The 72,089-nt window shown below is 34.2% G+C and overlaps 3 protein-coding genes and 1 long non-coding RNA gene across 4 annotated transcripts; 1 reads left to right on the top strand and 3 right to left on the bottom strand.

Annotated features, from left to right (window-relative positions):
- Positions 1 to 13,942: 13,942 nt before the first annotated feature.
- Positions 13,943 to 15,063, bottom strand: LOC140860776 (uncharacterized). Its single transcript, XR_012143708.1, has 3 exons — positions 15,031 to 15,063; positions 14,625 to 14,771; positions 13,943 to 13,981 (listed from the first exon to the last, which is right to left on the bottom strand). It is a non-coding gene; the product is annotated as an uncharacterized lncRNA (long non-coding RNA).
- A 17,398-nt stretch (positions 15,064 to 32,461) lies between these two features.
- On the bottom strand, positions 32,462 to 34,174 carry LOC140861157 (uncharacterized). Its single transcript, XM_073264168.1, has one exon. It carries the CDS (start codon positions 34,172 to 34,174, stop codon positions 32,462 to 32,464), a length of 1,713 nt encoding a protein of 570 aa, XP_073120269.1.
- Positions 34,175 to 34,556: 382 nt separating this feature from the next.
- On the bottom strand, positions 34,557 to 48,968 carry LOC140861156 (uncharacterized). The gene is made up of 5 exons (XM_073264167.1): positions 48,752 to 48,968; positions 48,484 to 48,612; positions 35,909 to 36,489; positions 35,613 to 35,796; positions 34,557 to 35,521 (listed from the first exon to the last, which is right to left on the bottom strand). Exons 1-5 carry the CDS (start codon positions 48,966 to 48,968, stop codon positions 34,557 to 34,559), a joined length of 2,076 nt encoding a protein of 691 aa, XP_073120268.1.
- An 11,811-nt stretch (positions 48,969 to 60,779) lies between these two features.
- On the top strand, positions 60,780 to 61,649 carry LOC140861155 (uncharacterized). The gene has a single exon (XM_073264166.1). It carries the CDS (start codon positions 60,780 to 60,782, stop codon positions 61,647 to 61,649), a length of 870 nt encoding a protein of 289 aa, XP_073120267.1.
- Positions 61,650 to 72,089: the final 10,440 nt, after the last annotated feature.

Raw genomic sequence — 72,089 nt, 5'->3', positions numbered from 1 at the left:
GGATTATCAAGTGAATTAATATTAAAAAAAACAAAAACAAAAAAAGGATGGGAAAGGAAAAAGTTGGGGTTATTCTTTGCGTCTCTTTTGGTGGGATTTTGAAAATATTGGCAGAAGATGTGTGGAGCTGGTACGGTAGTGCAAACCGAAGACTAGTTTTTTTGGTGTGTTGTATTATTTTAGTTTTTATTCATGTATTTCGGTTTTTGACAATTTTAATAATTATTTATGGGATGCGAATGAGAAAAAGTCTACAATTAAAAAAAAAGAAGAAAAGAAAATGTGATAACGGAAACTGAAATCTAACAACGTAGCGGATCAAAAATATCGCAACAAAGTAAAAAAAAAAATATTCATGATAGTTAGGTATTATTTTTTTAAAAAGAAAAATTGTGTGCATATGATACATTTTTTGTGCTTCTACCTGTGTCTAGTGTCAATTGCCTAGAAAGTAGGGGTCGGATAAAATATCAAATTTTCGGTATACCGAGGTTATCGCACCGAAAAAATATTGAATTTATCGAATTTTCCGTATACTGAATATTTCTGTATGGTACTGTAATGATACCGAACTTTTTGGTACGGTAACAATATGAAATTTATAAATTTTGGTATATACTGACATACCGATATACCGAAATATTACATAAAATTTAAAAATATATAATATTTTAAACAATAAATTTGTAAATTTTAAAAAATATAATGTTTTTTTCTATATAAAACGGTATATACCGATACCGTACCGAAATCTTGGTATACCGTATAATTTCGATATAATCGGTATGCTAGTTATAGATACCGAAATTTTCGGTATCGAAAATTGGTATATCGAAATTTCGGTACGATATCGATATAAAATTTTTTTATATCGTAATTTTCGATACGGTATATTTTATGCATTTTTCGATACGGTACGGTACCCCTAGAAAGAAATTACTTTTCTTAAATGAAGGTAAAATTAATTTATAATATTTGTCTGTCAAAAAAAGTAATTAATATTTGGGATCGAGTGATAAAAATATAACTTTTATGTATGAGGAGAAGCTCCACGGAAATACAATACTTACATTTGTTTATCTTAGAAATCCAAAATTTCCAATCTTGCAAACTCTTTTGTTTTTACTTTTTTTAAAATCTAATAGTTTATTCGACCACAAGAATCACAAAATCTATGGAATGAAACTTAAATTTAAGAATTTTTAACCCATTGGTTGAAATTAAAATAATTAATGTCTTGATCCAAATATTAATTAAATATATAATCATTGTTGAAGGTCTATTTGATAAAAATAAAAAAAAATTATGATAGCTGATGTTATGCAATACATTAAGTAAGAATATCGACATCTACATATAAAATATCCAATAGCACATCACCACTTTTGTGGAGGTCTTGTTAAGGGACTCCAGGTCCGTGTTACATTCTTTTGTATATTTATACTTCATGTACCTAGATGCTATTAATTTCTATGTATGGAAATTCGGGAAAATTCGATGTTATCCTTCGGGTTATTACTCGAAATATAGATCGAATGATCCAAATTCACATGCATCTCATGTGCACATTAAATTGGGCCATTGATATTGGGCACACAGACACTATCCGTGGTTCACCAACATCAAAAATTCAGATTGTATTCTTAATTGCATGGATACATGCACACTGTAGTGACTCGTCCCAATTCATCTACTTAACAAAACTAATAGCATGCGATTAATTTAAAAGAAGCACAATCAGATAAACCAGAATAATTTGAAATTATTACGACTCAATTGAAATACTGAAAAATACCCAAATAATACAACCATATCGAAAATGTACGAATAACCAAATTGAAAGTAAACCAGAACACTACTCCTCAGAAAGATGCAGCCTCTACCTCAACGACCGCTCCCGCTGGGTCTGTCTAACCTAAATCCTGCCCCATGAAATGAGGTGTCCAAGATAAAATCGAGGACGTGAGCGACAACATCGCTCAATACGAAAGTATGAGTATACATATGCTATGAGTGCATGAATGCAAATGTACAAAGAACCAGAAAGACTATCTCAGTCGAACTCTGCTCATTCAGGAAGGCTCTGGATCGTTGCATCAGGATGTGACTCACACACCAAAAATAGTGTGTGGATATATGTGACTTGATCTCGTAAGCAGGTCCAAAAATCAACTAAGGAAAAATTAAAGGGCCTGAGCGGCCCCATGGCCACTACAAACTATCTCAAAAGTATAAGCTCAACATAAAAATGCATGAATTATAATAGTCCTGACATAATATATGCACATAAAATATGCCAGATAAACATACAACATAGAACATGCATGCATACTTAACCAGGATATTTCGGATAGTACTTCGGTACCTCAACAACTAGCCTAAATGTACAAGTATTTACAGTCCATCACTACAAGTCAAGACAATACAATATCACTTATACTGATCTAAAATATTCAACTAAGCTAATAGATATTCTCTAATACTACTAGGGATCTCAGACTATATCTGTGTCCGTCGTTAGCCCGCTGATGTCGAAGATTCCAACCCTGACACAGCTCTGTCACTAGCCTCGATCGTAGCACCTCGCTATCGCCCGACCCTCGAGTATAAGGCTAAAAATATCAATAATATGTACTGATACATACTCAAACACCTCAAACATGCATCAATTATGAGAAATTTGCGGCCTATTGTGTTCGGAAAGTTCGAACTCGTATGCTTGTCACGTTTCAAACTGCTACTGATCGGAAGCTCTGATCTTCATGAATTCTCACGTGTCCATGTAAGCTTGACACGTCAATAGTGCGCATGCCCAACACACTTCGAAAGTTTCGATCTCACATTCGGATGGTCCGAACTGATCCAATGCTTCCGAACTATACCTTATCCATCCGAGCAGTTCGGATCCTCCAAATTAAACTCCCTTGACTCAGGTTTGACGCTTCCGAACTACCGGCATCTATATATATTGTTCTACGGTCCATTTTCGAATATTTTGAAGTTATTTTTTCACTTGATTTTATCATATTAAAATATCTTAATCATATATTACTTATTTTAGACAAGTTTAATAATTTAATTACGTAAAATGGAATTATTGTTACTATACACAGTATTAATGAACCTAACTTTTTATCAATAAAATTTATTTATGGATAAAAGATTAAAATAGCAACTTGTCAAGAAATAAAATTTTTTTGAATCAAACAATATTTATCAAGTTTTGAATTTGAAATGAACGTGAGTCACAGAAACAAAGGCGTCAGGCTCATTAAATAGCAAAAGAGAATATGTCAGTAAATAAGGGAATATTTGCATAAGAATTAATTAAATAGAGTGGACTGATTCGCGTTCAAGATAACATTTCGGTATTATTATAAATTATTACAAGACAAAATTTCTCACGTATTGTACGATACTCGTTATGGTTTAGTCCACGTCAAATATTTTATTTATTTATTTCATCTCAAATGAGTCAGAGACTCATTGATTCATACAGAGTTTAAATTGAGGGATGCGCACGAGTGACAGAGACCTGAAGAAAGGAACTCATATATCTCTGATTTCATCCTTTTTTCCTTTAAAATGTATTATACGATTTTATGTTTGAAGCTCAATTTTCACAAGGAAGGTCTCGAGTTCGAGTTTGGCGGATAATAGCTCGTATTTGAAATGCTCGAATACGAATCGAGCACCGATAAATTATATTGAGTTTGGTTACAAAACCAAGCGAAAAATACTCGAAATAATCCATCTGAAAACTGATTAAGCATTTGAGAAATCGTTTGAAAAGATTACAAGTTAAGATAGTAAAAATATTTTGGTTGAAGCATTTTATCAAACACTTTGTATGCAATATTTTGGTACTTTAAAGAATACATAAAATGCTTCAAAAACTCATCCAAAAACAGCAACAATAAGTAAATGCAATAAAGAAAAGATGCAAGGATTCGTTTATGGATGTTCGGAGCTCAATCTCCTACGACACCCCTTCTTCCTCATCGGAAGGATCTACTAGAAGACTTTGAGCATTACAACGTCTTGTAATCACCCCACTCCAACTTTAGGACTTAGCCACTGCCTAAATCGGAACTCCTAGATTCACACTCGATTCTAGGCCGCAACCTCACAATCCGCATAATATTTAACGTCTTTATGTCAAGACTATAAATACAATCTTTAACGTCTTTGTGTAAAGACTCTCACTCAACTAATCATCAAAGTACATCTCTCGTATATGTGTGAGTGAGTTGGGTGGGGTATGAAGAACTTGATTGGAGAAGCTCAAGAAATCTGTTGATGTGTTCTTCACACCTTGGGCTTGCTCTCAACTAGCTGATAGATATGTTTTGATGCCCTCTCTTGATGTGGAAAAGCTCTAACAAGCTGAATGTTCTTTTGGTTGTCCATTCTCTCTTTTTTTCAATCTTCAGATCTTGTATTTATAGGCTTCAAGGAGAAAATGAACGTTGGACACAAAGATAAGAACGTTAAAAAGCTGATGCACTTGTGTTTGTCAACATAACGTTCATTTTCTATTTCTGGACTGTAGCTTTGACCGTTTGACTAGATCTGGATCTGGAGTAGTCTGTTGGAAATAGCAGGTGACAAGCCTGGATCGGTTGATATATTCGAGTCGGTTGACATGCTTAGATCGGTTGATATCTTCAAGTTGGTCGGTTGATATAGAGCAGGTGACATTTCTCGGCTGCTTGAGTTGCTACTGTTTGTTCAGATGCCTGTAACTCCTTTTGTATTGACTTCTGGGAAAAGTAATAAACATGAAAATTGTAGCCCTTGATCTTGGATTTCCACTGCCACAAGAATCACTCAATTCGAAGTTCATATGCAAAAGTTATGTCCAAAATACCAGAACTGCTCAAATCAGTCGAGGGCCAAGTTGGTCAAGGAGATGTTGATCAGTCGAGGTCTTGTAGATCTTGATGCATTACTTTCTGGGCTAAGTGATGAAAATAAAAGTTGTATCCCTTTCTCTTTTATTTCCAACGCATCAAGAATCACTCCTTTTGGATTTTATATGAGAGAGATATGCTGAATCTACCATACTATGTACAGACTCGAGTTCTGTCACCAACCTGTGCAGAACTAGCAGCTTCAAAGTGCTTTATCATCCGATTAAGACTTTGACTTATGAAGATAATATGTAGATAATATTCTTATCTTTTCAACTCATACTGAATCATTACATTTGGTAAATTCACGGAGCTGATAGATATGGTCATTACACCAGAACAGGTATGTCATTCCATCTGCTTTCATCTTATTCATCCAGTTCACTCTTGAGGCGTCAGTTTGACCTGGATATCATCCGAATTTTTAAAACTGTCATAAGACATGACTTGTAGACTTTTGTGTTGGATATGCAACAGTTTAGGCGGCTCATAATTTGAATCATCGAGCTATGAATTATGCTTGAAGCAATCAGCTGCGTCAGAAACTAAGTTGCGCTAAGATTGTGTTCCAACAACGTCTTAGGACTTCCAATTTATCTTCTATCAGCTGCACACTTAGTAAATATGTTAGAAACACAATGACAAGTTTTGTTATCATTAAAATCAAGATTGCTTGCATCTCCGGACCCAACATCGTATTTTAAATCAAATAATAAAATAAACATTTAAAAGACTATGCCAAACATGACCATCAACTAAAAATTCAAAACTTGTTTTCCCATTAAAACATAAAAGTATTTGAACAACTCTCATTCATCAGTTTCGCACTCATGCATTGCCTGCTGAACCGATCTCTTCTTCTTCTTCTTCATGTCCACCAACAAAATCGTCAATGAATGCATCAACATCATCGTTACCTGCACCATTCAAGTATAGTTCTTCTAAAGACTCAGCAAGAAAAATGCATAAAAAGGATTTTTCTAAACATTAAAAGAGAAAAAACATTGTCATACACTTTTATGCAAAACGTAACATAAATGCATCTTAATGAATCCATAACATAAAAATTTGGGGGTGATGAAGTACGTGAATTGTGGTAACCGTCATAATGAGTAATTCATAGGTTCGCTACAAGATAAACGGCCAAAGACAACGCTTTTTTCGCGTTGTTAATGTCTCCGAAAAAGCGTTGTCGTAGGCAGTGATGTAAAAGACCATGCTCAAAGACAACGCGGAAAAAGCGTTGTCGTTTCCAGCAACAACTACGCTTAAAAAGCGTTGTCGTATCTAAAAACGACAATGCTTTTTAAGAGTTGTCTTTTATAAAAAGCGTTGTCGTTTTTGGAAAAGACAACACTTTTTAAGTGTCTTTGTATTTGGAAAAGACAACGCTTCAAAAAACGTTGTCTTTTCTAGCAAAGACAACGCTTCAAAAAACGTTGTCTTTTCTGGCAAAGACAACGCTTTAAAAAAGCGTTGTCTTTGTTCAAATAAAAAACAAAAAAAAATTAATTCACAAATATTCAGTATTTTAAATCACTCAAAATTCAAAAATTTATAAAATAAAATTTAATATACAATATTTCAATATTATAAATCATTCAAATATAAAAAATAAACGAATTCTAAATTAATGAACTCTAGAAAAAAACTATTCATTAATCTCAAAAAACTTTGATCCTTCCCTTCAGCACATGTTAGCGTCCCGAACTTTCATAAAAACCGCAACAATCTCTTTTCCTTTAATTTATATCTTCATACTGTAAGTTATTAAAAATAAGAACAAACAAACATAAAAAAATATGAATAGATCAAAATGATAAATAAACTTAAATATTTAAGAACAAACACACATAAAACAAATATGATGCAATAACGAAACACTTTAATTTGATGTGTAAGTGAAAAATGCAATAGGTACATCTCCTGGGAAAAAAAATATGTTCACAAAATCAACATCTGAAGGGAGCACCATGGCCTTGAAATGTATAATGTTTTTCACCAGTCACGACATACCAAACCTCAGAGATATGATAACAGATAGATTCATTCAAAGTCCACTTCTCAACACTGAAAATATTACATGGGAAAAGAAAAAGAAAAAAAGCATAATTGTGATTTTGGCATGCGTTATTGTAAAAAAATGCTAACAAGAGCATCCATATGTTCTTGGAATTTAATACAATAATACGAGAAAAAAGAAAATCAGTTCAATCTTGTAGCTCTTAGAAATAAATCTACCTCAGCAAAAGATCACAAGCTTAACAATAAAGAAAAGAGTTGCATGATCAGCAACTTCACCAAGATTCTTCCAATCACAACCTAACATATATCTATACAATACTTCCACGATGTCAATGGGCTAGTAACTAAATGTCGTCTAAATCACAAGCATATTATGCCCATTAAAGCAAAAAACAATTATGGAAGTAAAATTGAAACAAAAGAGCAGGATATTTTTGCATGCCGAATGAAAAGCAGCAAAGTCGCAAAATAGATCTCCTCTTTACAGCACACTACAAATGGAATTTCACATGAGGTGAACAAGGCACCTCCTGTTCAACCCCTTCTAATTACTACTTGACCAGAATCTCCCCTCTAAAAAATATAATGAAAAGAAAAGACATAATCACAACACAAGCACCCTAAGCCATAACTCACAGTTTTGCATCCCTAAAAATCTATTTCCAGATAAATGGATTAGGAAAATCCAACAAGGTCTTTAAACCTAACATCTACAAAACTCTACAAACTGCATACAAATTAAAAATATACCACAAACTAATTTTTTCTTGCATTGACTAAAAATATTCAAAAACTAAGAAACCACAAACTTTCTTGCATGCAAGTACTCTGCTTTTGGTGCCCTTTTACCAAAATGTTCAAAGATATCACCAAAACAGTAACAAATTTATCCAAATAAGCACAAGATAAATAAACCAGACAAGAGGTAAATTCACCTCTAACTTCTTTGCTATTAGCAAGGGAAAAACAGGATCCTCGAAGCAAGGGAAAACTAGTCATTTCTTCATCAAGAGCTGAATTAAACTTCACACACTGTATCTACAGGAGAGTGTGATAAAGGACCTGCAAAAGTACAAAGACGAGTTGGTACAACTAGTTAACTTCGGATAGTTCTCAAGAAAAGTTTCGTATTTATGAGAAAATAAGAAACATAGAAGAAAAGTTGTCAAATGACATTTATCCAGATAGGCTCGATGCAGCAAAATCAGAGTCAATATATCAATTTACCAATTACCAGTAAAAAGTCATTACTAAACAATTGTCAAAGCCAACGACCACACCCCACTTTTCATCCAAGATCTTATCAAAATATCAAATTTTCAATAACATAATCACGGTCATTCACTATCACATTATTACTGAATTTCAAAATCGAACAAACTTGGAAAAGATCCAGCGACTGAAAATGAGAATGCTCCCATACTTCAATGCTACACTCCAACTGACTAAGTGCATCAAAAACCTGTGAGATAGGATTTTCATGCATCAGCTATGCCAATTTTTAAAAAAAATATGAAAGATATTGAACTCAGCCTATATAGTTTCGATGCAACTAAATCAACGTGAAAACAGGTACACAAATCTGAATTTCTCTTGCTTGTTGTCTTCCAGCATCTTTTTGTAAAGATGTCTGTCATTGCAAACATAATAAAATTAAATATGCATGCCAACTTTGCAAAAGAAGTTGCTAAATTACTTAAATCAAATAACTTACCATATATAGCCCACTAAACAATTGCCTAATGGCACCCTGCACAGATTTCAAAATCGCAGCCAGACTATGAACATGATTATCTTATCTGTGGTATCAATCAAATTTGTGAAGGTATAGCATTGCCATAAGCCATGTTGCTGTTTTTCAAAGTTCAAATGCTAGCAGTCACATTTTCCAGTTATCACCATTTAATTAGCTCTTTGACAAGTCAATTCCAAAACAGACAGCTTATACTTGAATGAACCTAAATGTGTCTACCAGTTTACTATAGAGAAAAACTCACCCATATGCATCAACAATCTTTTGGTGAACTGTAGTGAATTTGTTTGTTCAAAAATATATATGTGGCATTTCACGTGTTTGCAAGACTTAAAACATAGCATCAACCTGTGAATTGGAGTCATGGGTAGCACGCTGCAACTCATCAATAAATATAACTTTGTTCCACATCCTCGCAAACAAGCCTTCAAATACTAAACATAAAATATTGTTGATTTGGAGATTAGCTTATAAACACAAGAAATCAAACATGATTGCTATACAATGAATTATATACAATATTAATGAACATGCATGGAGGACTCGTGACTAGAAGAGTATTATTATATAAGCGCATGTACAATAAGAGAATAGACATGAAGAAGGAGAGTTAACATGAATGAATGAATCACCATATATATACACGTACACAAATCCTTAATTAGATGAGGTAAATTAATTAACAATATTTATTTAAACAGTCGAAGAATCTCACACAGCCACCCAACAAGGATATATAATCATTCATATACAATTAATTAAGCTCAGTACTGTTCATCAACTAATTAATTAAGATAAATCAATAAAAACAAAAGCATCACCTGCGAAACTGAAACATACAACACCAACTGACAAATTAATAATGTCTTGTTTCTTCCGTTATTTCTCGAGTGACAGTATTACCGCAGCGAAGGTCGCATTAGCTGCAGCAACTTTCCACCCATAATGTGCCAGCATCTTTGCTGAATAAATCGCAGCTCCCCCCTCAACAAGGGGCAGAGTGATCAAAGCAGCTATGGAACCACAAAATATCCCAATAGCTAGACTCGAAGCTGCTAATTGATTTAGTAATCTCAGAAAATACCCTTAACATAAGTTCATAATGCTAAAGCAGTACAATTTACAGTTTTTCTCACATCGGTATTGGCTCCAACATGTACTGGCTAAAGCCCATTTTCTTAAAAAAATCATACTTTGTAGTTTGTAGACGTAATTAGAACAAACGTTAACCAAGACGGTCTCTAACTTAACCAAGGTACACAACATAACACATACTTACTAAAAGATGGAACCATTAAATATATCGATTCAAATCCGGGGTTTCGAATTCTTGGATGTGCTTCAGTCTCCAATATCATTTTAAGTAAAAAATTTACCTTTACATACCTAAAAATTATTTCTCTAGACTCCGCTAAAAAAGTGCATAATATTTCAAGATTTTGTGTATGTACTACAATTCCAACATCAACATCCACACACATATATACACAATCTCAACATATAGCAAGCTAAATAATTCCTAAATTCACATCCAATGATGGCAAATGGGAGCTTGCCTCTATTCATTTTTTCTTAAGTCAAAATTTACATTTTTTAAACAAAAATTAATTTCACCCAAACTCTCTCCTGTTTCTGGGATACGAACGAAACCTAGTAAATCAGAAGCTAAACACCAGCCCAAAAAAAAAATGAAATCTTGAAACAGCGAAATCGACCCCCTTCAAAGCACATACCACAAGTAGCAGCAACAATCATCAAGAAAACCAGGTAAAACTCTGAAACAAACACCCAAAAACCATAGACATGTAGGGATGCTGATGTGGTGGAGCCTGGAAGTGAACGATTTAATTTGAAGGAACCGTAGCAGGGGGAGGAGAACCGTAGAGGTTGACATCTCATACATAAAAAAGAATTGAAGCCTCGTAGTCAAAGATAAAATCATGAAAACGAACCTGTTAAACAGAAGCCCTTTCTGTTTTTTGAGTCAAGGACAATAGAATTTTCTATATCACATTTTCCAATGACAACACAGGTACTCAAACTAAGGTAAGAAGCATCACTGTCGATCCAGCAAGCATCCCCATCCCGGCTGAGACTTGGCTTTGGGAAGTTTCTGAGCTTCCAGACAGCCCAGAGACTGAAAAACCAAAATAAATTAATAATAAACAAGAAATAAGCATATAAAGCAATATTGTTTCGCAATGAATTTAGTCTTATAAAAAGGTGTTAATGGCTAGTAGTTACAGCCAGGTTGAAGCTAAAGGAGAACTTAACACCAATATGACAATATGAAAGTAATCACCAAAAGTGTGAAAAAAATATAAACTTCATATATCAAAATCCAAGCTGATAAGATAGTGTCTATGATTTATTTAATTATTTCATAGTCCTTACCTATATAATAAATTATTCACCTGTATTACCAAACATCAAATTTCCTTGCTCGTCAAACAAAAACAATTCCATTACGATAAAGGCCAAAAAAAAAATTCACACGCTCGACATATTTCAACAAGCACGTATTTATGTCCAGTCAGTTTTGGTCCAACAATCGATAAACGAATATAAAAACACTTTAACTGTACAATTTGTTAAATTTTTCAGAATTTTTAAGATATGTATACCTTGAATACGATACTGGAGTACTTGTTATCTATTTATGATTTTAGTTACGAAAAGAAAAGAAACAGTAAAACTGAGGGATTACGTCAAGGGACAAAATGCGAATCCATTTCATAGTATGAGGAACCTTAAAAGTAGCGAAACCAAGATTCAAAACAGTGGAACATACTTCTTTTCTTACACAAAAAGATACTAAAAACCCAAAATAAAAGAGCTGGAAAAGTTTTGAATCAGCTCGAGAAAACAGATGAAATCATAAGCGAGTCATCTAAAGATTTCCTGCTTTATACAATTATACCGTTAATGTGTTCAGAATATGTTCAGAATGATAAAAAATTTTCAACACATACAGAAAATAATCAAAAAACATAATATACAAGCAACTCTCGGTGAACAATTACCCAATAACATAATACATTCAAGAGAGTGAAGAGAAAGAGAAATGGGATAAAATGGCATGAAATAAACGACAGCACTCTGTACAACAATATCACTCTATAAAACAAGCTCTTTTCTTCTAATTGCAGTGAATCACAAATATATGTACAAACAAAAGAATCAGCGACACATAAGGATTTACCAGTTGCAACCACATGCGAATGTAACGCAAATAATTTGAATAATGGCTATCATCTCGGAAAGTCTAGGAACATTTCTGGAGAAAGCAAGGAAATTCTCTTTCAGAAGCTGAGGCTGCAACGAATCTTTCATTTTTCTATTCCACTGTCAATTGAAAATGGGGAAAAAAACAAAAAAAAAAACAATAGAGTATCCATTATGCCGACAACTACTTAAAAAAGTAAAACAGAAAGGGAAAAAAGGAAAAGAAAAGGAGTGAGATTTATAACGGACTACGACTGGTTGCACAGTAAAACCCGGGATGAATGTATTTTGTATCAAATCCGAATACGAACTCAAGGCCTTTGTCTCACCAACATAAGAATAAACCGTCCTAACTTGCGCAATCGACTGCACATGCGTTAAGTTAGCAAAGCAGCTGCGATGCCAAAAGAATCGAAAAATACATTTCACCCCATTTAAAATCTTAGTAACTTGTGAAAGCATTTACCTGCTCGGCGATTATACCAGCACTTGCGTAGGATTCGCGACTCTTGGAGGTGAGTCCCGTGAGGGTATACGCATATAAAAGTTTCTCTTAGTTAAACAAGAGAGAATTTGCCATAATAATTAGCTATATCTGTGCTTTTCTAATCTGAATGAAGTTTAATAAAACATAAGTGTTAACCATCAAAGCTACAAATACAGAGTAGAACGATCAGGAAGTAAATTTTCGTGTATGTTTGCCATTCTATTTTTCAATCAGATATAGTAGAATTTAATTAACAATTCTGACTGGTCTCTGAAAGCCAGAATTTAAGAAATTTGAATAGCTAAACAATCATCAGTTTTAATTTAAAAAGACAAAAGGAAAAGCAAATTTGATTCCAGAATCTTCTCCACTCCAAGTTATCATTGATATTGTAGAAGGTGTTAGATACATCCAATCTGTCTCATCGTTAAAAAAAATCACGAGCCAACTCTTAAAAATGTATGAAAAAAACTCACTGACCAAAGTAGGACTGCTGTAACAGGAACAATGACCCCCTGATTCATTGGACTTTTCACATGGAAGTTTTTTTTATATGTAAAAATTAAAAGCTTGATCTTAATCGGTGGTCGCAAATGTTAAGTTCTCCAGATAGCTCTTTAAACAAACTTCAATTATCGTGGCAGTAAAACCAACCAAACAAATAAGTGCAAGTATGCATCATTCATCACCATATGCAAATATAGTTTCACAATATTGTATTCGAGGTTGATAAATGCAACCATTTCTAAATGAATTTGAACATAAATAGCTCATGCCAATCAATTACCTTTAATATCAAGTCAAACTTCACAGCAATAATTCAGAACCTTCCACACATGCCACGAGTCTGCAATCCTTATGCTCTAAAGTCTAAACAAACACTTTTACACAGTCTACCCATAAAAAAATTCCCATTCCCAATTACGAATTAAAAGCGAGTATCGGATCTCATCGGAGTCAACTACAAAAGGAAAAACAAAAAACAAAAAACCACACGATAATTCCGTTTAAAAATGGACAAACATTTCTTTCTAAAAGCTGATGATGAAACAACAAAGAAGCATAACATAAAATAAAATTTCCAGGTCCTATAAATTCTAATTCATCAAACCCAACATTACTACATTGCATAGATATAAATCTACGGTTTCCATCTGTATCACCAACAAAAAAAAACCATTGATTCCATCAAAACCACGAGTACATACATTCACATGCATACAAGATCATAAACATACCCGATTGCAACAATCACATATGAAAGGAAGGAAATCGATCTGGTGGCAGTCGTCAATGCTGCAGTGTTTCCCTAGATTTGGGAATGCCGGAGTCCCCATGATTCAAACATAGAATCTTGCTGCGGCGAAAAAAAAAGAGAAATTGATAAGAATGTGAATATTCTCTCAGGACTGCAATTTCAGATGATAGAAATTGTGGACATATCAAAATCGTACAAAAACCAGTCAATATATCGACGCCAAGAGCTTTCATTGAATTGGTCAGATTGCTACGGATTTTGGAGGCCAGATTATTTTCATGATCGGCAACTGCTTGTCTGTCATATCCTGCAGCTGCAACCTGTCATTGTGGCAGGTGATGATTGGTTAAATGGGAAAAATGACCCAGAAAAATGTGAAATGGAAACTGTAAGAAAGTAATAGGATAGCAAACTATTATTTACCTTCACATGATGCATACCACACAAAATCAAGAATCACTGACTGAGCAGTTTTAATTATTTATCAAAGAAGTACAGAACTTATGTTAAATGTTAAATTAGGTAGAGAAGATCATAAATTTTTTGTAATTGACAGTCTGTCCAACAGATATTGTTTACATACAGCATCCACATCACATTTACATTTTCCTGCATACCAGTTTGTGCAAAAAGCCAGAAGTTAACAGTGGAAAGGGTCAAACAGTTGTTTCCCTTCACTAGTTTCGAACGAAACTGCAGTCATTCAGCCATAACAAGTTCAGATTAATGAAATGTACCTTTCAGTCCTAATAACCAACTCAAAATCTCATGAAAGTTTAAGTTGTTAAAGAGAGTTTATCAAAATGGTTCAAAATTTAGAGAGTCATTCAGCCATAACAAGTTCAGATTTATGAAATGTACCTTTCAGTCCTAATAACCAACTCAAAAGTTTAGGTTGTAAAAGTGAGTTTATCAAAATGGTTCAAAATTTACACAGTACTGATCATGCGGGGAAAGAAGTACCTGTAAGCCAAAAGATTTCATGTGATGTTCATCTTGAAGCTCCCTCATGCGACCACTTACAGCAAGAAGTGCTTTAGAAGGAACGCATCCCCTATTAACACACGTTCCGCCGACAACATCCCCTTCTACGATTGCAGTTTTCAAGCCCTGCAGTACATAATATTTCACACGTTTTAGTAATAATCTGCTAGATGAAATATGCAAAACAATTTAGAATGAATGGCATTGCAAAAAAAAAATGTTTGTTTGTTTTTTTAACAAAAATATAAAACACAACCTTGAAACATCAAATGGAAATCTGCAATTCACAACTAAATTAGCTCAGACAATCAAAATAGAAGCAAGAAAAGAAAAAAAAAAGGAGAAGACTTCGAACAGGAACGCAGTGGAGCCACTGGAGCATTACCTTCTCAACAGCATGAAGTGCTGCGCCGTGGCCACCAACCCCGGCTCTGATAATCACTAAATCATAGTCAAAATCGCTTGAAGACGGGCGCCATTGTCTTTCAACGCCGCAAAAACCTTACTAAAATCGGAATGCTTCGAATGCACATATAATCGATCTGAACGAGAGGAAGAAGAATCCCAGGATGATTTCGAGTGAAAAGCCTAAATGCGAAAAATCGTTTGAAGAATCGAGCAAAAATCGACATGGGATTTTGAATTGAAAGAGAAAAAAAGGAGAAAGGGATCGGATCTGGAAAAAGTAATCGAGAGAAGGGGTCTGATCTAGGGATCTTGGTTTAAGGAATATTATTTATTTTATGTTTTATTTTATATAAAAATAATAGTTTTTCCACAACACTTTTTAAAAAGTGTTGTGATACATGGTAAAAAAAAACGCTAATAGACAACACCTTTAAAAGCGTTGTCTTTGACTCTAAAAAAAACACGTATTCATAACGCTTTTTAAAAAAAGCGTTGTATTTGATGAATAAAAAACGTATAACGACAACGTTTTTCACTAAAAGCGTTGTCTTTTAAAAAAATACAACGCTTTTAGTGAAAAGCGTTGTCTTTTAAGTGTTGTGTTTGTGCATTTTTCTTGTAGTGGTTCCTGTTGATCAACAAGCATATGACATTACGTCCGTAAACTTTCATTCTTTAGATAGCCGCTCCGGAGCTCATCTCGAAGTGCATACCCCATATAACCATCCCGTGAGTCATGTTTAAATAGCCGCTCCGGAGCTCATCCCGAAGTGCATACCCCGTATAATCACCACAAGACGTATAAGTCATCAAATATTTTTCATACATCATAACATATCATGCTTCATACATATCATCGTCATTCTTCCATAATCATGAACTTTCATAAAACAATGTCGTGGATGCATAAGCCAATATGAGAACCCTTCATGCATAAAATACTTCCTACATTTCATGATTTTCATGGAAAAATAGTTTTCATGAATGGTTGAAAACATAACTTACATTACAAAGTATATTTGGTCCACGTGAGTTGTTCCATCCGTCACGGACATTCAAAACTTGAAATGTTTGCATAAAACATATACTTAAGACATCTTAAAATAACATGAACATGAATTTAGGACCCTTAAAATGAAGGTTAAAAATTTTGGGACAGAGGCATTCCGGACCCTTGCACGGACCCGTGTCCGGATGGGGCACGGACCCTGTGCCAACCTTCGTGCACATGAAAATTCAATTTTTAAAAGTCAGAGGAGGCACGGACCCCTGTCCTGACCCCTTTCCAGGGTCTGGACACTTCGGAATTTTTTTTTGAATTTTACGAATCTGCATCAAGCTTTCACCAAAAATTCCGATTTTTGAGTTCTAAAACCTATCAGCCATCATAAACCTTGGAAAAACAATACCAAACTCAAATGAATCTTCTAATAACACTTCAAAACTCATTCATCAATACCTTAATTTAAAGATTTAAATCAAAAATCCACACACAACACACTCAACCCAAAAGTTTGGATTTCAAATATCTAAGCCCTTACATCTCATCAAACTTGTACCGAAAACATTTGGAACGCCTTACATTTCACAATTAAATAATATACTCATGAATCATCAATAAATATGCATAGATCATCAATCTTCAACATAGGGTTTAAAATTTTAAAATAGTTATATTCTTGAATGAGTTTCAAAACAATAAAAACTTTCCTGAATCGATTGATTGAAATTAACCTGAGCGGTAGGACGATCTAGCCTCAAGAATCTGAAGAACCCTAGCCTTGATACAGCGTTGGAACGTGAGTTTTGGGAGAGAAAATGAAAGGTTCTAATGAGATTAAAGGAAGAGTTTAAACGCTTTTTTATTTTGTGACTAATGGGCTTCCAACACGGCACATTAGTTACAATTAAAAGTTTTAAATTTTAATCTCCCAATAAAATACACTGCATCTACTTAACTTTATTTAAAATATTTTTTTTAACTCATTTCAAGGCTAGACTCGTCCCTACGATCCAAAATTAATACCAACTTAAAAACTTTAAAATCTTACATGTCACATAACATTTCAGGCATTACAATAAATCTCATAAATTCACATAACAATTAAATTTTCTAAACTAACAAGAAATGAATTATATAATTTAATAAATTTTATCGTGATTAAACTAGTGGACTTTTGGACCTTACATAAAATACAAGACTTAAATATTTTAGGTCCATGTGCAATGATTTAGAACCTCGTGAAAAATGTTGGTTCTAGAAGCTTTCATTGTAATATAACAAAATGTACACAAATACTTAGAGAAAGATCTAAACTAGCCATTATATAAACTCTATTATCTAGAGTAGTAGGAAATGTTCTATAGACTAAATTAAAGAGTATAGATTATTGGTAAGAAACTTGTATATATAGAAGTAGGAATTCTTTTGTAACTCAAAACTCAATCATTTATTATATTCTCCACTCAAGTGTTATTCACAAGTACGAAATTGAGGTACAAATGTTGCACTTGTACTAATAAGGACTTATAAGCCCAAAACACGATGCATTAAACTAGTTTATATATTAATACGATGGTCGATTCGATTATGAAAAAAAAAATCGGACCGAACTGACCAAATGCTCATCTCTAAAGAAAACCGAAACCAAGATGCAACCAACATTGAAGGTAAGTAATTGTTCATGTTGCTGGAATAAAGTGAAAGCCCAATGACTTCCACCTTGTGCAACTCTTATGCAGCTCTTCCTTAGGTTTAACTATCCACATTAATTCAATCTAAGTGAACAGATCAGATCAAAAAAAATTGATTAGTGCCAAATATTGTATAGAAATGCAAGGTTTTGGAATTTTGCTTTCTCCCAATGGTTCTTATTGTGATTTTGATTGGCAGGTTGTCCATGACGATGATTCACTAGTTTATGTATTCAAATTAGGAAGGTTTTTTGGTTTTTTGAGTGTGTCATGATTTTCAGGTGACACGGAGGACAGGACTATGGCAACTGTTAGTCTATTACTTGTGAGATAGATTATTGGATCCTTGGTTTGCTTAAGGACATGAGAGTTAGTTATTAGTTACACCAACTTCACACTGTGATAACCAAACATCTTTGCACGTCGCAACAAATCCTTTGTACCATAAACACACAAAACATATTGACATAGATTGCCATTTAATTTAGAAAAAGATTAAATTAGCAGAACCATATATCAAGACTGCCTAGGACATGAGAGTTAGTTATCTACGAGTACACCAACTTCATGCTGTGAAAACCATGTATCTCTGCACATCGCAGCAAATCTTTTGTACCCCGAACACACAAAACATATTGAAATAGATTGTCACTTAATTCGAAAAAATTTATTAAAAGTAGAATCATCAAGACTACGACATGTTTACAAAGAGCCTCAATCAAATTTAATTTAATATCTTGTTACCCATCTATACTCATCCGTCTTAGATTTTTGTAAATTGTAATTATAATTTGTTTTTCTTTCCTGCGATATTTGAACGTTATGAGAAAATATTCACTTAACACATGTTACGTCATAATTTATCACGATCATGTAATTACTAACGATATTTTATTTATCTTTTTATACATGTCATCTTTTATATTGTTAACTAACTTACGCGCGTCATTAGAAATTTAAATTTAATTTAATATCTTTTTGCACATCAATACCCATCCGTTTTAGAATAAAAAAAATTGTAATTATAATTTGTTTTGCTTTTCCGCGATATTTGACGTTATGAGAAAATATTATTATTCACTTAACATGTGTAACATCATAATTTATTACGATCATGTAATTATTAACAATATTTCATTTATCTTTCTATGCATGTCATCTTTTATATTGTTAACTAACTTGCGCACAACCAAAATTTTAAATTTAATTTAATATTTTTTTACCCATCAATACTCGTCCGTTTTAGATTTAGTAAATTGTAATTATAATTTGTTTTTCTTACCCGTGTTATTTGACCGTTATGAGAAAATATTATTATTCACTTAACACGTGTAACACCATAATTTATCACGCTCATGTAATTACTAATGATATTTTATTCATATTTTTATGATTGTCATCTTTTATAATATTGTTAACTAATTAACTTGCGCGCGCAACCAGAAGTTTAAATTAATATATTTTTGCCCTTCAGTACCCATTAGTTTCAGATTTAGCAAATTTTAATTATAATTTTTTTTTTGATTTTTGGCGATATTTGAATGTTATGAGAAAGTATTATTATTCACTTAACACGTGTAACATCATAATTTATCACGACCATGTAAATTACTAACGAAATTTCATTTATCTTTTTATGCATGTCATATTTTAACTTGTTAACTAACTTGCGTGCGCAACCAAAAATTTAAATTTAATTTAATATATCTTATAACTTTGTTAACTAACTTATGCGCGTAAACAAAAATTTGAATTTAATTTAAAATCTAATATATATTATGGTTTATTAGTGATCACAAAACAAAGTCGAGTGACATTGATGAAATTAAATATTAATGTTCTAAAAAGCGGCGCCTAGGACCACATAAGCGCTAGGCGGTTGCCCACCGCCCCGATTTTTAAACATTACTTGAAACTTTCTGGGAGTTATTACATTAATTGACCGTCAAGGCCGTCTAATCTCCGCCTAAACGCCTCAAAATCTGCCTATGCGACCGCCTAGATTAACTTATAATATTTTTTATTTTAATTTTTTAAAAAATATTATTTGACATATTTGTCCATCAATTTGTATAGGATGAAGAAGAGAAACATGCATGTAATTCGAGTTTGAATTCGATAAAGAATAATCATTGGAGAAATATTAAGATGAACGAGAATAATTAGATATTTAGAACAAAAAAACATCACTTAGGCAAGTGAATTCGATGAAAAAGAATTATTAGAGAAATATTAAGATAGATCGGATTAGAATAATTAAATATTAAGACTAATGTAACGCCCGAAATTATTTAATTTTAATCCGAAAATATTTAATTTGGGAATATTTAAAGTTTTGATTTAAATTATAATATTCTTAAATTATTTAGGATTGAAATTGAATGAATTGAGAAATTGAAGGCTGAATTGCAATTATTGAAGTCTTGAGGGGCTAAAGTGCAAAATCTGGAATTTGAGTTGGACACTTGTTGATTTTCTTAGCATGCACGTGTGATTCAACCTTATTCCATCAGATTTCATCAGACTTGAGAAGGCAAGAACCGAGAGAAAAGCACAAAGATATTCTAAGTTTTTTCTTCATCTTGTAATTGCAATATCTTGAGTTCCGGATATCCGAATTCGATTCCGAAAGATGTTCTGGAATCCTTGCAACGAGACCTTCGAATTGATGTAAGCTTTCTTTTAGTTCATTATGATTTGAGAATTCAAAATTGACAGAGATCAGAATTTTGTATGAAATGGTGTTGTTGAGCTTCTATACTTGGTTATATTGAAGATGGTTGTTGTATTGATTTCTTATGAATTCTCAGCAATTATTGCAACGTTCCTATCTTATATTTTTCTGGTTTGATTGAAATACAGCTGATATAAATGTTAGAATGGACTTAGTTGAGTTCGGGATTGCCGAATGATACCGATATGCCGTTGAACTTTTGATTTGAAGTGTTTTGCTATCTTATGCTCGAGCTGCTATTGAGCTGAGTATTAGCTGATATTTTCTTGGTTGTTATGCTATGATTTCAGTTCATAAATAGGGCACGTCAACTTGAGAATTTCGACTACGAAACCGATAGAAGAAAGAACAAGGTTAGTAGCATTTTGCTTTGAAGATTAGTTGAAGTTTGAGCAGATTTTGAGAATAGGTTTATGGTTGATACTTGTACAGATTTTGACAAGCTAGAAGAAATCTTAAACATCTCATTTGAAAGGTAAAAGTGAACTATTATTCGATTAAGATTACAACTCGAGATGGTTTGTATCGAGTTCCCTAAATCACATACTTATTTGCTTTTATATGCTCTTCTATGATTTGGTGAATGAGTATTTGATGTTAATGAATGCTTTTATGAGGATATATGTTGCATTCATCTTGCAAGACTTATTCCTTGATTTTGAAATGAACGGAAACGTTTGAATAGACGATTTGAGGGATTATATATGTATGGCCTGGGTGGTTGACGTAGCCTAGCGTCTGAAGTGCATATATAGTGCTTCAAAGTCTAGAGAACTAGGATAAGTAGCCCCACCTCGATCGGGAGAGTCGGTGGTTAGCTATGATATCTTTTTCTCGGGATCCCAACTGACGAAATGAGAGAGTTCTTGAATAAACCTTGTTTTTAAAACATGAATTGTCTTTATTTATGTCATGAGCTTGATATATGTTGTATATACATGTTTAGTTGCTTTTATTGGGAAATGTATTTCTCACCGGAGTTATCCGGCTATTGTTGTATTGTATGTGTCATGGCAATAGGCGGGAGTGGAACTGAACAAAAGCGAACTTGAAGAACAAGGGATGAGAGATTAGAGTGATGATCCGGATTAGAAGTCAAGATGTTGTTAACTTTATGTTAAGAACAAGAGTGTATGTATGAACTGTTGGAGTTGAGTTATTGTCTAGAGTTGCTACTCCTTGGAAATGTATTACACTTGAACTTTGTTTAGAGTGTGGTTCTTTGCTTTTGTAATATAGTTTGAACTATTTGAGTAAACTCAAGTTTGAGAAATGTTTATGCTCTTGTTCGTGACTTCATTTACCTTGTCTAATACATTTTGGAATTTGTATGAGATTTCTTAGACTTGGTATAGATGATTGAGAATGTTGTCTAAGCTGAGAAAAGGTTGAGAAGTTCTGATTATTTTTCTTCCCAGGACCGCGCCCGAGCTGCAGAAAAGAGTAGCCCGAGCGCAGCCCCGAGCTGCATCTCTGTTTTGAGAAAAACAGGGTGCGCTCGCGCGTCACTTTTTAGCCGCGCGAGCGCAGCTAATTTTAAATTTTTTTTATTTTCTTTTCCTTTTCTTTATAGCTTAAAGTTAGATTTAATTCATGATTTTGGATTAATTTTGTGATTTGAGAGATTAGAACTCGGGTCGTCACAATAGGTGGTATCAGAGCGAGAAAATTCTGGACTGAGTTAGATAGCGAGTGGGGTAGATCGAGTCATCTTCCTTGCTTATTTATTTATTATGCTATGATTTAATTACATGATTGAATTACATGTGGTAAATGCTAGCATGATTTACTTTCAAGTATTTTATTACATGATGTTGTATTTATTTTATTTGAAAATCTGATGTAAGATGATTAAAGACGCATGCTTACTGCAATATCTGGAATGATTAGAGGCATGTGTTCTGATAAATTATGATATGCTACCTGATTCTCTGAATGGATTGGAAGCATGTCTTGTTGAGTACTTCGATTATTTTTTTTAAGATTGAATCAGAACCGAGTCTTGATCAGAGGTAAGATGATTAGAGGAGGACTGAGATAGATTGATGATTGTGGTATCCTAACTCTTTTGATAATCAGATATGTCTCGAAGACCAGGACGGCCTCCTCTGAGACCCCATGTTCCTACTCCTATGCCAGAGCAGACAGTTCATACTCCTCTTCCAGAACAGATAGTGGTAACACCGATAGTGCCTCAAGCTGCAGTCCCGAGTAATGAACAGGGAAGTACTTTGAGAGACATGACAGATATGACTGCTACTTCGATGGAAACATTATTGAAAATATTTCAATCTTACCATCCGCCTACTCTGAACGGTACTGAAAATGCAGTTGTATGTGAAGGATGGCTCGATGACATGGAGATGTTATTTGATTCACTAGACTATGGTGATGAGCGGAGAGTCAGACTCATTGGACATCAGTTGCATGAGGTTGCGAAAAGCTGGTGGTTCACAACAAAGAAATATCTGGAGCGTAGAGGGACTGTACTTACCTGGAAGGTCTTCAAAATAGAGTTTTACCAACGCTTCTTTCCAGTGTCTTACCGCAAAGATAAAGGTGCAGAATTTGCGAATCTGAAGCAGGGCAACTTAAATATTGAAGAGTATGCTGCAAAGTTCTCTACCTTACTACGTTTTGCTCCGCATGTTGCTGATAGTGATGAGGCAATGGCTGATCAGTTTATTAATGGACTGACTCCGGAAGTATTTACTTTGGTGAACACAAAGCGACCAAATACTTTTGCGGAAGCATTGAACAATGCCAAGGGAGCGGAAGCTGGCTTGATACAGCAGCGAGGAGCTTCGTATACTGCTCAGCCTCCGAGACAGTCACAACCCCCAGTACAAACTTCGCAACAACCTCCTCGATTTGAAAGTGGTGGCAGTAGCAGTGGCAAGAAAGGGTATTTGCAAGCTCGAGGAAAACAGTTTAAGAAGTCAGGGAGCAGTTCTTTGAGTTCCAGTGGCACAAAACCAAAGTCTGGAATGTTTTGTAACAGTTGTGGTGGAGGTCATCCAACCGATCAGTGCCGAGGTGTATCTGGGAGGTGCCATATATGCCATCAGACTGGCCATTTTGCGAGGGTGTGTCCTCAGAGAGGTTCTGGACAGTCACAAGGTGCAGAGTCATCCCGATCAGTGGCTCAACCTGCAAGGCAAGCCTCTTCTGTTCATTCCTTTCAACCACCACATCCACAACAACAGTCAAGGCCAGGAGGAAGTCAGACAAGCAGTCAGCCACAGAGACAACAGGCTCATGTCTTTGCACTGACGGAGGAACAGGCACAGGGAGCACCAGATGATGTGATTGCAGGTAACTGTTCTATTTGTGGTTATCCTGCATATGTATTGATAGATACAGGTGCATCCCATACATTTATCTCTACACGATTTGCATCCTTACATGCTTTGCCTGTTGAATCATTACCTGTTGTAGTATCTGTTTCTTCTCCTTTGGGAAAAGGTCTTATATCTATTCAGACAGTTAAGAATTGTTTGTTACAATATGAAGGTAATGAGATAGAGATAGATTGTTTTGTGCTTGGTTTGTCTGATTTTGACTGCATTATTGGGATTGATATGCTAAACAAGTACAAAGCTACCGTAGATTATTTTCAGAAGATAGTGAGATTCAGACCTGAGATGGCTGGAGAATGGAAATTCTATGGTAAGGGTTCTCGTGCTAAGATTCCTCTGATTTCTGTATTATCAATGACCCGACTTTTGCAGAAAAGAGCGGAGGGATTTATTGTTTTTGCAGTTGATATTTTGAAAACTAGCCCGAACCTGGCTGATTTGCCAGTGGTTAGTAAATTTGCGGATGTTTTCCCTGATGAGATTCCAGGACTACCTCCGTATCATGAGATTGATTTCAACATAGAACTGATGCCAGGTACTGCACCGATTTCTAAAGCACCTTATCGAATGGCACCAGTGGAATTAAAAGAGTTGAAAGATCAGTTGGAAGATTTACTGGCCAAGGGATACATTCGACCAAGTGTTTCTCCTTGGGGTGCTCCAGTATTATTTGTACGCAAGAAAGACGGTTCAATGAGATTGTGCATCGACTACCGGCAACTGAATAAGACAATGGTAAAGAACAAATACCCTTTGCCTCGTATTGATGATTTATTTGACCAGTTGCAGGGTTCTTCTGTGTATTCCAAGATCGATCTGAGATCTGGATACCATCAGCTGAGAGTAAGGGATTCTGATATTCCGAAAACTGCTTTCAGAACCAGGTATGGTCATTATGAGTTTATAGTTATGCCGTTTGGTCTGACAAATGCTCCACCTGTGTTTATGGCTTTGATGAACCGTGTGTTTCAAAAATATCTCGATGATTTCATGATTATTTTTATTGATGATATTCTGATATATTCGAAGAATTTGATTGATCATTCTGAGCATTTAAGAACAGTGTTGAAGACTTTAAGAGCTGAGAAACTGTATGCTAAACTGTCGAAATGTGAGTTTTGGCTGAAACAGGTTATTTTTCTTGGACATATTATATCTGGAGATGGTATATCTGTTGATCCGAGTAAAGTCGAAGCAGTGATCTGTTGGTCGAGACCAACATCTGTTCCTGAGATACGTAGTTTTATGGGTTTGGCTGGGTATTATCGTCGTTTTATTAAAGATTTTTCCAGTATTGCGAAGTCGATTACTCAGTTAACTCAGAAGAATGCTCCATTTATCTGGTCTGAAGCCTGTGAATCCAGTTTTATTGAGTTGAAGAAGCGACTGACCAGTGCACCAGTCTTGACGATTCCGTCAGGTACTGGTGGTTTCACTGTTTATTGTGATGCATCTCATCGAGGTTTGGGGTGTGTTTTGATGCAGTAAGGGCATGTGATTGCTTATGCCTCGAGATAGTTGAAGCCTCACGAGACTAGATATCCGATTCATGATCTTGAATTAGCCGCCATCATATTTTCTTTGAAGATTTGGCGACATTATCTGTACGGGGAACAATTTGAGATTTATTCTGATCACAAGAGTCTGAAATATTTATTTTCACAGTCAGAATTGAATATGAGACAACGTATATGGCTTGATTTACTTAAATATTTTGATTGTGAGATTAAGTACTATCCGGGAAAATCGAATGCAGCAGCTGATGCATTGAGTCGAAAGGTATGTTCTTTGTTCTTATCGACGATTGGTGTATCACATTTGATTGAAAACTGTTGTCTATCTGGATTAGTATTTGATATGAATTATCAGCCTCTTCGAATTTATCAAATCCAAGTTGAACCGGAGTTATTATTGCAAATCAGAGAAGCTCAGAAACTTGATCAGAATGTATAGAATTCAATTGAGAAAGTTCGATCAGGGCATGTGTCTGAATACTAGGTTTGAGATGATCTTTTGTATGTAAACAATCGCCTTGTAGTGCCTGATATTTTTGATGTGAGACAACAACTACTGAAAGAGGCGCATTGTAGTCGTTATAGTATTCATTCTGGAGGAAGAAAGATGTATAACGATTTGAAGACTCGATATTGGTGAAAACCAATAAAGTCTGATATTATGGATTTTGTGTCTCGATGTCTTAATTGCCAACAGGTGAAGGCTGAAAGGAAGAAACCGCCTGGTTTGTTACAGAGTTTATCAGTGCCAGAATGGAAATGGGATCATATTTCCATGTACTTCGTGACAAAATTACCTCGATCTTCTAGAAATTGTGATGCTATCTAGGTGATTATCGATAGATTGACGAAATCAGCGTGTTTTATTCCTTATCGTATGACATATCGACACAATCAGATGACAGAGCTTTATGTCCGAGAAGTTGTCAGATTTCATGGAGTGCCGAAGTCTATTCTATCAGATCGTGATCCTCGATTTACATCACACTTTTGGCACAGTTTACAGAGTGCTTTGGGTACTCAACTACACTTGAGCACAGCCTATCATCCACAGACAGACGGACAGTCTGAGCGTACCATTCAGACTTTGGAGGATATGTTGAGAGCTGTAGTGCTTGATTTTGGCACTAGTTGGCAAGATTCACTACCTCTTTATGAATTCTCGTACAACAACAACAACTATCAATCGAGTATTGAAATGGCTCCGTTTGAAGCTCTGTATGGTAGAAGGTGTCGATCACCTCTTTTCTGGGATGATGTTTCTGAGGTACCTGACATTGGACCTGACATGATTCGAAATATGATTGAACAGGTGAAGCTTATTCAGAAAAAAATGAAGACAGCTCAGGATAGACAAACGAAGTATGCCAATATCCGACGTCGACCTTTGTCTTTTGAACAAGGGGATAGGGTGTTTATGAAGATTTCTCCATTCAGGGGCACCGTACGATTTGGCAAGCGAGGTAAGTTGTCTCCACGCTATATTGGTCCGTATGAAATTCTTGAGAAAATAGGCAATCTTGCCTATCGATTAGCTCTTCCACCGTCTTTATCTGGAATACATGATGTCTTTCATGTATCGATGTTTCGAAAATATCTGGCTGATGAATCTCATGTGCTTCAATCTGATGAAGCAGAACTCGACGAAACTTTGAGTTATTTTGAGAAGCCAATTCAGATTCTTGATCGTAAGGACAAGCAACTTCGAACGAAGACTATTCCGCTTGTGAAAGTCCAGTGGAGTCGTCATGGTATGGAAGAAGATACTTGGGAGACAGAATCAGATATGCGACAACGATTTCCAGAAATGTTTCAATGATGTGAGTTCTCCTTTAATTTTCTGTTATCTGATATATCTTATGTGCTGATAGTACTTGAGATTTCGAGGACGAAATCGTGTCTTAGTGGGGGAGAATTGTAACGCCCGAAATTATTTAATTTTAATCCGAGAATATTTAATTTGGGAATATTTGGAGTTTTGATTTAAATTCTAATATTCTTAAATTATTTAGGATTGAAATTGAATGAATTGAGAAATTGAAGGCTGAATTGCAATTATTGAAGTCTTGAGGGGCTAAAGTACAAAATCTGGAATTTGAGTTGGAAACTTGTTGATTTTCTTAGAATGCACGTGTGATTCAACCTTATTCCATCAGATTTCATCAGACTTGAGAAGGCAAGAATCGAGAGAAAAGCACAAAGATATTCTAAGTTTTTTCTTCATCTTGTAATTGCAATATCTTGAGTTTCAGATATCCGAATTTGATTCCGAAAGATGTTCTGAAATCCTTGCAACGAGACCTTCGAATTGATGTAAGCTTTCTTTTAGTTCATCATGATTTGAGAATTCGAAATTGATAGATATCAGAATTTTGTATGAAATGGTGTTGTTGAGCTTCTATACTTGGTTATATTGAAGATGGTTGTTGTATTGATTTCGTATGAATTCTTAGAAAGTATTGCAACGTTCCTATCTTATATTTTGCTGGTTTGATTGAAATATAGCTGATATGAATGTTAGAATGGACTTAGTTGAGTTTGGGATTGCCGAATGATACCGATATGCCGTTGAACTTTTGATTTGAAGTGTTTTGCTATCTTATGCTCGAGCTGCTATTGAGCTGAGTATTAGCTGATATTTTCTTGGTTGTTATGCTATGATTTCAGTTCATAAACAGGGCACGTCAACTTGAGAATTCCGACTACGAAACCGATAGAAGAAAGAACAAGGTTGGTAGCATTTTGCTTTGAAGTTTAGTTGAAGTTTGAGCAGATTTTGAGAATAGGTTTATGGTTGATACTTGTACAGATTTTGACAAGCTAGAAGACATCTTAAACATCTCATTTGAAAGATAAAAGTGAACTATTATTCGATTGAGATTACAACTCGAGATGGTTTGTATCGAGTTCCCTAAATCACATACTTATTTGCTTTTATATGCTCTTCTATGATTTGGTGAATGAGTCTTTGATGTTAATGAATGCTTTTATGAGGATATATGTTGCATTCATCTTGCAAGACTTATTCCTTGATTTTGAAATGAACGGAAACGTTCGAATAGATGATTTGAGGGGTTATATATGTATGGCCTGGGTGGATGACGTAGCCTAGCGTCTGAAGTGCATATATAATGGTTTCAAAGTTTAGAGAAGTAGAATAAGTAGCCCCACCTCGATCGGGAGAATCGGTGGTTAGCTATGATATCTTCTTCTCGGGATCCCAACCGACGAAATGAGAGAGTTCTTGAATAAACCTTGTTTTTAAAACATGCATTGTCTTTATTTATGTCATGAGCTTGATATATGTTGTATATGCATGTTTAGTTGCTTTTACTGAGAAATGTATTTCTCACCGGAGTTATCCGGCTATTGTTGTGTTGTATGTGTCATGGCAATAGGCGGGAGTGGAACTGGACAAAAGCGAACTTGAAGAACAAGGGATGAGAGATTAGAGTGATGATCCGGATTAGAAGTCAAGATGTTGTTAACTTTATGTTAAGAACAGGAGTGTATGTATGAACTGTTGGAGTTGAGTTATTGTCTAGAGTTGCTACTCCTTGGAAATGTATTACACTTGAACTTTGTTTAGAGTGTGGTTCTTTGCTTTTGTAATATAGTTTGAACTATTTGAGTAAACTCAAGTTTGAGAAATGTTTATGCTCTTGTTTGTAACTTCATTTACCTTGTCTAATACATTTTGGAATTTGTATGAGATTTCTTAGACTTGGTATAGATGATTGAGAATGTTGTCTAAGCTGAGAAAAGGTTGAGAAGTTCTGATTATTTTTCTGCCCAGGACCGCGCCCGAGCTGCAGAAAAGAGCAGCCCGAGCGCAGCCCCGAGCTGCACCTCTGTTTTGAGAAAAACAGGGTGCGCTCGCGCGACACTTTTTAGCCGCGCGAGCGCAGCTAATTTTAAATTTTTTTTTTATTTTCTTTTCCTTTTCTTTATAGCTTAAAGTTAGATTTAATTCATGATTTTGGATTAATTTTGTGATTTGAGAGATTAGAACTCGGGTCGTTACAACTAAAAAAAATCGCTTAGGCCCCGCCTATCGCCTAAGAGTCTAGATGCTAGGTGGTTGGTGACCGCCCGCGCCTACCGCCTTTTAGAACATTGTTAAATACCATGTTTACTCATTGATTTTTATTTCTTCAAATAAGACGCTAATATATATCTTCCGATCTACATGCGGATTAATAAGATCCTACACTAAGGTTAATACCCAAATTATCATGCATCAAATGATTCGTATTTTTATACATAAACGTAATTAATGATATATTGTTGACGTGACAAATAATGAGACATTATAGATCTATCATTGGAGTAATACTCATATGCTAAGTTGAACTCTACCCTACATGCGTAGGCCTATACGATACAACATTAATTAGCCCATTGCTTTTGACCGATTCCCTCAATTATTACTACTCACAAAATAGATTTATGGATATCAATGTTGAATATAATGAGAGTTTGTTAGAAGAAAGAACAAAAAGGAAAAAATTCCTATGTCACCAAACATTCTTGAAGGAAACAAACTCCGAACCACACACTACAAAAAAATTGGCTATTTAGCCACGGTTTTAAAACCGTGGTTAAATAGCCAATTTTTTTGTAGTGTGTGGTTCGGAGTTAAAACCGTGGTTAAATAGCAACGGTTTTATCAAAACCGTGGTTACATAGCCACGGTTTTCTTAAACCGTGGTTTATTAGCAATGATTTTTGAAAATTGTAGTTAATTTAATCACGGTTTTAAAAAACCGTTGTTACTTAACCATGGTTTTTTAAACCGTGGGTAAACATAGAAAACCGTGGCAAACTTAACCACGGTTATAAAAAAACCGTGGCTAAGTACCCACGGTTTATCCACGGTTTTTTTACCGTGGTTGAATAACCACGGTTTTATTTAAACCGTTGCTAAAACTAACCACGGTTTTAATAAACCGTGGTTAAATAGCAACGGTTTTAAAAAACCGTGGTTAATTTAACCACTGTTTTTTGAAAATCGTGTTTAAATTAACCAAGAAAAAACCGTGGTTAATTTAACCACTGTTTTTTGAAAATCGTGTTTAAATTAACCACGGTTTTCAAAAACCGTGGCTAAGTACCCACGGTTTTTTTTTTATCATGGTTGAATAACCACGGTTTTATTTAAAACGTGGCTAAAAATAACCACGGTTTAATAAACCGTGGTTAAGTAGCAACACACATGTCAATTTTTATATAAAATATAAGGGTCCCACGTGATCTAATGATATTCATAGAAAAAACACTCCCGATATAATATAGACTAACCCCATCAACGACGGACAGGTGCCAAACGTGAAGTTCTCGAAAATCAAAGAGAAAATATATTTTTAAAAACACAAAGCAAAAAGGAAAAGGGTTTTGGTTTTCATTTCCCTTTCCTCCCATTTTCCTTCCAACTGGCACATCTGATGGGAACATGATTATATGTTGTCCAAGAATAATATTGATGTTTAATTTCAATCTACATCAAGGGATAGTTGATGACAGACGATTTTAACACAAAAAAAACACAATTTAGTCTTTAGTTAGGAATATAATATATAAAGCATTTTTGTTCTTCTTTCGTTTTTAAGTTTTGTACAGAATTTTACGGGAAACTTTCTTATTTTTCAAATACACTTCACCATTTCAGCAAAAACTTCGATGTTAAATTCTTAACAAACATAATTTTATATTTTGGTCAATTGTTGAATATCATCAAGCAGAAGGTAGAATCATTTATCCAGATTTTTCTTTACCCACAAGTCATAAACATATACATTATTGAACATTTTATGAAAATCAAGGTTCAAACATGTGTAATTTAAAAAATTTAACGCCCGATAATTTTGAAAAAATCACCTAAACTGCATGAAAAGTTTAGTATTAACTAAAATGGTTTATTTTTTTAATGGATGATAATTAAATTTATTTTGCCTAATTTATTCTAGAATTTAAATTTTAAGTTAAGATTTTAATATTCTTTTGCCACGAAGTTTTAACGTTTTTTCAGGAGATGATTTCGAGGTGATTCCCGAAAGAGAATACCTGAGCACGATAATATTTTATTTTTTATTTTTAAGTAGAAGTTTTACAAAATGACCGGCCCTTAAATTTTTACTTAAAACTAGTTACGAATCACATGTGTTGCGTGTATATAAAATTTTATTTTTTTAATTTAAATATAAATTATTTTTAAAATCTTAATATGGTGAAATTTTTTTAGACAATCATGCACTTTTTTTACGATAAAATTTATTTTGAAAATGAGATTAGATGATTTCAAAATGTTGAAGAAAGAAATACTATGAAAAAAAAATAAATTGAAAGTTAGTTTGTGGGTTTGTGGTATAAACGTGTGTGTAGATATTAAGAAGTGGACATGTGGATTTTTAGGACTAATTTGGATATCTGAATTAAATGTTTTTACTCTTTTTTTAGTTACCAATGCATGTAATTATAATTTTGGAAAAAGTGCAAGTTTGTCTAAACAATTAAATTATCCAAATAGTTTTTCTAAAGGGTGGAGTCATTATAATTAAAAAGTTACGAGGCACACGCGATGCGTGTGCGACGTTTGTACATGAATATTAAGCATAATATGTGTAATAATAAGTTTGCTATGATATAAAATTATGCAGTGATTGAAAGTATAAAATAATAATCGTATATTGTCTCACAATTGAAATGACATAGTTGTTAAAGCATGAGTACATAAACACAAATTATGGTTTAATGAAAAAAAAATGTGTTTCAATATAAAACTTACATGTGTCTCATTTCTTTCTGAATATGGTGGGCACTCATGCCGATAGTTCCATCGTAATCCAGTGGTTTGAATCCTCATAAACTACAAAATGATTGTAATAAAATTATAATAAGTTGCATTTTGAATAGCACAATAACACACAAAAAAGGTCAGTTGATAGTATTAGGGTACAATACATTGTGAATGTTATTAGTGTAAAAACAAATCGTAATTGGTTGAATTGTTCCACTGATGACCTGCATAGTAAAAAAGTTACGTCAGCAAATATGTGAGGAATTTCTCAGTGTGAAAAGAAAAACCATAATATCGTACCTTTGTAATGATCAATTATTGTGAAGTAACACGTCCTTGTAAACGACGTTTTTGGTGTAAACACCAGATCTATGATTCAGTTTTCCATCTCTGACCAAAACTTTTGTGGATTGCTGTGAAACTCCTCTTGAAAGTGCAACGTAGAGTTGACCATGGCTGAACACATGATCACATAAAAATATACCTACATTTGGTATAGTTTGTCCCTGTGCTTTATTTATTGTGAGAGCAAAACTCAATCTTATAGAAAATTGTTTACGTGTCAACTCAAATGGAAATCCAGAATCTAGTTCACTTTTCAAAGGCATTCGGTGGAGAAAATATCTTGTGCCTTTGTGAGGACCCGCTATAATCTCAGCATCTATGAAGTTTTTGTAAAGATTGCGACATATCAACCTCGTTCCATTGCATAGTCCAAGTTCAGGTCCCACATTTCGTAAGAGCATAATAGGACAACCTAATTTTAATAAGATTCTATGTGGTGGCCAACCACTTGGACTTAGAGTATTTAAGAACTCTTCTTGGAAAAGGTTTTTGTTGTCATCTTCAATGGTATCCCAAGATGCATATTCTCTTTCTTCCCCAGGAAATTTTGAAATGAGCAATTCATTTATTTTATCAACATCGGCATTTTTGGGAATAATGATGGCTCTGCTGACCATATAGTTTGCATCATTGATATGTTCTACCATATTTGGAAAAACAAAATCAATCAATTGAGAAATTGAATGTTCGTTTTCCCATGGTATGACCATTGAATCTGGTAATTTTATAAAATCACCATTTACGCAATGTTGCAAACCATCGCCTATGCGTAGTAGTAATTGTGAGAACTCAATGTCTTCCGCAGATCTCATATTTTGATAAAGATGTATTACATTAACATCATTCCAAAATGTCGACCTTGAAATTCTTGCAGCAATTTGTTCTCGTGCGGATCCTCTTTTAACGACAGGTAATACTTGACGAAAATCTCCACCAAAAATCATAGTTTTTCCACCAAATGGCAACATGTTTTCCATAATATCTTGAAAAGTTTTGTTGACAGATTCAAAGGCATAACGATTAGCCATCGGAGCTTCGTCCCACACAATACCTGATGCACGTCTGATCAACTCCGCAAGATCTTTTTGTTTTTCAATGTTGCAAAGAGTTTCTACTCTTGGATTAAGTGGAATTTTGAGACGTGAATGTGCAGTCCTTCCACCTGGCAATAAAGTAGCGGCTATTCCTGAAGTTGCAACTGCAATTAGAATTTTTCCTTTATTTCTTAAATACGCTAAAATTGAGCGGTATAAGAAAGTTTTTCCAGTTTCACTTGGCCCATCGATAAAGAATAGTTTGTGATGATTGCACATGATACTTTGCACGACACTGTCAAAAGCCGCTCTTTGTTGAGAATTTAACTTTTCGACAGATCTGAAATCTTCATCTGAAATTTGAATAGCAAGCTCCTCCTCAATTATCCTTGGAAGTGGAGATTCGTCCAAAAATTCAACACTTATGTGCGGTAAATCAAAGTCACTGAGTTTCATTTTATGCTGATGTAACAATCTTCGTAACTCAAGCAACAATTTGTTTGTGATGAATAAATTGGTCGATGAAGTCGATATACCGTAATCCTCAGACATATAAGGATGAAACTCATTCCAAAGTTCTCTAACTCGTGTTGGTTGACAAAATACCAATACTGACACAAATAACCTTCTTAATGAAGATGGCATTTTTATAGAGCATGCTTCTTGCATACAATGACGAACATAATCATCATGTTAAAGAAGTCCCCGATATTCAGCTGCCTCTTTGAATGTTATGTACACGACACCATTTACAGTCCTGAGTTCTTCAAAATTTCTAAGCCCTCGAACATGATTTAAAAGGATACGCTGATAGAACCGCTCACCTTCAGATGGGGAGACAACATATATCCTCCCAACAACTTTGTTGTAGCCTCTCGTGGAACCCATTTTTTTTTAGATTGTACCCATCTGTAATGTTGTGGAAATTCTCTATACAAATATCTCTCAATTAATGAAGCATCATGATTCGCTGTGAAAAATTCTGTCAGCATTGTCTTTGAGTTATCATGATTTCCAATTATATCACTTACATGTTCATCTGCGCTAAATCTAATTTACTATTGATTTGGTAAATGTATTTGCAGTCTAAAGACTGACGGATACATTCGACTAAATTCAAAAAAAAAATTCTCCATAACGCCTCAGGTGCACAAATCCACCTTCCATCCACGAATTGTTGTATTTCATCACAGTTATGTCCATTGCGTAATTCTAACGCCACTCTATCAGGTCCTTTATGAATGTACTTATAAATGTATTTGACACATTTTATCCCGCCGCACACTTCAACATTTATATGGCAATCAAACTTTAGTAGAAGCCACGGATTATATGGTACAACCCAACCATTGTCAACCATTACTTGACCATTTTCACTAACTGGGACTGATGCAGCTTCACGTCTTTGATATATAGGATATGAATCATTTCCTCGAGTCGTGTATGATGTGAAGGGTTTAGGGAATTTCTTCTTGCAAATACCATCTCGCATACATGGACTCCGAGGGTTTAGTAATCCACATGGTCCATGTATCATGTGGCGGATTACAGCTTCGTACAAACGGGGTTCATCTGTTTGTGATGGTATTTCAGCACGTACAACTGAATCAAAGTCATCAGGATTGTGCAACTTGTCATTGGTTTCAAATATGAGCAACATATGAACGTGAGGTAAACCTCTCTTTTGGTATTCGATAACATATGAGTAAGAAAGTACTTTTCCTAAAACCCCTTTCTCAATGACATATTTCTTGAATTCTTCGAATTTTGCCCTGAATACCCTTGTTATCAAATCTGGATGATCTTGAGCTGATTGGCCAGGTAGTAGTTGCTCTTTTATTTCGTTCCAATTTGGATTGCATGTCATTGTAAGAAATAAATCTGGCTTTCCATATGTTTGTACCAAAGTCATTGCATCCTGATATCTTTGATACATATCACATGGGCTTCCAGCGAAAGATGATGGAAGTACTATTCTACGACCGACATTTCCTACATTATAATGTATTTAATTTAATATGTAAAATTCATAATAGAAAATAAAGCTTATTATGGAAATTTGTCACAATTAAAAAAATAAAACCTGCAATATTTTCACCGCCATCTAAACAATCTTGTAATCCTTGGTAAAGTTCTGATCGAATATTTTGCTGATTTGTGCGAATCCATCTCAGCCGTTGCGTTTCAATCTTCACGTAATTGTCAACAACATATTGTTGTAGTAGAATACGTCCTCGTAAGAATAATGATGAATCATTTGCTCGTATCTAATACAAAAGGCATTAACAATTTGAGATTTTTAATGCACCGAAACTCTAATCCATATTTAGTTAATAATATTAAGATAGATATGACATGTTAATTTTGGATATTTCTAACCTGTAAAATGTAGGAATAATATTCTAAACATGTCAGTCGACTTCCATCAATATTGCGACTATTCATATCCGAGCCATATGTTCCATATGGTAGAAGAAGTGGATATTGCAAAGGATCATAATATCCCACGACGTCTTGAATATTCAGAAGACGTCCATTAACTCCTTCGACTATAATATCTCTACCATTCAGGTTTTCTGGAAATTCATTGTCTACAATAACTGCTGCGACTTGAGATACAGTAGGTAGGCAATATTGACGTTCATTTGATTTTTGCTGCTTTATGATTAGTTTGCAACTGGGTATATCTTGACGTTGTCCAATTTGTCTGAAAACTTGCACAAAGGGATTGCATCTATCAAGCATCCTCTGTATCTTTACCAACAATTCTCTTCTCAATTCTTGGTTTTCTAGAAGTCTGTTATCTGCTTCATGATCTGTATCTACTATATACATTTGCATGTATCTTGGCCTACCATTTTCATGTGGCAAAATGCTTCCAATTGAATGATATATATTACCCTGAGCACGAAATGCATAAATCCCATTTGAACCAGTCGTCAATGCTTGATCTATGTTAACTATTGTGAAAATTACTCGTAAGCTTACGAGTGTCAAGTTTTAATATAGTGAATAATTCAGATATCAATCCCACAGGGAGTAAAATGAAAATCTTAGTGTTTGTAATTTAAATAGTCCAAAATTTTATCTAGAAAATCAATAATCAAAAATTTTGCAATAAAATAAATAATCAATGAAGTTTCGATAGCACACACACAACTTTCAGGAATAATCAACCAGAGAATAATGGTCTAGAGGTATAGATTTCACCTGGTTTCAACAACAGTCAATCCTAATTAATTAATCTTCATGAATTCCAATCAATTAATAACCAAGAACACTTACGTTTATTATTTCCCTCTCCCGAGCAACAAATGTTTATCAACTACAATTCAATTCCAATATCCCTATTAAAAATTTATCGCAGTGATCTATCACAAAACAATGTTCTCTTTAAAAGCTCTATTAAAGTTATAAGCTCTCCCGAGTCAGATAAACAATTAACAGTGTAATTTCTAATGTCCTATTCAAAATCTCCTCTCCCGAGTACCAGATTTCAAATAAATATAACAAATCAATTATTGATCAGATAATTGAAAAGACAATCAATTCTAGAAAAAAACAATTAATCTAGAAGAAATTCAATTCAATAAAATCAAGAATTCAAGAAAGTGTCTACACCAGGTTCCATCCGACCTCTAGACTATAAAAATTAGTTCATAATAAAATTCTGAAAACAATAAATCATAAATCCAAACATATTCAGAATTAAATAAATAAAAGATAAAAGAAACAAATCCGTCGTCGACGCCGTGTCCGAACTATCAAACTCCGTCTTCGTTCTTCAGTTAAGCTCCAGAAATCCTTCAAGAAAAATCTCTCGATCAAACCCTTTGATCTCTATTAATGTTTTGTGTGTGGCGGCTCTCCTCTATAATCAGATAAACAATTGCCTTTTATATCGTGCACAAAAGCCCAAGAATAAAGCCCATAAAATATAGAAGTTTCCTTCCCGATTAAAATCTCCAACTTCAGAATTATCGCGACACGCGGCCGCTCCAAATTCCAAGCGGGCACGCATAGGCCTATGAGATTCTTTCTCTCGCTTTCCACACTTGCGCGTTAGCTCTTCACTTAGCGCTAAAGACAAGCGCTGACTTCTTCAAATCAAGGCCCAATAACAAAAGCCCAATTACACTTCCTTGTCTGATCGTTGTTTTCTTTTCTTCTCTTCTTTCTTCTTTTCTTTTATTCTTTTAATTCCTCATTTTTCTTCTTCAATTTTTTCTTTTTCACATAAAATCAATAATTCTCTGTAACCACAAAAACACTAAAATACCCACATAAATCTGCTCGAAACAAACAATTAATAATTAAAATTATATAAATTAAGTGTATAAAATACACTTATCAAATACCCCCAAACTTAGACTTTTGCTAGTCCCGAGCAAAACTATTAAATTCCAAAAACTAATTCTATCAAACCCACAAGAATAGCCAAGAAATAATATGGAGCAATGGCCTCATCAATAAGTTTAAAAAATTTCAAATCCAATCATGTCACACCCAACTAACACTTGAAAGTTTTAGTCACAACAAAATAACCGCATAAACTCACAATCTCCGCAACTCAAGTTCAAAACACCCTTATCCAAGTTCAATTCAAACATTCATAGATAATGAGGTCTTTTCAAGGTAGCAATATGATCAAAAATAAGATATTAATAAAAAACACTCACAATTAGGTAAATGCAACGAATAATAGTGTGTAAGTGTTTAGATCAAAATTCATAACCATTAAAAGCATCAATCAACAGCCCATAGGCTAAATTCTCGCAACTCTTCTCCACTAGTATATTAGGCAACTGAGACTCGGTCAATAGAACTTAATTAGCTTATAATGTAAGGCCTGACTCATGGCTACAAACGAAGGATAAGAATTCAAAATAAGGAGTAATTCATATTTTTATGCTCATTCTAACTTCAACTCCTTTTTCATTCACAATTTCACGCTTTTTTTCAATTCACTTCATTGATTTTCAACCTTTTCACTTTCTCTTCTACAACTCTTCATTCACACTTTTTTCTTTCTCTTCTACTACTTTTTTCATTTTTTTCTTTTCAATTCACCACCACACCATTCTATTTTTCACAAATATCAACTAGGAGCATATAACAATTTAACATTCAACTTACTCTCTTAAAGGTAGGAAATAGTGTTTAGGCTATTCAGGTAGTCAATGTAGGACCTTGAAATAATGACGAATGGGGGTTTAATCACACGTTTACACGCATGCCATTCGATTTTCAATAAAGCTCAAACAAGGTACTAGGGATAACATAAATAATTAGGTAGCTTGAAAGGCTCAAACGCATTCAGAAAAATTGCCTAAATCATTCCTAATCTCAGTTTTGCCCGTATTTCGCCTCGAAGAGTGTTTGAACTAGTTCTAGACAAGTCTCAATCCACAATTAAATCATACAAATTTCAATCAGTGCAGAAAAAATAATCATCAGCAGTTAAAGATGATTTTCAACAAATTTCAGATTTCTCATACCTCAATGTACTTATACAAGTGTAGGCTCAAATAGGCATCTAAAGATAATATTATTTCAATGAAAATTAGGCCCAAAAATTCCAAACAATGCCTCAATCATATCTATGTCTGTATGTCTCAAAAATCAGATTCAAGCATTAATCACAGAGTATATAGGAAATTGTTCATCCAATTGGTTCCATTTTTTCAAAAATATTTGTCAGATAGGTAGACAATCATGGATTTCAGTTATAACACAAAAATATTTTTCATTGGCCATGCATCCATTTCTTTCTCAACTCAATTCAACTCAACTAAACAAAAACAACAATTAAAAATTTTATCTATAAAGCACACAATAAAATTCAACTACTCAACTATCAACCAAACAACTAAATCAAACATTGATTCACCCCCCCAAACTTAATGTAATCATTATCCCTAATGATTAAAAATCAAGAAAAAGAACAAGGGACTCATACCTTCGACACCGAGCATCAGGACTCGGCGTCATCATCATCCTCTCCATGAAAAGAAGGTGCAGCCTCAGCAGTATCATCATAAGACCACTGCGGAGGAGGTGGATAAGGCACAACAGTGGGAGGATAATTCTGTGCGAGAGCGGCAGTGAAGTCATGCATGTATGTCATATGTGCTCGCATCATCTTCCATTGCTTTTCCATCTGAGCAAGCACGGCTGTAGAATCATCATGAGTGGAGTACTCAGTGGCCGTATGCGGCGTTGGTGACATAGGTCCTTCCAAATGGGAAGGTTCTGGCTCAAAATGTGGTAGTGGCTCAGAAGTCTGTGGTGGTTCAAACACCTGTTCAGAAGTACTGGTCTCTTTCTTCTTCTTGTCTCGTCTCAGTGCACCAGTAATTCTTATAGGACCTCGAATTTGAAGAATCTGCTCTGTATCATCCCACATAACACCGGCTAACCGGAAAAGTTGAGTAATCAAGGACGAGTGGGGTAAACTGATAGTCGAGGAACCCCTAACTGCAGCAATAATAGACTCCTGAATCACTCTCCCAGCATCAACAGATTTTCCAGTGACAATACAGTACACAAGACCAGCTCTAACCTTAGTCCCATCGGATGTATGCCCAGATGGAAACATTCTGGCAGCCACAAACTCATGCCAATTATTCGCTTCTCTGCGAAGAAAGATGGATGGAAATGTAACAGCTTCATCCTTCGCATTCCTCTTCCATTCCGCCCCATCCTGACACAAAGTTTGAATTACAAGATTATCTGGATATGACTCATTCTTGAATACCTCATACTCATCATCTGAAATGTCCAAATCCGGCATTTCATAGAGACTGTTAATTGTACTCTTATCAAAAGGCACCAATTTCCTTCGAACTCGAACTTTCAGATTCACGTCTTTGACCATCAAATTTGCATAAAACTCATGAATCAATGATATAACAGCATCTGGTGGACTTCTAACAAATGTCTCCCAACCTCTTCTCTTAGCTTCAATTAAGGCCGGAGCATCACGTTCTCTCAAGCTCATTCCCCTTTCTTTGTGCATCCCTCTCTCCATTACATCAAAACAGTACTCCTCCGCTGTGGCATTCCAAAATCTGTGTCTATCATATGAAGCAGCAGAGGACGAAGAAATTGCTCCTTTCCCTTTGGTTTTCGGGGGCATTGTGACTCAATAATTCAACTCAATTCAATTGCCTATGAAATTCTCACAATCCCAACACTTCACACCAATCAACTTTCTAGACAAGATTTAGGTCAGACAATTGAACAAACACTCAGTATGCATTACTGAAATGATATCGAAATATACTAGCATCGGCTATTCTCCATACCACAGATTGAAGAAATCAACTGCCTCACACATTACAGATAGAACCCGGCTAATTATATGAGGGAAAATTAGAGCTTTTTACCAATTCAAGAAGAGAACTTGACAACCCTTCACGAGACCCTGTTTCTGGACGAGTGTAGATGGAGCAAGATGAATTCTGGGAATATTTGTTTTGTGATGGCCTTGAAGATCAAAATCCCAAAGATGTTATGTTTTGTCCAGGGGAAAATTTATGATGGCAAGATGCGAGAGTGTGAGATTTAGACATGGAATGGAAATGAGCAGACTGAAGTGGGCTTTTAAATCTCTAAATCAGAATTAATCCACGGTGGCCTTAAGTTGCTGAAAGAGTGGGTGCCCGGTGAGCCAACTTGTGGCTAAGGGCTTTGATGACTCTTTGTATAAACAATCTTTTGTTTAATATAATTTATACTTTTATTAATGGCAATGACTTTATCTTTCTTCATATTGTTATATTGTGATATACTATTGTTGTTTTGACAAAGACCTTGAATATACTATAGTGTATGTAAGATGTGGTAGAACATGGGGATGTCTATCATGAAACACATCTTATAGTCACTGTATATTCTAAATCGTTCCTAGTCGATTGAGCCGTCCGTAAATAAGGATAAGGATCGCTCGAGATTGAGACTAGCATTTGTGATGCAGAGTACCACGTTTCATTGGTAAGGAACATAGAGATGTTCGAAGCATGCAAATGGATATTCATATGATGAATGATCGAACTACCCTATCCGGACTTTCCAAGTGGTTATCACTTATCGAGTGGATAAAGTTCGCGGTTTTGGTTGTACACCATTAGTCCTTACTACTTGAAACATCATTGAGACTCTATATGCTAGTACTGTATTTTGACTCATTTACCGACTCTATTGGGTCATCAGGTGTTGGGATTGGGTACAGTTACGACACATATAGGAGTCGATGCTTTGTTGTCAAGGATTCACCACATACTTGCGAGTGTGGATATCCTATGCGATCTGAGGAGATATTAGTGTGACGAATCTCTGGCCAGAGTACATGATGTGTTTTAAGAAATGGTTTCTTAGTAGCACATGCGATGTCACTATTTGATCTTCAAGATGTATTGCATAGTTATCGAATCTCGAACGACTCTCAATTTACCAATGGTTGTTGATTCGATCGGGATATATGGATGAAGGGACCGTACTGTACGCTAACCAAAATCTATTAGTTCTTGCAGGCACTATCAGTGATACCTAGGGAATCATGGGGCGATGTTGCTAGGCGCTCTTACCATGATTCGATGGGCAAGTCGAAAATTGTTGTTCCGAGTCACAAGGAGTTGTGAGCCCATGGCTAGCTGTATCCCTGAACCATTGAGGGTCACACAGAGTAATGGATTTTTAATCCCCGTTGAGATAGTTAAATTTAAAGAGTTAAATTTAATGAACAAAGAAGTTGGACTTCTTATTTAAGAGTAGAGGAGTAAGATTTCCTAAAATGACATAGGGATGAGCATTTTTGGAAACCACTGAATTCGGATTCAGAAAATTTATCTTGACTTTAAAAGGTGCAGAAATGGTTTCTGTGAACATTGGTAAAATCGGTTTATCAATAAGAGTCACGATGAATTTTATATTAATTTCTGAACATGCGGGCTTTGCTTGTCAGGCTTGAACTTATGACTAATGGGCCCTAAGCTGTTAGCAGCCTACATTATAAATAAGTTATTGCAGTACAGAAATTACACACAACAGGTCACAATTTTCGAAAAACCCTAGTTTTCTCTCTAACAGTGGCCGCCCCCCTCCCCTCTGCTCAGGAAAATCCAGCCTGTGAATTTTGAATTGCAGTCTGGTTTAACGGATCAAATTCGTTAATTCTCTTCGTAGAAACTTCTGATAGATTTTCTAGTGCAATCTATCAGAGGGATTAAATCTCTGTTCGTGGACCTGATTGAAGAACAGTTCGTCCATCAGTTCCTGGGAGATACAACAAGAGCAGAGCAATCTGTTGGTGTCCATAATCTCGATTCGAGATTGGAGGTAAAAATTTATAATTGTTATTTAATTTTTACACACACAATTTAATCGTAAAGTTTTGATACCCATTATGGAATCGTTCCATATAAAATTTTTAAACTTCCGCTGGACCGGGTATCAATTCTGATTGATCTGATCGCCGTTCTCCAACAGTTGCGCGATAGCGCATGGTGGAGCGCGGTTAGAGAGCGCGATAGCGCATAATGCAGCGCCCTTAGATTGCGCGATAGCGCTTAGTTCTTGCGCTGTTGGAGTGCGTGATAGCGCATGGTTCTTGCGCTGTTGGAGTGCGCGATAGCGCATGGTGTGCATTTAAGTATGCGTAGAGGAGAGGCGGGCACGGCGGATTCACGAGCGAGCGCGCATAAGAGTCTGCCCAAACTTTTAAAATCTTGAAAAAAATCAACACATTTATAAAATCAATCACCATAATTCCCAACAATAATTTTAAAATAAAAAAACATAAATTAATCTAATGAACAAGAATAAAAATTAAAGCATAAATTAAAAATAAAAAAAAATAAAAAAATAAAACAAAAATTTTTGGGTTGCCTCCCAAAAAGCGCTTGGTTTAGAGTCGTGTCAGCTCGACTTTCACCGGTGTTAATTTTTTCCTTTCTCTTTAACGCGCCAAATAAATTCCACGAAACGCCTTTTAAATTTCTCTCTCTTTTTCGTGGCCTTCTTTGGTGGTAAATTTGGCGCTTTCTCCTTCGATGAATCGACCGCAAAATCAGATCTTTTACAGTTCTCCAACTTCATAACCGGTTCAATTGAGCATAAGTCTTCGATGGGTGGATTAGATGTCTTCATGAATAAGTTAAAAATCACTCTCTCGCCTTCCATTCCCATCGACAACGCACCCTTCTTCACTTCTATCTTGGCATCAGCAGTGGCCAAGAAAGGTCTCCCCAATATCAGGGGCATATTTGCATCCTCCTCCATATCTAACACAACAAAATCCGCAGGAAAAATAAATTTTTCTACTTTTACCAGAACATCTTCAATGATTCCAAGCGGATATGTGATAGATCTATCAGCCAACTGCAACGCGATCATTGTGGGCTTTACCTCACCAAGTCCTAAGCTCCTGAACACAGACAAAGGCATTAAATTAATGCTAGCTCCTAAATCGCAAAGTGCATTATTAAAATAAGAAGAACCAATAGTGCAAGGAATATTAAAACTCCCTGGATCCTTAAGCTTCTGTGGCATCTTCTTTTGAAGCACGACACTGCACTCTTCCGTTAAATTCACCACCTCGTTCTCTAGCAGCTTCTTCTTCTTGGACATCATCTCCTTGATAAACTTTGCATAATTTGGCATTTGCTCCAAAGCTTCAGCAAAGGGGATGTTGATGTGAATTTTCTTGAAAATCTCCAAAAATTTGGAGAACTGCTCATCCAACACCTTCTTCTTCAACCTCTGCGGATAGGGGAGTGGAGGCTTGTACATCGGTTTTGGCTCCAGTTCAGGCTCCTTCTTCTCGACTTCCTTCTCTTCAACTACAGCTTTTTCAGGCATCTTTCTCTCAGGTTGGCACTCTTCTCTATCTATTTGCTTCCCACTCCTCAACGTGATAGCATTGCACTGTTCCTTGGGAGTCACCTCAGTATTGCTAGGAAATTGTCCTCTGTTATTATCCTTCAGTGCGTTCGCCAACTGCCCTATGCTGGTTTCCATGGATTGCAACACCGCACCCATGTTTGCCATGTGCGTCTCCAAACTGTCAAGACGAGACTCAGTCCTCGCCATCCTCTTACCTGACTCCTGCACAAAAGTACTAACCACATCCTCCCAAAACAACTTACCATCACCCTTATTAGTATTGTTAGCATATGAAAAATTTTCATTATTCCGCAAATTAGGGTGAAAAGTGTTGGGAACATGATTACCTCTGTAAGATCCATAACCTCGGTAGCCATTAGGATTGATATAATTAACTTGCTCTGGTGTATGTGATCCCTCAACTCCAGTTGAATCTGCAACATGAATCTTATTCAAAGAAGCTACATGTGTAGTCAGTGCAGATAATTGAGCGGTGATGGATGTGAGAGGATCCACAGCATACACTCCAGCCGGCTTCTTTACTCCTATACGCTCAGATGGCCATTGGAAACTATTGACCGTCATCTCCTCCAACATATCATAAGCCTGAACATGATCCTTCGCAAATATAGTACCTCCAGCCGCTGAGTCCACATTCATTCTCGTAGGCGCATTCAGTCCGTTGTAAAACCACTCAATCTGTTCCCAATCTGCAAAATTATGGTTAGGACAACGTCTAAGTAATTCTTTATACCTTTCCCAAGCCTCGTAAAGCTGTTCAGAGTCCATCTGCCTGAAAGTACTGATCTCAATCTTCAGTTGGGTGGTTTTGGCAGGTGGAAAATATTTCGCAAAAAATTTTTCTGCCATCCCCTCCCATGTAGTGATGCTTCCAAGTGGCAGTGACTGCAACCAACTTCTGGCTTGATCCCTGAGAGAAAACGGAAACAAACGTAAGCGAATAATATCCTCAGACACACCATTTATTTTTACCGTATCCGTTATCTCCAAGAAGGTGCGTAGGTTTAGGTGAGGATCAGCAGTGGCGCTCTCATTAAATTGGTTCTGTTGAACCATGTTGATCAAGGACGGCTTTAGCTCAAAATCGTCGGCCGAAAGTGATCTCTAATTGGCACCAAGGGAGCTTGTTGTGCTTCTTCTTCAGCCATGTTATTAATTTCTTCTCTTTTCTCTCTTCTCAAAGCACGTGCAGTGCGCTCGATCTCCGGATCAAAAAGTAGAGAATTAGAACTTTGAGATCGTCGCATAGACTGCAATTAAAAATAAGAATAAATTAATTAGCAACTTAAAAAATAAAATAAAAAACTCTAAATTAAAATCTAGACTAATTGGTAACAAGACTAAAAAAAAATAATCAAATTTACTCCCCGGCAACGGCGCCAAAAACTTATTGTGAAAATTACTCGCAAGCGTACGAGTGTCAAGTTTTAATATAGTGAATAATTCAGATATCGATCCCACAGGGAGTAAAATGAAAATCTTAGTGCTTGTAATTAAAATAGTCCAAACTTTATCTAGAAAATCAATAATCAAGAATTTTGCAATAAAATAAATAATCAATGAAGTTTCGATAGCACACACACAACTTTCAGGAATAATCAATCAGAGAATAATGGTCTAGAGGTATAGATTTCACCTGGTTTCAACAACAGTCAATCCTAATTAATTAATCTTCATGAATTTCAATCAATTAATAACCAAGAGCACTTACGTTTATTATTTCCCTCTCCCGAGCAACAAATAATGTTTATCAACTACAATTCAATTCCAATATCCCTATTAAGAATTTATCGCAGTGATCTATCACAAAACAATGTTCTCTTTAAAAGCTCTGTTAAAGTTATAAGCTCTCCCAAGTCAGATAAACAATTAATAGTGTAATTTCTAATGTCCTATTCAAAATCTCCTCTCCCGAGTACCAGATTTCAAATAAATATAACAAATTAATTATTAATCAGATAATTGAAAAGACAATCAATTCTAGAAAAAACAATTAATCTAGAAGAAATTCAATTCAATAAAATCAAGAATTCAAGAAAGTGTCTACGCCAGGTTCCATCCGACCTCTAGACTATAAAAATTAGTTCATAATAAAATTCTGAAAACAATAAATCATAAATCCAAACATATTCAGAATTAAATAAATAAAAGATAAAAGAAACAAAAACACAAAAGCCCAATTACACTTCCTTGTCTGATCGTTGTTTTCTTTTCTTCTCTTCTTTCTTCTTTTCTTTTATTCTTTTAATTCCTCATCTTTCTTCTTCAATTTCTTCTTTTTCACATAAAATCAATAATTCTCTGTAACCACAAAAACACTAAAATACCCACATAAATCTGCTCGAAACAAACAATTAATAATTAAAATCATATATAAATTAAGTGTATAAAATACACTTATCATTAACTCCTATAGAAGTAAAGGAGAAAACATGATTGTATGCTCTTATGTATTGCCTAAAGTGTTTGCCTTCTTCATTTTCCATGGCAAATAATTCAAGTAGTTTAACTGGTGATAATATTGGATCCAGTTTTGTACGTCCATTTCTGCAACACAATTGAGATGTTTCTCCATGAAACAACAAAGCTTGACAGTGAGGGCAAGTAGTTGGATTAGGCAATATCGGTCGATCGTGAGTTTGAAAGCCAATAAAATTTCTAGCCAGATTATGAAATCTCCGTGGACGTGTTCGCAGAAAACTGCTATTGTTAGTTCCACTACCAGTAAGATAAATTCCTGTAGTTGGATAAATATAATTAAAGTGGAAAGAACATATATTAAATACAAACACATGAAATTTATTATTGAGGTGTATTTAATTTTTTTTATATATTGAATGTAATAGTATTGTAATTGTAATTAAGAAAAAACCGTCCTATATGTTTTATCTATTTGTAAGATATTATATTTATGGAGCAATCTGTGAAATGTTATGAAAATTTATTCTTCTCGATTTATTTAATTTAAGTTTTTCTAATGCTGTAAATTGTAACACATTGTTATTCATGAACAAATTTTATTATATTGGGAATTTTTGTGTTTTGCGGCTAATTAATCAATTAATATTAGGTATTGATAAAATAATATTTTTTTATTTGATATTTCTTGGATCAGTTAGGTAAATGGTTAGTCAATATAAATATATTCTCTATATATATCTTGTATATGTTTATGGATAATATATATGGGTAGCACGGGACACGCGCGTTGTATGGGCTATGTAATACACAAATATAAATAATGTTTTTTTATGTGTTGTTCTATGAAATCAACGTGTTACACAGAACAAATTATTTTTGATTTTAACAACAACAAATTCATTATTGAAAAATATATATTCTACCTTACAACATTAGAAAATTTTTAATTAAAGAAATTGAAAAGTGAAAAAATTTAACATGAAACAGTTTAATCATGAAAGTTCACCGCTTACATGTTGTGAATTGTAAAAAAAAAATAAAAAATAAAAATTAATTAACAAAATAAATCAAGCACCAAATTTTTGTACTGATATTGCGGTCCTTATTTCTTAATTTTTTTTAAAAAAAATTCCTTATTATGTTTGTTGATACAATATTATGATCTTTATATTGTTGGGATACGGAATCATCAAATAAAAAAGAAGACAATTTCATGGCATAAAATGTTTCGTTTAAATCCTCTAGATCCTATAATTTATTATTCTACTGATGTTTGTGCATTCGAATTAAAAAGTATGTGTGTGGAACAATGTTAATAATTAATCATGATTTAATTACGTTTTAGCTAATAAGATCAGATAAGTATTTTATGAACAAATAAATATTACATTGATTTTGTTGTTATTATTCGCACAATATTTGATAAAATTAATATTTGCTAGTGAAGATGATGTTATAAATTTGAAAATAACAATTACTTTAGTGCATGTATAAAAGGTATGAAATTTATCTCTTGACATAACAATATGATGACAATAATTAACAAAAACAATTTTAAAAATTATAAAAAATAGTTATATAATATATGTTTTAAATATGTGTACATCTAATGAGTGAAATAAAATAACCTGCACCTGTTTGTGCAGATGGAACATGCACTGCACTTGTGCCACCGCTTTCAAAAGTAGAATAACATGTGTTATAAGCTATTGGACGTAAGGTTGAAGTGTGCCGGACAGAATTCGAAGCATCGTCACCTATGAGATTAGTTTCAAATATTAATGGCAAAATTAAATATGTAACATGGAAAAATTTTCGAAAATAGAACTAAATTAATTCAACTTAAAAATAATGATTGTAAAATAAAATTGATGCAACTTCCGTTATATAGTTTACCTCCTCCATCTGCACGTTCAACTGGATTTGTGCTTGTATTGTTGGTAATGATTTCATTAGTTGTACTTAATAATTCCATCCGACGCCTTTGATATCTTGCACGCCTACGTGCAAGATACGCCTCATGCTCTTCATTTGTTGAAGAACGCCGCTGACGCGGCCTCGTATTTGTAATATTCCAAGATATCGATTGTGATGCTCTTGTTCTTGATGTCATTTTCAAAAACATGAGACAACACAATATGTGTATGAGAATTATTAAGAGTGAAGGATACATTATCTTCCAAAAAAAAAAAAAAAGTCAAGGATATATTAGAATCTTAATTAACCCTATGTAACATCATCAACCTCATTTCAATTTTAAATATAACATATTAATGAACATAAAGTTATTTTAAGTTAGCACACCAATATATCAAATCAATTAACAATTATAATTTTTTTATATTTACTTGGAAATCAATAAATATTATTCAGATTACAATTTTTGTGGATTAATAAAAGTAGCCGTCAAACATTAGAAATTAAATATAAACACCAATGAGAAGGGAAAATATATACGTACAACCTAACCACAATGATAGGAATGAGAAATTTAAACTTTAAAATTATGATTAAAAAGTTAAAAATATAAATATAACGTTTCTATAGGAGACGCACAATCAAATATGTTTCAATATTTGAGATTTTTTATCTGACAAACAATCAAACATGTTTCAATATTTGAGAATTTTTATCTGGCAAATAATCTATAGACTATAGTCTATTGCAAAAATCATTAAGTTGCAACGAAGAAAAATAATGAAGAGTTTAGAGAAACAGAGAAAGATATGCGAAACTGAACAAATTCACATGCATGTAGAGAAAGTCCTAAATTTAAAGCAAAAACTAAACCTACGTAAAATTATGAAGGTGAATTAGCACAAATAATTGAAGATAACAACATAAGACCAAATAATTAAAGTGTACCAATTATAGGTTGAGAATTAAAGTAGTTATTCACATGTTTAACTCTAATAGTAACAAATAAAAATTGCCTTATTTCGTAATACTTGCAACCTAATTCAAAAAACTGCACTGAATAAATTAGCAAGAAAGAGGCAAAGAAAATGCCAAGTTTTTTAAAAAAGCAATTACCATTAGATGAGTCAGGGGCGCGTGAGACAAAGTTTTGATCATGCCTTGAATCCTCCATGGATGATGAGAACGAAAAGTGTAGTAACACAACCAACGTAGTCAAGTGATACAATGAACTTGAAGAGTAAATACAAATTTCAAGAATAGAGGCTTGAATCATCCACGTGAGATGAAAATGAAAGACTGGAGCAACACGATTGATGAAAAATGAGCAACACAATTCACAAAAGCGGTTGACTGTAGCGAAAGTCAAGAGGGAAAAAAATTCAGTAAAGGGTGAAACATATCTGAGAAGTGGAAGCAACAAACATATTTATGCACTAAACTAACCGATGGAAATTAACTGATTCTGCAAATTTTTTGGGATAAATAAATTTTAAAAAAAAAATTTTTAAAAAAAACCAAGCATTTCTTGGTAGTCAGTTTGAGATTCTGTAGGGGGTGATGGTTTTAAATTTTGATTCCTCATTGACAGGTGCATAAATACAACCAAAAAATAAATAAAAAAAATACAGGTGCATAATATTCAAAAAATAAATTTTAAAAAAAATTAGAGAAAAAGGAGTTCAAGAATGCACTTCCAGACGAAGATTTTGTATCACCAAATTTCAAAAAGACGCAGATCCAACGAAAGAAAAATGCAAAAAGGAGAAAAATGAGTAATATTGATCATACCACCAAAATCTGCAATCTTGAGAACCCCCTCAACCACTCGACACGATGACAAAGAACATGAAAGTTGTGACAGAATTTTTGTTGCATGAAGTTTGCTTTTGAACATTTAATCAAACAGGTTCAAAGCAATAGCAGCTATATCCAAAAAAAAAAAAAAAAGATCAGTCTAAGACTCTCAGTGTATCACCATCCTCAAATTGAATGGAAAACAAAAAATAAGGAAAGTAAAAGTGAAGACCGAAAAGCAAAATTATCCCATTAATTTGAAAGGAATTAAACCACATACTTTGATAAAACAATGAGTGAAAGAATGAAAGTTGAGGTATTTTTGGGCGACAATGACAGTGGAGATGAAACTGATTGGATTTGAGAAATCGGTTGTAGGGAAGACACAAACGTGGGTTGAAGTTGTGGGGTAAGTTGTGGAATGAGCAGTGGTAAAAAGGCAAATTTGGGCATAGGTTTTGTAAAGTGATTTTTGTTTTTTGCATTTACAATGACATGTAATTATGAATTTTTAGCAAGGGCAATTTAGCCTAAACATTAATTAGACCAAATCAGTTTTTCTAATGTGTTTAATAATTATTAAATAGTATGGATATATATAATATAGTAAAGAAGTAAAGATATTTAATAATAGAAAGATTTGTGGGATGGGAGCATCAAATGTTTCAAACAAATTTTTATTATTGAAATAACACTTTTTAACTAGACTTTTAGCACTTTTAATATAATATTAATATTTTATATTTATTTTTTTTAATTAAAAAAACGTCCTATCCCCATTACCTTTTTCACGCCCTAAGTTGTATGACATGAACATTGACAGTGTTCTTGTAATTTACAATTTAACTTAATTTATAAAGAAAACTAAGCCTAAAATAAACGAGATTTATTTCCAAAAGGTAACAAAAAAAATGTTTTATCATTCCATGACAAATAACTTCATCAACAAATCCCAAACCATTCAAAAACAATTATCCGGAAATTCAAATAAAATGTTCCAAACTAAACAAGAATAAAAGCAGCAACAATGCAATCCACGCCATTCACCAACCCCAAAATTCAGCATATTTTTTATCCTCAATTGTATCTTCATCTGAAAGGGATGTAGGGGTGAGTGGTATGGTCGTTACTCAGTAATGCAGAGGAGACATATATTCAGATTTAAAACATTACAACATTTTCATACTGCTTAAAATATCAAAACTATTTAAGAGTTTAAAATTTCAAACACATTATCTGGCTTAACTCCACAGATTGGATCATAATGTCTGGCTTAACTCCCCAGACTGGATCATAAATATCTGGCTTGACTCCCCAGATTGGATCATACATATCTGGCTTAACTCCCCAGATTTGATCATAAATATCTAGCTTAATTCCCCAAATTGGATCATAGTAATTTAGTTTAACCTATCTTCTACTAGATGACGAAGTTAAATTGACTGCAAGAGAGCAGACTGAAATCCTTCAAGTTGACACTTCACGATCACGTACATCGGAGAGAGAGGAAAGAGAGTGTTTGCACATTCTTTATGGGAGAGAGAACGAGAGATAAAAGTTTTCAGCTGATTATATTTTTCCACGTCTAAGATAATCACAATGTTGGAATAAATGAGTTTTAAATACCTAGTAGGGTGTTGGGCCAGGGAAGTACTTGGGCCGGGGTGGTATTTGGACTTGAGGGCGTGTGCCTCACATCCCTCCCTTCTTATAAAAAGTTTCATCCTAGAAACTTGCCTTCGTGAAATCCACAATGATTTGGTTAGATTGAATGTTTGATCTCATCCTAATCCTAATCTACTAAAATTCCATATCTAAACAAACACTACACAATCTTATCCCTACAATTAAAATAATAATGCTAATTGATTATAAATTTATTTATCATTACGTTTATTATATTAATTAATTTGAATCTTCCAAAATCAAATCTTTTCTTCGCGAGAGAGTTCAATAATTCTACATTCCTATCTATCATCATACAAATACCTTAACCTAACAACTAAATTAAATCATAATAACAATCCAGCTGCACGTTTACTATCATTATTAGCGTTAACTAAGAATTTAGTCAATATAATTTTTGATCAAATCTTAACTTCTCACCACTAATCCAAAATTATTTTCCCATCAAGATCATGAAATTAAATCTCTGATACCACTTAAATGTCACGCCCCGATTTGTATGGCATAAGCATTGGCAGTGTTCTTATAATTTACAGTTTAACTTAATTTACAAAGAAAACAAAGCCTAAAATAAACGAGATTTATTTTCAAAAGGTAACAAAAAAAACAATGTTTTACCATTCCATTAAAAATAACTTCAGCAACTTACCTATCCCAAACAATTCAAAAACAATTATCCAGAAATTCAAATAAAATGTTCCAAACTAAACAAGAAGAAAAGAAGCAACAATGCAATCCAAGCCATTCACCAACCCCAAAATTTAGCAGACTCTTGATCCTCAATTGTATCTTCATCTGAAAGGGATGTAGGGGGTTAGTGATATGGTCGTCAATCAGTAATGCGGAGGGAACATATTTTCAGATTCAAAATATGACAAAATTTTCATACTGCTTAAAATATCAAAAGTATTTACGAGTTTAAAATTTCAAACACATTATCTGGCTTAACTCCACATGATTGGATCATAATGTCTAGCTTAACTCGCCAGACTGGATCATAAATATCTGGCTTGACTCCTCAGATGGGATCATAGATATCTGGATTAACTCCCCAGATTGGATCATATATATCTGGCTTAACTCCCCAGATTGAATCATAGTAATTTAGTTTAACCTATCTTCTACTAGGTGACGAAGTCAAATTGACAGCAAGAGAGCTGACTGGAATCCTTCCAGATGATGCTTCGTGATCACGTACTTCAGAGATAAAGGAAATAGAGTGTTTGCACGTTTCTTATGGGAGAGAGAGAACGAGAGAGAAAAGTTTTCAGCTGATTATATTTTTCCACGTCTAAGATAATAACAATGCTGAAAGAATGAGTTTTAAATACCTAATAGGGTGTTGGGCCGGGGTGGTACTTGGGCTTGAGGGCGTGGGCCTCACATCCCTCCCTTCTTATAAGAAGTTTCGTCCTCGAAACTTGGCTTCGTGAAATTCTCAAAGATTTGGTTAGATTGAATGTATGATCTCATCCTAATCCTAATCTACTAAAACTCCATATATAAACAAACACTACGCAATCTTATCCCTACAATTAAAATAATAATGATAATTGATTATAAATTTAGTTATATTTACGTTTATTATATTAATTAATTTGAAATCTTCCAAAATCAGATCTTTTCTTTACGAGAGAGTTCAACAATTCTATATTTTTATCTATCATCATACACGTGCCTTAACCTAAAAATTAAATTAAATCATAATAACAATCCAACTGCACGTTTACAATCATTATTAACGTTAACTAAGATTTTAGTCAATCTAATTATTGATCAAATCTTAACTTCTCACCACTAATAAAAAATTCTTTCCCCATCAACTTCATAACTTAAAGCTCTGGTATTAATTAAATATCACGCCCCGTGTTGTATGGCATGAACAATTGCAATGTTCTTGTAATTTACAGTTTAACTTAATTTACAAAGAACATTAAGTCTAAAATAAACGAGATTTATTTCAAAAAGGTAACAAAAAAAACAATGTTTTACCATTCCATGACAAATAATTTCAGCAACTAACCTATTCCAAACCATTAAAAACAATTATCTAGAAATTCAAATAAAATGTTCCAAAGTAAACAAGAAGAAAAGCAGCAACAATGCAATCCAAGCCATTCACCAACCCCAAAATTTAGCAGATTTTTTATCCTCAATTTATCTTCATCTGAAAGGGATGTAGGGGTGAGTGATATGGTCGTCACTCAGTAATATTGAGGGGACATATTTTTAGATTTAAAATATGACAAAATTTTCATACTGCTTAAAATATCAAAATTATTTACGAGTTTAAAATTTCAAACACATTATCTGGCTTAAATCAACAGATTGGATCATAATGTTTGACTTAACTCCCCAGACTGGATAATAAATATCTAGATTGACTTCCCAGATAGGATCATAGATATCTGGCTTAACTTCCCAGATTGGATCATAAATATATGGCTTAACTCCCATATTGGATCATAGTAATTTAATTTAAATTATCTTCTACTAGGTGACGAAGTTAAATTGACTGCAAGAGAGCTGACTCGAATCCTTCCAGATGACATTTCACGACCATGTACTTCGGAGATAGAGGAAAGAGAGTGTTTGCACGTTCCTTATGGAAGAGAGAGAACGGGAGAGAAAAGTTTTCAGTTGATTATATTTTTCCACGTCTAAGATAATCACAATGTTGGAAGAAATGAGTTTTAAATACCTAGTAGGTGTTGGGCCGGGGTGATACTTGGGCTTGAGGGTGTGGGCCTCACATCCCTCCCTCCTTATAAGAAGTTTCGTCCGCGAAACTTGGCTTCGTGAAATCCACAAAAATTTGGTTAGATTGAAAGTGTGATCTTATCCTAATCCTAATCTACTAAAATTCCATATCCAAACAAACACTACACAATCTTATCCCTACAATTAAAATAATAATGCTAATTGATTATAAATTTGGTTATCATTACGTTTATTATATTAATTAATTTGAAATCTTTCAAAATCAAATCTTTTCTTTACGAGAGAGTTTAACAATTCTACATTCCTATCTATCATCATACACGTGTCTTAACCTAACAATTAAATTAAATCATAATAACAATCAAGCTGCACGTTTACTATCATTATTAATGTTAACTAAGATTTTAGTCAATCTAATTATAGATCAAATCTTAACTTCTCACCACTAATCCAAAATTCTTTTCTCATCAAGATCATGAACTTAAAGCTCTGATATTACTTAAATCTCACGCCTTGAGTTGTATGGCATGAACATTGGCAATGTTTTTGTAACTTACAGTTCAACTTAATTTACAAAGAAAACTAAGCCTAAAATAAACTATATTTATTTCCAAAAGGTAACAAAAAAAAAAAACAATGTTTTACCATTCCATGACAAATAACTTCAGCAACAAACCTATCCCAAACCATTCAAAAACAATTATCCAGAAATTCAAATAAAATGTTCCAAACTAAACAAGAAGAAAAGCAGCAACAATGCAATCCAGGCCATTCACCAACCCCAAAATATAGCAGATTTTTTATCCTCAATTGTATCTTTATCTGAAAGGGATGTAGGGGTGAGTGATATGGTCGTCACTAGGGGTGATCACGGTGTGGTTTGGAAGTTTTTCATAAGAAATTCAAACCAAATTGCCAATTGCGGTTCGGTTTTATTATAATTTTTTTGTTGCGGTTTTATATGTAAAATCGTTTTCGCGGTTTTCGACGGTTTTAAGCGGTTGCGGTCGGTTCGCGGTTTTTTTAATGATAGGTAAAATGAAAAAGAAAATAAAGTTATTCAAATTATTAGAATAATGAATGAAAACTATAATAAACAAAATAAAACTAAATAAAATAACAATCAAGCGACAAAATAAAGTTAATCAACTATAATATGTTTAGGCAAGTTTATGATTAATATTTGTATAGAGAAGTAGTAATATAGATTATGAAGAGAGAAAGAGGGGAAATTTTTTTGAAGAAGAGTTGAGAGAGAAGATAGTGGAGGCGGCATAAAATCGAATCTATTGTGTATAATGTATATACAATGTTCTATAAATATAACCTAGTTAAATACCACTATACATGGCGGTGCGGTGCGGTACGGGGCGGTTTGGGCCAAAAATTATAACCGAACCATAGCGGCGGGGCAGTTTTTATTTTTTTTTAAAACCGCGGTTATTTCAAAAAATGAAATACGACGGTGCAGGGCGGTGTGGGGTGGTCGGTTCTGGCGGTTTTTGAAAAAATGTGATCACCCCTAGTCGTCACTCAGTAATGCGGAGGAGACATATTTTCAGATTTAAAACATTACAACATTTTCATACAGCTTAAAATATCAAAAATATTTACGAGTTTAAAATTTCAAACACATTATCTGGCTTAAATCCACAGATTGGATCATAATATCTAGCTTAACTCGTCAGACTGGATCATAAATATCTGGCTTGACTTTCCTGATTTGATCATATATATCTGGCATAACTCTTCAGATTGGATCAAAAATATCTGGCTTAACTCCAAGATTGGATCATAGTAATTTAGTTTAACCTATCTTCTACTAGATGACGAAGTTAAATTGACTGCAAGAGAGCTGACTCTAATCCTTGTAGATGACACTTCACATCCACGTACTTCGAAGATAGAGTAAAGAGAGTGTTTGCACGTTCCTTATGGTAGAGAGAGAACGGGAGAGAAAAGTTTTCAGCTGATTATATTTTTTCACGTCTAAGATAATCCCAATGCTGGAAGAAATGAGTTTTAAATACCTAGTAGGGTGTTGGGCCGGGGTGGTACTTGGGTTTGAGAGCATGGGCCTCAGATCCCTCCCTCCTTATAAGAAGTTTTGTTCTCGAAACTTGGCTTCGTGAAATCCACAAAGATTTGGTTAGATTGAATGTGTGATCTCATCCTAATCCTAATCCTAATCTACTAAAATTCCATATCTAAACAAACACTACGCAATCTTATCCCTACAATTAAAATAATAATGTTAATTGATTATAAATTTAGTTATCATTACGTTTATTATATTAATTAATTTGAAATCTTCCAAAATCAAATCTTTTCTTTACGAGAGAGTTTAACAATTCTACATTCCTATCTATCATTATACACGTGCCTTAACCTAACAATTAAATAATATCATAATAACAATCAAGCTGCACGTTTACTATCATTATAATGTTAACTAAAATTTTAGTCAATCTAATTATTGATCAAATTTTAACTTCTCACCACTAATCCAAAATTCTTTTCCCATCAAGATCATGAACTTAAAGCTCTGATACCACTTAAATCTCACGCCCCGAGTTGTATGGCATGAACATTGGCAGTGTTCTTGTAACTTACAGTTTAACTTAATTTACAAAGAACACTAAGCCTAAAATAAACAAGATTTATTTCCAAAAGGTAAAAAAAAAAAAACAATGTTTTACCATTCAATGACAAATAATTTCAGCAACAAACCTATCCCAAACCATTCAAAAACAGTTATCCAGAAATTCAAATAAAATGTTCCAAACTAAACAAGAAGAAAAATAGCAACAATGCAATCCAAGCCATTCACCAACCCCAAAATTCAGCAGATTTTTTATCCTCAATTGTATCTTCATCTAAAAGGGATGTAGGGGTGAGTGGTATGGTCGTCACTCAGTAATGCGGAGGAGACATATTTTCAGATTTAAAAAATTACAACATTTTCATATTGCTTAAAATATCAAAAGTATTTAGAAGTTTAAAATTTCAAACACATTATCTGGATGATATCCACAGATTGGATCATAATATTTGGCTTAACTCGCCAGACTGGATCATAAATATCTGGCTTGACTCCCCAGATTGGATCATACATATCTGGCTTAACTTCCCAGATTGGATCATAAATATCTGTCTTAATTCCCCAGATTGGATCATAGTAATTTAGTTTAACCTATCTTCTACTAGGTGGCGAAGTTAAATTTACTGCAAGAGAGCTGACTGAAATCCTTCCAGTTGACACTTCACGGTCACGTACATCGGAGAGAGAGAAAAGAGAGTGTTTGCACGTTCCTTATGGGAGAGAGAACGAGAGAGAAAAGTTTTTAGCTGATTATATTTTTCCACGTCTAAGATAATCACAATGTTGGAAGAAATGAGTTTTAAATACCTAGTAGGGTGTTGGGCCGGGGTGGTACTTGGGATTGAGGGTGCGGGCCTCAGATCCCTCCCTCCTTATAAGAAGTTTCGTCCTCGAAACTTGTCCGTGAAATCCACAAAGATTTGGTTAGATTGAATGTGTGATCTCATCGTAATCCTAATCTACTAAAATTCCATATCTAAACAAACACTACGCAATCTTATTCCTAAAATTAAAATAATAATGCTAATTGATTATAAATTTAGTTATCGTTACATTTATTATATTAATTAATTTGAAATCTTCCAAAATCAAATCTTTTCTTTACGAGAGAGTTTAACAATTCTAACTTCCTATCTATCATCATACACATGCCTTAACCTAACAGTTAAATTAAATCATAATAACAATCAAGCTGCACGTTTACTATCATTATTAACGTTAACTAAGATTTTAGTCAATCTAATTATTGATCAAATCTTAACTTCTCACCACTAATCCAAAATTCTTTTCCCATCAAGATCATGAACTTAAAGCTCTGATACCACTTAAACTCACGCCTCGAGTTGTATGGCATGAACATTGGCAGTGTTCTTGTAACTTACAGTTTAACTTAATTTACATAGAACACTAAGACTAAAATAAACGAGATTTATTTCCAAAAGGTAACAAAAAAAAAAAACAATGTTTTACCATTCCATGACAAATAACTTCAGCAACAAACCTATCCCAAACCATTCAAAAACAATTATCCAGAAATTCAAATAAAATGTTCCAAACTAAACAAGAATAAAAGTAAAAACAATGCAATCCAAGCCATTCACCAACCCCAAAATTCAGCAGATTTTTTATCCTCAATTGTATCTTCATCTGAAATGGATGTAGGGGTGAGTGGTATGGTCGTCACTCAGTAATGCGGATGAGACATATTTTTAGATTTAAAACATTACAACATTTTCTTACTGCTTAAAATATCAAAAGTATTTAGGAGTTTAAAATTTCAAACACATTATCTGGCTTAACTCCACAGATTGGATCATAATATTTGGCTTAAATCCCCAGACTGGATCTTAAATATCTGTCTTGGCTCCCCAGATTGGATCATAGATATCTGGTTTAACTCCCCAGATTGGATCATAAATATCTGGCTTAACTCCCAGATTGGATCATTGTAATTTAGTTTAACCTATCTTCTACTAAGTGACGAAGTTAAATTCACTGCAAGAGAGCTGACTGGAATAGGGATGGGATAACGAGCTAAAATACTGACTTTTCGGGATACCGTACCGAAATTTTTTTAAAATATAGACATTTTTTTGGTATATTAAATTTTTTTCGGTATCTATACGGTACCAATATGGATTTTTTCCATACCAACTTTTAAGAATTTCGATATCCGTACCGATATGAATTTTTTTCATGCCAATATTTTTTATACGGTATACCGAAAACCCACCCCAAGACTGGAATCCTTTCAGATGACACTTAACGATCACGTACTTTGGAGAGAGAGGAAAGAGAGTGTTTGCACGTTCTTTATGGGAGAGAGAGAACGAGAGAGAATGGGCCGACAATTTTCTTTCTACGGGTAGATTTGTTCGATTCATAATAGATCTCGTTTCATCCACAAAAAGTTCGAGGCAAGTTGATATATGTTTTATATGTTATAATATTATGGATGTCAAGATAATCAAAGATTGAGTTATCATAGAGTTATATTCAAATCTCAAAGAGATGATATAGAACCGTGATCATATCAATTTATTTGATCTTATCTCCAGTTTTTTATACCTATAAATAGGTCATTCATGTAACACATTCAATACATCGAATTTACTTGTTTTCTTTGCATATTTCTTTGCATATTATTTAGTTAGTTTCTCCTTTATTTTACAACATATTATCAGCACGATTTCGCTATTATTCTTTGTTCGAATTTTTTTTTAGAAAAGTCACGCAATTCATCACTGATTCTTGAATTTGTTGAACTTTTGTTTTCATTAGATTTTTATCTATGCTCTATTCTCCATTCATGTTCTCGTCGTATCCTTATTTATCGGATCCACAACCATCACCTCTTATGTATCTTGCACGTGTATTCTTTGTCAAGATCTCCCTTGTTCCCTTTGATTGACACGTATTTGATTATATGTGATGTCATGATATGTGCATTCAATTAAAGCATACTTATTTTTGTATTATTGAATACGTCTAATAATTTTTGTTTGTTTCCTTGTTTTATTTGTTTCAATTGTTTGGATATCATGTATCACGTATTAATTAGATATAATCATATTAAATATGGATTCTAGCTTTTCTCGATTCATGTTTTTTTTATTTGAATCGGTTTATGCCATGTATATGTTTAAATTAGGTTTAATTAACGTGACTGATTCATGATTTTTGTGAAATATAGATTTGATCATGTCGAATATCTCGAAGCTTGAATTTGCCGCTCTTGATATCTCAGGCAAGAATTATCTCTCTTGGATACTAGATGCTGAAATACATCTAGATGCTATGGGTATTGGAGATACCATCAAAGATGAAAATAATGAATCACCAAAAAATCGTGCAAAGGCTATGATATTCCTTCGTCACCATCTTCATGATGGTTTGAAAATCGAGTATTTGACGATAAAAGATCCGCTTGATCTATGGAATAATTTGAAAGAGAGATATAGCCATCAAAAGACCGTGATTCTCCCAAAAGCACGCTATGACTCGATGCATTTGCGCTTACAATATTTTAAGTCTGTAAGTGAATATAATTCTACATTATTTCGCATCAGTTCACAATTGAAATTGTGTGGAGAGAAAATAACTGATGATGATTTTTTGGAAAAAACATATTCCACGTTTCATGTCTCTAATGTTCTCCTGCAACAGCAGTATAGAGAGAAAGACTTCAAAAATTATTCTGAATTGATTTCATATTTGCTTGTGGCTGAGAAAAATAATGAATTATTGATGAAAAATCATGAAATCCATCCCACTGGAGCCAACCCATTCCCTGAAGTGAATGCGGCAATGCATGATGAAAAGAGGAAAAAAAATAAGACCGAATTTGGTCGTGGTCATGGTCATGGCCGTGGCCGTGGACGTGGACGTGGCCGTGAGCACCGTCGAGGATGCTTTTATCCGTATAATTGTGGGCATGAAGAGCCACGTGACTATAGTCATAGCAATCAAAAGAATACAAATTACCAAAAATGGGGTAATGACCAAGGAAAGAAAGTTGAAAGTGATCAAAATAATAAGCCAAAGAAATCAGAAAATGAGTGCTATAGATGATGAATAAAAGGGCATTGGTATCAAAATTGTCGTACGCCCAAACACCTTGTTGATCTCTATCAAACATCAAAAGAGAAGGCAAAGGATACAGAGACCAATTTTATTTATCGAGGTGAAGATTTAAGCCAAGTCCCATCTTTCTAAACACCTTTCGATGTTTCTGATTTCTTTGAAGACCCGGATGGGAGAATTGATCATTTGATTGGAGATGGCAGCGTGCAGAATTATTAAATATTTTATCTATTGTTTAGTTATATGTTTTGATTTATTTAAGTGGAATGTTTTTGAGTTATTTTTATTTAACAATATTAAGTTGGTTGAATTGTTTTTATTATGAATGAAAGTTATTTATTTCATATTGTCTTTATTATGAATATTTTTTTATTCTTATTAATTTTATTATTTTGAATAGAATATGGACTTTGGACATGAAGTCAATGATGGAGATTTAATTATGTCTTGTTGATAGTGCGACAACGCATTCTATATTTAAGAATGATAAATATTTCTCATATTTGCAAATGAGAAAAAGTAATGTCAACACAATTTGTGGTAGTACAAGCATTATTGAAGGCTCCGGAAGAGCAAATATTATATTACATGGAGGGACAAATTTTGTTATCAATAATGCATTATTCTCTCATAATTCTCAAAGGAATTTATTGAGCTTTCAAGATATCCGACGGAATGGATATCATCTTGAGACTGTAAGCCAAGAAGGAAAAGAATATCTTTTTATAACGAAAGAAATGTCGGGAAAGAAATACATTGTTGAAAAATTATCGACATTTACTTCTGGCTTATACTACACAAAAATAAATGTAGTAGAGATCAATGCCACAGTTGACCAGAAAGTCATTGATATGAATACGTTTATATCTTGGCATAACCGTTTGGGACATCCTGGTTCTACAATGATGCAAAAAATTATAGAGAATTCACATGGGTATCAATTAAAGAACAAGAAGGTTCTAAATTTTAAAGAATTCTCATGTGATGCATGTTCTCAAGGCAAATTAATTATTAGGCCTTCACCAACTAAAGTTGGTATTGAATCACCTACATTTTTTGAAAGAATACAAGGTGATATTTGTGAACCAATTCACCCATCATGTGGACCATTTAGATATTTTATGGTTTTGATTGAAGCATCAACAAGATGGTCACATGTATGTTTACTATCATCTCGCAACTTAGCGTTTGCTAGATTATTGGCTCAAATAATTCGATTAAGAGCACAATTCCCAAAATATCCTATTAAGAGGATTTGTCTTGATAATGCCGGTGAATTCACATCCCAAACTTTTAATGACTATTGCATGTCAATTGGGATAATTGTTGAACATTCTGTTGCTCATGTTCATACACAAAATTGTATCGCTGAGTCATTGATTAAACGTCTCCAATTAATAGCTAGATCATTAATGATGAGAACGAAACTCCCAACGTCAATTTGGGGACATGTTATTTTGCATGCAACAACACTTATACGCATCAGACCAACTAGTTATCATGAATTCTCCCCTTTACAATTAGTTTTTGGCCAAGAGCCTAATATTTCCCATATAAGAATTTTTGGGTGTGCGGTGTATGTTCTAATTAGTCCACGACAACGCACTAAAATGAGTCCTCAAAGGAGGTTGGGAATATATGTTGGATATGATTCTCCCTCGATTATCAAATATTTAGAGCCCACGTTAGGAGATATTTTCACGGCATGATTTGCCAATTGTCATTTTGATGAAACAAAATTTCCAACATTAGGGGGAGAAAATATGAGATCACCAAGTGAATTAACTTGGAATGCATCACTACATCAATTTGATCAGCGGACAAGTGAATGTGAACTTGAAGTTCAAAGAATAGTCCACTTGCAAAATATTACAAATAAATTACCTGATTCATTTAGTGATGTGAAAAGGGTAACTAAGTCATACTTACCGGCTGCTAATGCTCCAACACATATTGATGTTCCCAAAGAAACATAAAATGATGAGTCAATTGCTCGACTCAAGCGTGGTAGACCAATTGGATCCAAAGACAAAAATCCACGAAAAAGAAAAGGAGCAAATAATATGAATCAACATATTGAGATATCTGATTCATTGATTGATAACTCTGAAAAAGTTGATCATCAAATCCCAATGAAGTTCAAGTACTAGACAATGAAGAGATCTCGATAAATTATGTCAAAACGGGGAAACGATTAAATCGAGCAAAAATTATTGTCGACAATAAGTTTGCATATGCCATGGCATTTGATGTTGTTAATGAAGATGATGATCTAGATCCTAAATTTGTTACTGAATGTCGTAATAGACATGATTGGCCAAATTGGAAAAAGGCAATACAAGAAGAGTTAAACTCACTAGCAAAACGTGAGGTTTTGGGACCTATTGTCCAAACACCAAAAGGGGTAATTCCCGTGGGTTGTAAATGGGTTTTTGTACGAAAACGAAATGAGAAAAACGAAGTGACTAGATATAAAGCTCGATTAGTAGCACAAGGTTTTTCTCAAAGACCCGACATTGATTATGAAGAGACGTACTCTCCTGTGATGGATGCAATTACATTCCGATATCTTCTTGGCATGGCCGCACAAGAAAGACTTGAAATGCGTCTTATGGATGTTGTTACTGCATACTTGTACGAGAAACTTGATAATGATATTTACATGAAAATCCCTGAAGGATTTAAGATATCAAAAGCATTTGATTCAAATTTTGCAAATGTTTGCTCCATTAAATTACAAAGATCCTTGTATGGACTAAAACAATCTGCGCATGTGGTACAAGAGACTTAGCGACTATTTGTTGAAAGAAGGCTACAAAAATGATTCGATTTGCCCATGTGTTTTTATTCAAAATAATGGATCAAAGTTTGTCATTATTGCTGTATATGTCGATGATTTAAATATCATTGGAAGTTCCGAAGAACTTGAAAAGACAGTTGATGTCTTGAAAAGGGAATTTGAGATGAAAGATTTAGGCAAAACAAAATTTTGTCTTGGTTTACAAATTGAACATCTGGCGGATGGAATTTTAGTCCATCAATCCACATATACAGAAAAAGTGTTGAAGCGATTTTATATGGATAAATCCCATCCATTGAGTTCGCCCATGGTTGTTCGATCCCTTGATGTGGAAAAGGTTATTTTTCGACCTCGTGATGAGTAAGAAGAACTACTTGGTCCAGAAGTATCATATCTTAGTGCAATTGGTGCATTGATGTACCTTGCTAATAGCACTAGACCAGAGATAGCATTTGCTGTAAATTTGTTGGCAAGATATAGTTCTTCTCCTACACGAAGGCATTAGAATGGAGTTAAACATTTATTTAGATATCTTCAGGGCACTCGTGATTTGGGTTTATTTTATTCTAATGCTTGTAATTTGCAATTGATTGGTTATGCAGATGCTGGGTATCTATCTGATCCACATAAAGGAAAATCCCAAACTGGGTACTTATTTACTTATGGTGGAACGACTATATCCTGGAGATCTACGAAGCAAACCATGGTCGCTACCTCATCAAATCATGCAGAAATACTTGCAATCCATGAAGCTAGTCAAAAATGTGTCTGGTTGAGATCAATGATTCATCATATTAAAGAGGAATGCGGCTTGTCTTCTACTAAAAACATAGCGACAATACTCTACGAAGACAATGCGGCATGTATTGCTCAACTGAAAGATGGATATATCAAAGGCGATAGGACAAAACATATATCTCCCAAGTTCTTTTTCACCCATGATTTGCAAAAGAAAGGTGATATTGAAGTTCAACAAATTCGCTCATGTGATAACCTGGCCGATCTTTTCACAAAATCATTGCCCACATCAACTTTTGAGAAATTAGTGTACAAGATCGGAATGCGGCGACTTAGAGATTTCAAGTGATGTTCGCAACAGGGGGAGTTAATCCAAACTGCACTCTTTTTCCCTTGTTCATGATTTTTTCCAAGTGGTTTTTCATGACAAGGTTTTTAACGAGGCAGTTTAGCAATAACGAGGGATGTTGTACTATTTTTCCTTCGCTAGGTTTTTATCCCATTGAGTTTTTTTTAGTAAGGTTTTAACGAGGCACATCTGTCGATTGACATCCAAGGGGGAGTGTTATAATATTATGGATGTCAAGATAATCAAAGATTGAGTTATCATAGAGTTATATTCAAATCTCAAAGAGATGATATAGAATCGTGATCATATCAATTTATTTGATCTTATCTCCAGTTTCTTGTACCTATAAGTAGGTCACTCATGTAACACATTCAATACATCGAATTTACTTGTTTTCTTTGCATATTTTTTTGCATATTATTTGGTTAGTTTCTCCTTTATTTTACAACATTATATGTTTTTTTATCGTTTATATGCAAAGTTTTTAAAGAATTTTCATTTGTCTTCATGAATTCTGGCCATTGTTTCGCTTATACAATCAACAATTACGTTCATTGCAAATATTTTTAAGAAAAATAAAAAAGATTGAGGGAATATTGTTTGAGTTTAATTTATTATATATATATATATGCACAAGAAAAAATGATGAAAATATTGCAAGGATTTTTTATGACTTGTGACGAAGTTATGACTGAAATTACGGGCTTTCGATTTCGGCGTTGGGGTGCCTCTGCCAACTTGATTGATTACGGGCGTGTGGATGTCGGCCTTGGGGTTGGGGTGCCCCATCAAACCTGGATCCTTGTATGCTTGAATCTTGATCAAGCGCCTATGACTGATGAGGCAGGGGTTTATGAGCTATAGTAAGTACTTCATGAAATAAATTTTGTGGATTTTATTGAAGGATTATGTGAGTATTTGAGGTTGAGGAAAGTTTGATGAAAATTTGACTGTTTGACAGTTAAATATTTTCAAAAATGGAATTGATTTATTTTCGAAATATGAGGTGAAGGAAATGTATTTTTTTTTTTATAAAAATGTTTGTGAAAAAAATGTGTATTGCATGTCGAATTTTATTACGTATTATTCGCTATCATATGAAACTACTTGTTGAAACTTTATGCATCGCTCTTGTATAAGTTTATGTGTGGTGTCTTTATAGCTTAAAGAAATATTGTGTATCGTGTGTGGAATATATAAGGGTTCAATAAGCCATTGATATCCCATTATGGGAAACAGATTCAGATGAATTCTCATTTATGAAGAAGACTTCATTCATTTTCTATGACTTGTCAACTTCCCGATGTATAGAAATAGGATGATCATAACAGTGGCAAGTAGAAAAAATATTTATATTATATTTGTTGGACTTGTGTGTGTCTCAAACTTTGATTGGGCCCTGCTTTGTTTGTTCATTCATTCCTGGATCAGTTCATCAGTTGGTCTGTCATTTGGGCCTATAATCTAATGGCCCTCAAAAGCGGTTGAGAAAGCTGTTAAGCTGGTTCGTTGGACAATCAGATGATCAAACCAGCTGGTACATGAAATGGATATATCGGTGTGCATCAGGGGTGGTCCTAAGAAAAACGAGGCCCTGGGCAAAGTTTAAACTATGTGCCCTTTGGTATTAACTTGAAAATTTATATATATATATATATATATATATCGAATAACATAATTAAAATAAACCAAAATACATAAATCAATAAAGTACACAAATGAAAGAAGGTTTAAATAATTTTTCAATATATTTTAATCAATAAAAAATATTATTTAAAATTGGTTCTTCTTATGTTTTTTGAAACAAAATCATCAATTATGTCGTCATAACATATATCTTCCAATATATTTTTTTATGCAGAGGATCGTCAAATCAATCTCTTTTTCTTGACTCATTGTGGTTCTCAAATAAAATTTTAATAATTTTAACTTGGAAAAATTTTTCTCAACTGATAATACAATCACATGAATAGTCAATAAAATTTGATACGCAACCACGATCATAGGAAAAATATTCATTTTCAGACCTGCAATCCTCGAATTTTCAGAATTTATGTGAAATCACAAAAAATATTAACATCTCACCTTAAACCAAAATAATGTGAACAAAAACATTAAATCAAAATAAGATTAAACAATATATCAAAATTCGAAAATAAAATAAATTTGAACAAGAGTCTTCTAATTCATATCTTGGATCGTTTTGTTGAATGTGTTTGCGTATTTTTGTAAATTTTGTATTTCTCTATTTTTTGAATTCTTAAATTATTGATAGTCAATACACGTAATCGCACACAACCACAAACTAACAAAAGAGCAAAATATTATCCAAACTCTCAAAATTAAAAACTCAAACCTTTCTTTTATGTGAATGAATTTTGTGTGAGAACATAATATATAAATTTATATATAAATAAATAAATATATATAATAATTTTTAAAAAAAAAATTTGGGGCCCCACACAAAGGTGGGGCCCTGGCTGCCCAGGGCCAGGGCCGCCCCTGATGTGCATGCTACGGTTCTAGGGGTGGTGTGACGACCCGAGTTCTAATATCTCATTCATCGACTCAGTATAATTAATAGACAAGAATCAAAGTCTAAACAAAATAAATTTTTTTTTTTTTTCAAAAGTGAGCACCTCGCTCGATAAATCTTGGGTACATTATTCATACATCAAACTCATAGCCAATAAGTCTTGGTACATGTGACTACAACAAGTTCATGTTTTTGGACTCAACACTTGAAAGAGTGGGTGCCCGGTGAGCCAACTTGTGGCTAAGGGCTTTGATGACTCTTTGTATAAACAATCTTTTGTTTAATATAATTTACACGTTTATTAATGGAAATGACTTTATCTTTCTTCATATTGTTATATTATGATATACTATTGTTGTTTTGATAAAGACCTTGAATATACTATAGTGTATGTAAGATGTGGTAGAACATGAAGATGTCTATCATGAAACACATCTTATAGTCACTGTATATTCTAAATGGTTCCTAGTCGATTGAGCCGTCCGTGAATAAGGATAAGGATCGCTCGAGATTGAGACTAACATTTGCGATACCGAGTACCACGTTTCATTGGTATGGAACATAGAGATGTTCGAAGCATGCAAATGGATATTCATACGATGAATGATCGAACTACCCTATCCGAACTTTCCAAGTGGTTATCATTTATCGAGTGGATAAAGTCCGTGGTTTTGGTTGTACACCATTAGTCCTTACTACTTGAAACATCATTGAGACTCTATATGCTAGTACTGTACTTTGACTCGTTTACCGACTCTATTGGGGTCATCAGGTGTCGGGATTGGGTACAGTTACGACACATATAGGAGTCGATGCTTTGTTGTCAAGGATTCACCACATACTTGCGAGTGTGGATATCCTATGCAATCTGAGGAGATATTAGTGTGACGAATCTCTGGCCAGAGTACATGATGTGTTTTAAGAAATGGTTTCTTAGTAGCACATGCGATGTCACTATTTGATCTTCAAGATGTATTGCATAGTTATCGAATCTCGAACGACTCTCGATTTACCAATGGTTGTTGATTCGATCGGGATATATGGATGAAGGGACCGTACTGTACGCTAACCAAAATCTATTGGTTCTTGCAGGCACTATCAGTGATACCTAGGGAATCATGGGGCGATGTTGCTAGGCGCTCTTACCATGATTCGATGGGCAAGTCGGAAATGGTTGTTCCGAGTCACAAGGAGTTGTGAGCCCACGGCTAGCTGTATCCCTGAACCATTGAGGGTCACACAGAGTAATGGATTTTTAATCCCCGTTGAGATAGTTAAATTTAAAGAGTTAAATTTAATGAACAAAGAAGTGAGACTTCTTATTTAAGAGTAGAGGAGTAAGATTTCCTAAAATGACATAGGGATGGGCATTTTTGGAAACCACTAAATTCGGATTCAGAAAATTTATCTTGACTCTAAAAGATGCAGAAATGGTTTCTGTGAACATTGGTGAAATTGGTTTATCAATCTGAGTCACGATGAATTTTATATTAATTTCTGAACATGCGGGCTTTGCTTGTCAGGCTTGAACTTATGACTAATGGGCCCTAAGCTGTTAGCAGCCCACATTATAAATAAGTTATTGCAGTACAGAAATTACACAACAGAGGTCACAAAATATTTTTCGAAAACCCTAGCTTTGTTTTCTCTAAAGTGGCCGCCCCCCTCCCCTCTGCTCGGGAAAAATCCAGCCTGTGAATTTTGAATTTGCAGTCTGGTTTAACGGATCAAATTCATTAATTCTCTTCGTAGAAACTTCTGATAGATTTTCTAGTGCAATCTATCAGAGGGATTAAATCTCTGTTCGTGGACCTGATTGAAGAACAGTTCGTCCATCAGTTCCTGGGATATACAACAAGAGCAGAGTAATCTGTTGGCGTCCATAATCTCGATTCGAGATTGGAGGTAAAAATTTATAATTGTTATTTAATTTTTACACGCACAATTTAATCGTAAAGTTTTGATACCTATTATGGAATCGTTCCATATAAAATTTTTAAACTTCCGCTGCACCGGGTATCAATTCTGATTGATCTGATCGCCGTTCTCCAACAGTGGTATCAGAGCCAGGTTGCTCAGATCAAGCGATTAAATTAATCGATTGTACAAAAAATTTTAAGCCTCGGTTTTTGAAACAAAATAAATTTTGTTAAAAATAAAAATTTTTTTTTCGGGCAAAACACGCTGCCCGGGGGGCAGCGAGGGTTGCTGCCCCGGGCAGCGCACGGCGCTGCCCGGCCCGAGCCCCTTTGGGGCACGGGCAGCCCGGGAACGTCCCGGGCGGCCCGCAAAAATTAATTTTTAATTTTAAAATTAAAATTTTAATATGTTAAAATTCTATTTTTTGGTCCGATCGAAAATTGTTTTTGATTGGTCCACGAGGCGTCGGATCGAATTGTTCGAGTCCGTAAATTTTAAAATTGATTTTTGGATAAATTTGAATTTTTTGGAAAATTTATAGATTTTATTCGTTAAATCAGATTTTATGAAATTAATTATTTTTGGTACAATTGATGATAAGATATGATCTTATGGAAATATTGAGTAAAATATGATTTTATGTATAAAATTGGATTTTATATGTAAAATATGATTTTATTTGATAAAAAGATAAAATATGATTTTGTATGTAAAATAAGATTTTATATATGGAATATGATTTTATCCTTTTAATTTAAATTGCCATTGCATGTTATCCAATAAATTAATTTTGAATTAAATATTATTGGATAAGGATGATCGATTGTCATGACCAATTTTGTAGGTGTATGTTAGGAATTTACATTTGTTTTTATTGTTGGATTTATTAATGGGTCTGGTTTATGGCCCAATATGAATTGTCATATGTAATAAAAGTGGGCCTGGTTTATGGCCCGTTCCCACCCCTTAAAATGTATCCCCTACTTGTCATGGTTATTTATTGTAAATACATTAGACTTAGTGGGAGATGAAGATTTGAAGACGGAGGTGGGCCCAGCAGACAATAAAGACTGAAGAAATATAAATTGGATGCTCAATGTAATAGGATTGCATTGCATACCTGCATATTACCTAGGATTGGACTTAGACTCGTGATTGGCAACCACGGGTCGATTAGAAATGGAATCGATCATCCTATATAATATATGATATTATAGTTGTATGCATGTTTCAGACAAAATTGTATGAATCCCGCAAGCATACAAATTTTTAAAAATGATGAGACAAATTTTCAAAATTAAAATCCCTCATTTTAAATATGATTTAAAATTGATATCAAGATAAATAAAGGAAATTTATAATTGTTTAAATGTTCCTACCTTCCATCAACGATCAATGTATGAGATGCTACCCGCGGATACGGTCCGGCTCATATTATTGGGGGGGCCCGTTCGTCGGAAAGCTGTACATTGGATCGACACATGTTGTAAGTTGGGTGGAACTCCCATGGGATCGGCTCATATTATTGGGGGATCCACATGGCGACCGTTCATCACAACTTAATATTGATGGGTCATCTTGACATGTCACAATAAACGGCGTCATATTATTGGGCCCTTATTGGACATGAGGTAAAAACGTGGAGGTTGCTTTGGAAGCAATTGGGCTCTACCTTTTGAAAATTATGGTTGGCTGATATTATTCGGGACCATAGTTTGTCAATTGGACTCCATGTTCTCACTAAGGAAAACAGTTTCCCGTTTTCACTAGAGGGTAGTGAAATCGTTAAAATAGTGGGAGTGAGATTCATAAAATAAATTTCGCCTATTTTATGTCTTAGTAAATTAATTAAACAATCACTGATTATTGTCTGTTTCTTTTCAGTATTTCATAAAGATGAATTCGCGTAATCCACTATTCTCTATCCTCGAACAAAATAAACTGACTGGCGCAAACTATACGGAATGGTTCCGTAAGTTGAAGATTGTCTTAACCTCGGAGAAGATGCTCTACGTGTTAGAAAAATCTCCTCCGAAAGAAGCACCAGCTGATGTAAGTCCGGAAGAGTTGGCAAAACTTGATACA

Source organism: Henckelia pumila, chromosome 4 (genome assembly GCF_033568475.1).
Source record: "Henckelia pumila isolate YLH828 chromosome 4, ASM3356847v2, whole genome shotgun sequence".
In the NCBI taxonomy this organism is placed as follows: Eukaryota; Viridiplantae; Streptophyta; class Magnoliopsida; order Lamiales; family Gesneriaceae; genus Henckelia; species Henckelia pumila.
This window is presented reverse-complemented; position numbering and strand designations above follow the sequence as displayed.

Coding starts and splice junctions, on each gene's coding strand:
- LOC140861157 (XM_073264168.1), bottom strand. CDS start 34,174: ATGCCATCTTCATTAAGAAGGTTATTTGTGTCAGTATTGGTATTTTGT.
- LOC140861156 (XM_073264167.1), bottom strand. CDS start 48,968: ATGACATCAAGAACAAGAGCATCACAATCGATATCTTGGAATATTACA. Junction 36,490..48,483: donor ATCTGCACAAACAGGTGCAG/GTTATTTTATTT, acceptor TTTTCACAATAG/TTAACATAGATCAAGCATTG. Junction 35,522..35,612: donor TGGCGGTGAAAATATTGCAG/GTTTTATTTTTT, acceptor ATTATAATGTAG/GAAATGTCGGTCGTAGAATA.
- LOC140861155 (XM_073264166.1), top strand. CDS start 60,780: ATGTCGAATATCTCGAAGCTTGAATTTGCCGCTCTTGATATCTCAGGC.